This window comes from Bufo gargarizans, chromosome 3, assembly GCF_014858855.1.
Source record: "Bufo gargarizans isolate SCDJY-AF-19 chromosome 3, ASM1485885v1, whole genome shotgun sequence".
Lineage (NCBI taxonomy): Eukaryota > Metazoa > Chordata > Amphibia > Anura > Bufonidae > Bufo > Bufo gargarizans.
Window position 1 is genome coordinate 98,910,823 of NC_058082.1, and position 72,089 is coordinate 98,982,911.

A 72,089-nucleotide genomic window follows, 5' to 3' on the forward strand; every position below is an offset into this window, starting at 1 on the left:
GCTGATCCTCTGCCCTGGCTGACTCCTATGGGATATAAATTAGGGGAAACTTTTTGGTCTTTATACTACGTCTGATTTTAACGCTATGACCTTGTAAATGATTAATATTATGGGAATGGAGACAAGTCTATCGACACCATAATATACTACAGAGAAGAGCTGCTGGGATACCCTGGGTGTTTGCATGACATTAGAATATGATTTATACTGTTATGTCTAGTAATTCTCATTGTTGCCCGTGGTCGAACATTACATTTTTCACAAAATATTGTAGATATTTGTCCTGCATTTAGTACAAGAAATTGCACACAATCTGTAAATAAATAATGAAATAAGTAGTACTGAGATACAACTTTATCCCTATAAAATAGCTCTTTACAGAGGCATCATCAATACTACAGTAGATATGTAAGGTCTGCTCTACATACACAGCGGTTCCGATCTATTATCCTATAGATGGCATAAACATAGACAGGCTGCGAGGACCTGATTGATCACAGGGAATCAGGCTGGATGACACTTTTCTCTGACTCTATACCAACTATTGGTTTGCTTACTTTAATACAGATTTTTACTCCATAATTGTGGCTAATTTTGGAGCAAAATGGTGCATCTTAACCCCCACCCATTTCCCCAAAAACCCTCCACCCCTTTCTGGTAAGCCCCACCCTTTAGTAACAGAGTAACATAGTTTGTAAGGCTGAAAAAAGACATCTGTCCATTCATTTCAGCCTGTTATCCTGCAAGTTGATCCAGAGGAAGGAAAAAAAGTGCGTGAGGTAGAAGCCATTTTTTCTCATTTTAAGGGGAAAAATTCATTCCCGACCAATGACCTTTCTCCAGAAATCTAATAACTATAATCTGTGTTACACTCCAGAAATACATCCAGGCCTCTCTGCTCTTACCGTAAAGAATCCTCTTCTATGTTTGTGGACAAACCTTCTTTCCTCCATACGCAGAGGATGTCCCCTCGTCACAGTCACAGTCCTGGGGATAAATAGATGATGGGAGAGATCTCTGTACTGCCCCCTGATATAGTTATACATAGATAATAGACCCTCAGAGGTCTTTTTTTCTAAAGTGAATAACCCTATTTTTGACAATCTTTCTGGGTACTGTAGTCCATTTCAGTTATAACATTAGTTGTCCTCCTCTGCACCCTCTCCAGCTCTGCTATGTCAGTAAACAGTGTAGAAACGATATGGCACCAAATTGTGCTACTTTTTAGTAACTCTGGACCAGCGTATTTTTGTAGCATTTTTGGGGTCAGTGAGCTTTCTTTAGGAAAAGGCAGCATACTCTAGGTATAGCCGGTACATACAGTCACAAAATAAAAATAAAAGCATCAAAGCATGGTATTTTTATCTATTAATTTTAAAACGCTAACAAATAATTTGTGAATGAGGAGAAGGAGGATGTACAGGAATCAACTGTACTTACAGATGAAAAAACACAAAGGTATAAAAAATATGGTATGAAAAAAGCTGTTTGAGAAGGCAGTGGCTGCAAATAATCTCATCCGTCAGTTAAAATGGCCATACAGAATATGTACAGTAGATTGGCCGAGCCCACTAATTGGTGTATGGATGCCCCCGTACTCTCTCTAATATTTCACTACTGTTCAATCAGATAACTTATATTCCATCGGGGAGAGTACGGGGGCATCCATACACCTAAATTAGTGGGTTCGGCCAATATACTGTACGTATTCTGTATGGCCAGCTGAACTGACGGATGAGATTATCTGCAGTGTTTAGCTATCTATTGGATGGCCTTTGTGCATTGTAATGTATTTTAGAGCCAGTATAAACTAGAGTAAGAAGTCACTTATGTTTATTAGATATGAATACATTTCATACAAAAAGATTGTATTTAGTTTCTATTCCAGATTTGGACAAATGCACAGCAAGTGTGAGAAGTGCACATCTGCCCACCAGTGAACAGCATAATAGTATATCCTTCCCGTAAAGTTGATTAACATTGCTCCATTTATTAATTCCATGTTAAGTGTGGATCACCATGTACATATCACTAAAAGAAAAGAAAAAAATCACTGGTTAATACTTACCAGGAAAGATTAAAGGACCTTAACATGTATAGCTTGGAAGAAAGACGAGACAGAGGGGATATGATAGAAACTGCTAAATACATAAAGGGAATCAACAAAGTAAAAGAGGAGAGAATATTTAAAAGAAGAAAAACTGCTACAAGAGGACATCGTTTTAAATTAGAGGGGCAAAGGTTTAAAAGTAATATCAGGAAGTATTACTTTACTGAGAGAGTAGTGGATGCATGGAATAGCCTTCCTGCAGAAGTGGTAGCTGCAAATACAGTGAAGGGGTTTAAGCATGCATGGGATAGGCATAAGGCCATCCTTCATATAAGATAGGGCCAGGGGCTATCCATAGTATTCAGTATATTGGGCAGACTAGATGGGCCAAATTGTTCTTATCTGCCGACACATTCTATTTTTCTTCCTTCAAATCGTCTCTTTCTGCCTTGTTAAAACTCTACTCTTAAGGGAAAACTGGACAGCAACCACTATGGCCATTATTACAATGCCCACTGTCATTGTCACCCAGATAGTGCTGAAATCCTAATCTGCTGTGCACTAACATGATGGTAAAATAATGTATAACGACATAATTAGGAACTTCAGTAATGTGACAACCCCTGAGGAGTTGTAATAGAAGCTATATTGGTTTTACACTGTTTTCTGACACACGTTTCTGTTTCTGAAGGGGACATTACATTTATGTACCAGCAGTGATCTGCACATGTCACAAAAGTATATTGTCTATAGATGAAGTAGACTCCATTATCATTGGAGGACAAAGAAGAGTCAAACGATACCTTAGATGAAAGATGCATGCTACCAGACAGTCTTGGTCTCTTCTTCAGCTCATCAGGGATTGTGTTAGTGTGGCCATGCACATTAGATTCCCGTTGGCCGAACACTAGTTTGGCTGATAGCCATATCTCCTGAATGCCCCCCTTCCCCATACACAGAAATTCTGGCCTCAACCAAGCATTCATGTGCTGTCAGTGGGGTGAGGGGAGTAAGCCACCTCCTGACACCTCTGGCAGCATCTTATCTCTTATATTGAAATCTAATAATCCTTATCTCTCCCAACATCTGCCAATGGGGGAGAGTCGGAGGTCCCCCATACACATTACATTGAAGTTGGCAAGTTCAGCCAATATAAATCAAATGTATATGGCCAATTTTACCATACACTGCCTTAAGACAAGACCTGAGTTGTGTTGAAAACCAGGGAAGGCTAATTCACTTAAAGGTGACATATTTCCATGGGTGTATGTATATATATATTTTTTTTTATTTATTTTTTTGCATTTTCTTCGGTGCTTGACAATGAAAACGTTCCATTGTCCTTTTTCCCAATGTCTGTTGTTCTTGGCCCAATAACAGTATTCCTTTTATCCTGTTTAGACAAGACAATTCATCTTGATCTTTTAGATGGTTCTGTAGCCTGTTTGTATGTGTATATATCTGTATATTTTATAATTGGCAGCTGCTTTGCAGTGTGTCTATTTCCCAAGATGTATTTGACTAGTCCAATGCATTTTCCAAACATTACTGGCAGCTTGTCCCGATCAGGGAATTCGGGGACACAAACAGAGTATGTCTATGAAGCTCTTCAGGAAGCAAAGAGTCATCTTCTCATCATCTGGTTAGGATTTGCACTGGGAGACTCTTTCATAACTAGGCATGTTTACCATGCTGCTCTCCTACCAAGCACATCCTCTCCATGAGACAATGTCATTCTACAGGTTATCGTTTTTAGGCTTGTAGATATGATTGTTCATAGAGAATTCATAAATTGTGCACATCCAGACAGCATGGTGTTACTTTTGTGACTAAATGATCAGATGTCTGAAAGATTTAAGGGGTAGCAATGATTCTTTCGTAAAGGCCCCTGTACCTACTCAGTGGCGCCTAAGGGGTCTTATGCCGCCTCTTTGTTACTTTTGTCTTGATGGGCAGTCTGCTTCAGCCTTCCGTTCACTGTGCATCTGTGCCTGCAGGGCTAAAATCTGGAACCTATAATGTCCAGCAACGTTTATACTACCTTTCCATGATGGATTGGTTTTGACTGAAGGAAAGGAGAGAGGGAGGGGGGCTAAAGGAGCTATTTAAAATCAAGGAAGAACAGAGAAGTCAAGGATCCCTCCTCCCAAGTTATTCAGTTAGGGTGATCCAATCAGAAGAAGAAACAGGCCAATTTCTTGTGAAATCCCTCCTTAGCATCCAAAAATGAGGAGTGAAAGAAAAGAGGGAAGGATTGGAGCATTATTCGGAAAGCCTGCTAAGTTCAGGAGCGCACACACTGTGTGAGGCAGCTGGGAGATATCACTGACTACCAATTGTGTTGGCACTGCCACCTAGCCTTTCACATTTCTATTCCATATTGACTACAGATTGTTGCTTTTACCACTTTAAAGGGCCCTGGCAACGATAAGACAGCATCCCCTTGTTGGCTCCTGGGGGAGGATCACGATTAGGGCTGAGGCAGCAGGGACCAGTGCGTACAAGATGAAAGAAGAAGGAACATGCCCTGACTCCCCTGAAGACAGCCTGGTAACCAGTGAAGAAGAGGCTGAGCGCCAACAGAGGAAGGCCATACGTAAGCGCACAGTGTTGGTAGGCAAAGCTGATGATGTGAGGGTGCCCCTTTCACCTACATGCAAGCGTAACAAAAAGAGCCCCCAATTAGACACGTTTGAGGATGTACACACGCAAAGAATCATTGCCAACGTGAGAGAGCGGCAGCGCACACAGTCCCTAAACGATGCTTTTGCAGAGCTCAGAAAGATCATTCCTACACTGCCATCTGACAAGCTGAGCAAAATACAGACCCTGAAGCTGGCTTCTCGCTATATTGATTTCCTGTACCAGGTCTTGCAGAGCGATGAGTTAGACCACAAGATTGCCAGTTGTAACTACCTTGCCCATGAAAGACTCAGCTACGCCTTCTCTGTGTGGAGAATGGAAGGTGCCTGGTCCATGTCTACATCCCACTGAACCCACCATTGATGCCTCTCTTGTCTGCTGTTATAGAAGGTATGTGGATAACAACAAGCATGTCACATATTGTAGATACACACTGCTTAAGACTGTATTATCTTAAGGTGAAATGATTCTGGTTGTCTGGAAGTTTACGATGACCACCTTGGATCTGTTATAGTTTGTCTTCTCAGCTCTTGTGCCAAGAACAACAGAATACACATGGTTTCCAAATGATCCAGATTCCATACAATTTATCCTAATTCTTCAAATATTGCTGCTAAAAGGCATAAACTATCCCATTGCTAGTTTCCGCACTCCCCAGCTGAGTCAAGCCCACCTAACGTTCGTGATATACGACCTTCCTAGCAGCTCTCTAAGTCGTGCAGAAGCACATGTCACTTATACCTTTGCCATATGAACTTGCAGCTAAACAGAAAGGGACGTCATGCACTCCTGTTGTAAATTAAGACAGTGCCACGGTTGGGCTGACCTAGGCCACATTATCACTTTTCATGGCTAATCATGTCTCCTGAGTGGAAACTAGGAACAAGCACTTCCTTCATTACATTATCCAGGCTGATTGAATTGTACAACCTTAACACTTTTCCCATACTTGGCTGTAGGCAAGCTGCACCGTACATCATCTACATGTAACAGGCCACTAACACGATGGGACACCAGGGAATGGTTCACTACACGTTATAGTAATAATACAGTAATATAGGATATCTAGGTTATAGTTCTAATAAATCCCCAAATACAGAAGTCACCTCTCTGTCACCCTACCTAGCCATCAATGCTATATTCTGGTTATGAAATTATATACTGTATTATATATTCTTTGTGACAAGTCACATCTCTGGTCTGCGATGCCATAAATAATGGGAAAAAAAACTTTAGATATAACTTATTCCCATAATTCATCCTTCCATTCCTCCATTTATTCAATTTATTCCTACAATTTATCTTCCATCATTCCTTAGGTAGTGATAGGTCAACCTACCCGTCAATAGTTTACATACGCCTACCTCCCTGACATCCGTATAATCTACCTATAAGATATAGACAAGACGACAACATACATCTTTGGGCAAATAGAAGAAATAGGTTGCATTTTAATGCATTATATTATGTACTACATCACGTAAGACTTAAATAGGTGCTCACCTCGTGCAATGAAGGCAAACAAAAATGTACATTTTGTGTTCAGATTCATTTCACTGTTACAGAAGCCTTTGTAGAAATATACCGGATCCTCAAGAGATCTCAGAGCTCACGTCAACTGGAGCGCAGATCTGTCCAGCTCTGTTTGCTTCACACGTTGTCTGTTTAATATAGACTATTCATCTTGTGTTGACAAGACCAATATCAAAGCCCAAAGCCGTCATCTGTACAGAAAACTAGTCAGCTCATATGTTTTGTAGAGCAGAGCTTGTTTCCAGTTTTTGCCTTTGGGATTTTGTACTATAAACATGGTTTTTGGTCTCTGGACACATGGGGGGTTGCATAGCACAACAATCTTGGATTTTCTTGTACAAACAACCTTGGTATAGAATATGTAGTATGATTGGGTTTCCATCATGGCGTCATGTGTTATAGTAATCACTTTACTATCCTATTATATACACTCAGTAAGTAATAAAGTGTTTATATTCCCTGAAGTCATATCATAAACTGTCAGAAATCGGAGGCTCTGGAATGTAAGTCACAGTGTTTCCAAGGTAAAATAGACATGGATTGTCATTACCCACAGCTCTACCACACGCTACAACCAGGGCAGGTGTTAGAGAGACCTTTTTGGTGAAAATGTAACATATGTTATGTTGGCATCTGAATGTACATAGCAAATCTATATACAACACAGTATGAAATAAAGCAGGAGCCAACTGTACATAAACCTTACAATAAGGAAAGTTTAGACTGGATGTTACATAAAAGTATAAAAACAACATACAAAATGGAATTGCCCCGTTAATACTATGGCTACCATTACCACATAGTATACTACTGCTAATAATCATCTTAATAGTAATACTGCCATTACTGCATGGTATACTAATAATCATATTAATACTACTATTATCCATACTAAAAAGTATACTACTACAAATCATCTTAATACTACTAATACATCAATAAATATTATACTACTAATAATATTCATCTTAATACTACTACCATTACTAAATATAATAATACTACTAAATATCTTAATACTACTACTACTACACCACTAAATATTATACTATTACTAATAATCATCTTAATACTACTACTTCATCACTAAATATTATACTATTACTAATAATCATCTTAATACTACAACTATATCACAAAAAAATGATACTACCACTAATAATAACTGTCTTAATACTACTATCACAAAAAACTATACTACTGGTGATAATAGTCAACTTAATATTACTACCACCACTAAATATTATACTGCTAATAATGATATTCTTAATACTACTACTACCATCACTAAATATTATACTAATAATAATTATTACCATCTTAATACTATTACCATCACTAAATATTATACTACTAATAATAATCATCACCTTAATACTACTACCACCACTAAATATTATTAATTATTATTAATGCTACTACTACCACTAAGTACTATACTACTACTAATAATAATCTTAATACTACTGCTACCCTCACTAAATATTACACTACTATTAATAATAATCATTAATACTACTACTGTCATCACCAAATAATATACTATTACTACTTCTTCTACTACTACTACTACTGTTATCATCATAATTATGTATGCACCCCTTTTAATACTACTACCAAAACTACTAATAATAATGATGATAATGTATGCACCTTTAACACGTCTGTAACTATTAAACTAATTATTAATAAGACAAAAAGTATTTTTAAAACTTCTACTACTGCTACTATTATTACCATTTCTAATACTACTATGAGTTTTACACACAGTAATAATATGATAATAATAATAATAATATTATATTAATAATAATTATAATAATTATAATTTAACATTAAATATATTTAATAGCACCATTGCCACCCAAATTCTATTACTTCTACTAATGATTACTGTGTCATAAAACGACTAACCATACTATGGTTCTTCTTTTAATACAACCGCCACCACCAATACCAGTACTAATAGTAATAAGGACTAATAATGATACAACCCCATTTCTATTACTTCTATAGCTAACAAGCCCTGTAAATGTGCTATGTGTACTTCTAAGTATAATACAGTTGCACCTTTGAAACCATTGATAATAGTACTGCCACTAATACTGGTTGTACCTTTAAAATAATTTTTACTACCATACCATTTCTATCTAATATTGCAAATAATTACAACTAAAAATAATAATGATAAAAATTACTATAAACTTGCCATTAATACTACCGAGCCTAATAATAATTCTACCGTTAATAACACTACAACCACCACTACATATACTAACCGCTCCATTAACACTACTATGACCATTACCACTACTCACAGTGCCATAACTTAAATTAACCATAAATGATCATCATTCCTAGTTATTGCACTTTAAAACTTTTAATACTACTGCTAAAAATAATTAAAGAAAAACATACTAACATTATTACTACACCTATTAATAATAGCCATAGATAGTAGTAATGATTTTACCTTTACATTACTACCAGTAGTGATAAAAGATTACCTTGAAATTTATTGGATTCATTGTATAAAATTATTACTCTTTACTATAAAAGATAAACTCTGTTTTTCCAGGTCCATTTCTGCCTGTGTCAGGTCTAAAGCTCTTCACATTACCACTAACATAACTTGTAATTAAGGTGATATATTATTTGGCGTTCGCCATGGGGAAGGGGTTTTATTAGACACATCCATCTACAGAGACAAATGTCAAAATCATGTTTGTTTAATTAACACTTGACCTGTCTGCTCCTGTTGGGACCTTTAGCAAATCAAGGAGCAAATGAGCTACAGGCTGTTTTTTTTTTTGTTCCAGGAAGCGCAGGGACTAGCGCTCAGTGTATAAGATAGCAGGCCTTGTCAATCTTCCATTCAGAGGCTGTAAATGCATGACATTTTATTTACACAGAAGACCTATAAAGGGTTGGGGAAGGAAACCACCGAAATTTTGAAATATGTGTGTTTTAACATTTTTATTTCATAAAAACAGAAAAAAACACAATATGGCCACTTAGTTGATGTTACATAATGCAAATTTAAATAGTAACAAGCAGTTTAGAAGAAATGTCCTATAAATCTAGTCATAGCTACTCTATGTTCTTCTTCTCCTCAAGTTGCTTGTTGGCGCACCTCTTGCCACCCAACACCCAGGGTACATCCCCTGCATAGCTCTCCCCTAGCTATGCACCTGTCTAAATCCAATGCAATCCTATAAGGGTATAGTAAATTATGAAAAAATTGCTGTGTGGTCAGTATTTATTATGTTATCCTCAGTTTTTACACTTAGCCAACTTTTACATGACATATATTATGATTACATGATATTTGTAAGCCATATCTTGGAGTGGGCCTGGAGTCACGAATCGTCTATCATACCGTCTCTTTGTAGATTCGACTCCTGGTTTGGTTCCCAAAGACTATTCAAAATGCTGACCAAAATACTGCCATGAGAAAATGTTCTTAAGAATTGTAAGGCGCACTTCTTACATAACCGGTGATCCGGCTCAGTTCTTCTCTGGCGTGGTGCAAAAAACGCCATAGGGGAATTGAAGCTAGAACCGATCCCATAGTTTTCACATAAATCCGGCTCATCGCTTATGACACCGGATGTCAAATACGTGCATGCTAGGTTTCTCTGTCCGGCGCTGTGCACTAAAGTGCAGTACACATCCAGTAGTTGTGTCCGGCTCCCGGCCTAAAATAACTGATGAATGTGAATCTGGCCTAACGGTTCCTATTAAGAAAATGTTATTTCGCATCAGAGCAGGTGATATATAGTCTGCAATAAAATCATATACTGTGCCGAAAGCCATTTTGACTACAAAGGGTTAAAAAAGAGACTTGGCACCAAAGTGATCTATTGTAGCTATAGAACTACTGAACAGTGGCAAGTCATCCGGCCTTATCAGCTGTCAGGGCAAGTCAGCGCTCTATAGGAATCCTGCCTAGTCTTCTGCGGAGTCTGCACAAGTGCTTGGCAATAGACAGTAAGAACCTGGCCATGACATACCGCCTGTTATAAGGATCATTGTTCCTTCGTTTTTGTTGATTTACACAGAGGAATTCAATCTATTTATGGGGATATTTTCTTTCCTGTATAGATCGGCTTTCATCTTCCTGCACCGATCCTGTGAAATACTGTATGGGAACATTAGTAGACTTGTGGAGTTTTGCAATAGAAAACCTCAGGGTCACAGCCATTATAATAAGATTTCATTGGAGCACAGACACTTTGATTTCAGACTAAAATGTCTTGATTACAGCCTTACAAAATTCTGAAGGGACGTGTGATTATCCGGAGGATGACACATGAGAGAGAGAGGAAAGCTGACCATACACGATCAATAGCTGTTGGCTGAACGATCCCTCGCCCAACGGCTCTCTCTCCCAACTTCCCCTACACATACTGGTTCATTTCAGCGTGTTGTCAATGGGGAGAGAAGAAACACCTCTGGTGGCAGATAATCTCCTGGGAAAACAAAAGGATCGGGCAAAATCTTCGGTCACCCGATCCCCCCCCCCTCCCACCAAGAAGGCACAATCTAATGTGTTTGGGGGCCCGTGACTTTCCCTGACAGATGATGGGGGGGGGGCGGGGGTCGCGAGCTACCAAATGCCATTGTACCTTCTTGGTGGGTTAGGCCAGCAATACACTAATGTGTATGGGGCCTTTACTCATAGGAAAAGACTTTATATTCGTGACAAAAATATTGTTTATCTTCTTCTTTATCTATTATAATAGAAAACACTATTATTGTTCTTCTACCATCACTATTCTTTTTTATATCTATTTATTGTGAACCTTCAACTCCATTTTAGTTTCATCCAACACTTGCTGCCAGCTTGATACAGTTAAAACATGAAGAACTCATGGAGGTAAAGGAGCTCCTGGAGAAGTCGGTGTCCCAATAACATGTCATAAGAGCCAACTTCACACCTGTCTTCATTCATAGCGTGGCAGGGGCACGTGGCTCTTTTCGCCAGACTCATGAGCATGTATGCCATGGAAATACTGGCTATAAAGAAAACCACTTGTGCTGGAAGACCATAGGAGATGGAAACATGACCTTACAGTGCTCCTACATGTGTGGTCTGCAGGCCTGTATAGAGCAGGCAGCCATGAGTTAATAAATGGTGATCATTTAGTTTATCACATAATACACAAGATTACTGTAGCTTTTATCAGGAAAACCTCAGGCTACCGCCGCCAGTATCTGCTGTCCAAAGGCCTCCTCTCTTGTGCTTGGTCTCTTGTTGTACAGGTGTTTCCTGCTCTAATCCAAATATAAATCATTTGTTATGGAACATGAGACATTCAACAAATATCAGAATGATCATGAAGATAAGATGAAATCCAAGACGGTGTGAAAATGTGGGCGTCTGTATATCTAGAGCAGGGATCGGCAACCTCCGGCACTCCAGCTGTTGTAAAACTACAACTCCCAGCATGCTCAATTCACTTCTTTGGGAATTCTGAGAACAGCCAAGCAAGTGTGCATGCTGGGAGTCGTAGTTTAACCACAGCTGGGGTGCTGGAGGTTGCTGACCCCTGATCTAGGTATTAGATACTGTAAATGTTACAGATAGATAGATAGATAGATAGATAGATAGATAGATAGATAGATTATGTTCGGAGAGATAGGTAGATAGATAGAGAGATGATTGGTAGATAATAGATGGATAGAGAGATATATATTATAAATTATTAATAGATAGCTGATGGATGATGTTAGATAGTAGAGAGGATAGATAGATAGATAGATAGATAGATAGATAGATAGATAGATAGATAGATATAGCTCTCTGATTATATTAGAAACGATAAATATATAGCTGATGGATTATGTTAGGTAGTAGCAAGGATACATGATAGATAGATAGATAGATAGATAATGTTAGGAGAGATAGGTAGATGGATAGAGAGATGATTGATAGATAATGATAGATGGATAGAGAGATAGTTATAAGAAATGATAAGTAGATAGCTGATGGATGATTCTAGATAGTAGAGGGGATGCTATCTAAGAATAGAAATATATATAGATATTATTTAGACAAATTGAAAGATGATTATTTTGATGATAGACTCATAGATAGATAGATCACTCACTGATCATAAATATAGATATTAGAAATGATAAGTAGATAAACAGATACCTGATGGATAATGTTGGATAGCGGAGATGATAGATCATTAGAAATAGATATTAAAATAGATAGAGATTGATAGATAGATAGATATGAAATAGATAGATATGAGATAGATAGATAAATAGACATGAGATAGATAGATAGATAGATAGATAGATATGAGATAGATAAATAGATAGATAGATATGAGATAGATAGATAGATAGATATGAGATAGATAGATAGATAGATAGATAGATAGATAGATATCGATTCTATAGGACTTTTTCAGGCCTTTTATGAACGTTACAGTATGCTTTACATATCAGCTAAGTGAATACAGATTGTATCTGCAGGGTCAGATGACGCCAGTAACGTAGCAGTTGTGAAGCAATGTCTTATATAAATTCACAACATGAATACACACACAAGTGGGAAGCTCTGAAATGCGTCGTGTTGAGAGGGCACATCCTGCTCTGCATTTTGACTAAATGTGAAATTCTTTGGCGAATAGGGAGAAACAAGAAATGCAAGGGGGTAAAAAAGAGAAGTCCAACAGTTTATTTTTCAGTTTTTATTGGTTTACCTTCCAGCAGACAACAGCAGGCAGGTTTATGAACTCTACTGAATGGAGTCCTCTAGAAACATGAACTGATTAGCAGGTTCAGTTTCTTCCTCCACTCACTTTCAGTGGTGTCACTTTCACAAAAGCAAACATCTTAACTGCATTATGTAAATTAAATTACCTATCATACATTTGTGGCCTGTTCTACTGTACCCAAAAGAATAAATGTGAAATGTGTAACAGTATGCAGAATATATGGAAGCCGTTGTTTGTTTCTACAGTCAACTAATAAAACTATCCAATTAGTATTCCAGAGAGGGAGAGCCGTCCTCCGGGCACGTGACGTGTCAGCATGGTGCAGTATTGGATAAGACTTCTTCATTATGGAACACCACTGTATTACAGATCATCACAAAATGAAATTATTTTATGAGTAACAAAATTATTAAAATAACACTTATGATCAATGGAGAAAATACAATTCAAAAATGTAAAATACGCACAAAAAGTAGAATATACAGAACGTCGTAGTGGAGACTGCATAAAACACAATTCCTACATAAATGATATTTCAGAGATGATAAATTAGGTCTAATATTCAGGGCCATCTTTAATATTGATTGGACCATGGGCAAGAATTTACTTGGGCCCCTTGGATCCCTCCTTCCCACACCCTAGCATGCAAACATGCCCTCCACCACAACACACACAAAAAAAAATGTGCAGTGTGTGAGTATATCATAGCCAACCCACTGCTTTCCCATAGAGAAGCTTTGAATCAATGCATTTCTATGAGGAGTGTTTAGCGTTAATGCCAGTGTAGCACGTTGTGCAACACTGGACTAGGAAGCACCTCTAGTGGCCGTCTGATGAGTGACCGTCTGATGAGCGGCCGTCTGATGAGTGGCCGTGTGATGAGTGATCGTCTGATGAGTGGCCGTGTGATGAGTGACCGTCTGATGAGTGGCCGTGTGATGAGTGACCGTCTGATGAGTGGCCGTGTGATGAGTGACCGTCTGATGAGTGGCCGTCTGATGAGTGGCCGTGTGATGAGTGACCGTCTGATGAGTGGCCGTCTGATGAGTGACCAGTAGAGGTGTTCCTTGGCAGTAATGTAAATACTGCCTTTTTTCTGAAAAGGCAATTTGTACATTAAAAAGCTTGCAAAGACATACTATAGACACCATAACTACTACGTTTAGCTGTTGTGGTTCTGGGGACTATAGTGTCCCTTAATACAGAGAGAGAAAAAAGAATCAGCACAAAAGTATCAAATAAAATGGCTGTATCATTATTCTAAAAATTAAAAAAGCACAACTTCTGACACAAATATATAGTATTTAGCAGATTACTTTTTTTTTTTTAATGCAGAAAGTACTGTACTACTAGCCCCTCAATCCACCCCACCCCCCCCCTCCTTCTCCAACCACCCAGCAACCTTACGCACATAAAACAAGTAATATATATAACATAGCTTACAGTGAATTACTGTAAATACTTACAGTTCTGAAGACTCCAGCAGGATCAGTGCTCTAGGCAGTGGGCTGGAAGTGGGCACCACTCTGCAGTTCAGGAATGGGACTGGGGCTCAGCTCTTCCTAGCGTTGCAGTGTCTCAGCATGACGTCACGGCGCGTGGTGTACGCAAAGGGCAGGGGAGGTCAGAAGGAGGAGCAAGCAAGTACCGTAATTTTCGCCCTATAAGACGCACAGGCCCATAAGATGCACCTAGGTTTTAGAGGGGGACAATAGGAAAAAAATATTTTTCATGACACCTCAGGTCAGTCCACCAATCAGACCCCCAATATTAATAAGACCCCAATAAGACCTCAGATCAGACCCCCAATCAGACCCCAATGTGAATGACCCGAATCAGACCTCAGATAAAAAGCCCCATGCCTCTCAGTAGCCCCATATGCCTCATATCAGCCTCCTCACAGAGCGACCTCACATCTGCGCAGCCTTAACAGCAGAGAGCCAAGGACCAGGAAGAGGTGAGTATAGAGCTTTCACCGCTTCCCGGTCCTCTGGGTAAGTCCTTCACTATGCGAGCCATGCCGCTCGCATAGTGAAGGATAGGATCGGGACACGGAGCCAGCGATTGTGGGCAGTGCCCAGCGGGGCTCAAGAGGCAGCTGCCCCTTTTGACCCTCGTTAAAGACAACCCTGCTAATATTGTTCAAATTTGAATAACATATTTGAATACATATGAGTTGATATAAATATAAAGGAAGGACAAGAACAAAAAAAATCTCCAGAATTTTGTGTAATTATGTCACAATCTACTAAACTGATTTATTATTACTACTAGTATGACTATATTCATTTATTTTGATTTAATAACATTTTAGTTACATACAAAATACATATGACGTTAAAACAATGATAATAAAAGGTGTAATGGGAGGTGTGGACTTTATGAAGAAAACTAAGACAACTATTTACTTGTATGGATTTTGTAACCAAAAGAAAACAAATGCTGGTCCTTTTACCTCTGCCTGGCCAAACTGGGATAAAACCAGCACACGCTGCTGTAACCAGTTTCAGAATCTGTTATATTGTGTGGCTTTAGGAAATGTCTATATCTCTATAGGACTAGTCCCTAGTTGGCACCTGTATACTGTGAAATATGAGTAAAGTCACTTGGCCACCAAAACATACAACATGACCGTGTAATAACAGGACTGTATCCCCATTGTTATCCCTGAAACCCTGGGATGAACTTTTGCTTGTCACAGGCGAAAGTAAAGTGTGGATAGCAGTTCACATGGAGCAGAATTGTTGTAGAAAGTTTTCAATTTCATACAAGTGTGAGGATTCTGCAAACCCCATTTAGATGAGTGTCCCAAAAATGTTGCTATAAATCTGCCAGATGTGAACATACCCCAAATGAGCCAACAAAAGGAAAGATGCTTGGTCAGTTTAAGCTACTTTGAGTTAACCTGTGATAGAAATATATGAGATAGATAGATAGATAGATAGATAGATAGATAGATAGATAGATAGATAGATAGACTAAGATACTGTAGGTAGATAGGTATATAGATAGAATAAGGAAATATGTGATAAACAGAAAGATATAATATGTATAGATAATCGATACATTGAAAGATACTAGATAGATAGATAGACTTAGATACTGTAGGTAGGCAGTAATATAGATAGAATTAGAAAATATTTGAAAAAAAGAAAGATACTGTAGAATATGTGTAGATGCATAGAAAGATGATTGATGATAGATAGAACGATATATATAAGATAGATACATAGATAAATAAATAGACGGATAGATATGAGATAGATAGATAGCTATGAGAGATAGATAGATAGATAGATAGATGTGCAGAAGACTTTAGTCACTCATGTCATCAGGAAGTTTCAGTCCTGTCACAGTCTTGAGAAAGGTTGAGAAGGTTCTGGTTAAGCTGAAGATCTCAGCTTGTGAAAAACATGATTACCACCAAACGAGATAGGACGGTTACTTTGATATTAGGTATGCAGCTATTAAGAACTGATGATCACATTAGTAATGGCGGTGTGGGTGAAGTGAGGATAAAATAACAAAGAACTAAGGATAAGATAACAAGGTATTAGGGGAATTCTGTCTATTAGGCGGAGTGGTGCTTTAGAATGGCTCTTTCTCGGGGAAGTCATTATGATTATAGTTTAATCTTAGCCAAGTTTTTTTTATTTGCATTGTTATTTAGCTATTTTGTATGGACCTTGTGTCAGCTAGGAAGCCTTGCACTGCAGAGCCCTTAGATATAGCCTGCAAAGCATCTCGCTATATGCTGTAAAAGATCTTGAGTAGGACCATGAAATGTCTTAAGAAGAACCCAGCTTCCACTCTGCACCAGATGTTTACAGTTTCAGAGCTTTTATGTGATATCCCCAGCTTTTTTTACTTACTCTCTGTGTTTAATAGCCTCCTGAAAGTTTAAGTCACACATGCCTTCCATTGCCTTTGAAGCAGTTTGATGTAGACATATAAGGGGAGGTGGAGGCTACCCTCAGGCAGAGGAGATGCAGGGATATGGCCTTCAAATCTTTTATGCATAAAGGTAACCTAAAGTGCACACGTTGCGAAATGCGTTGTGCTTGTACTGCGTAAAGTAGAAAGGGACTATTATAGTACTTTTCATCTCGTAACTCTTTTATGTTTTTACTTTTATTTAATACTACGAAAAGTACAGAAGACAACCCCAAAGGCAGGGATAGATATACTTGACATAAAATATTACAAAATAACCCATCCCCCAATCTACCGGTGGGATGGGGGGGAAGTAGGAGAGGGGAATAAAACCACGTTATACATATATGTATATAGATATATCTAAAATTTCATTTCTTGCTCTGTAATCTTCTTCCAACGTTTCAAGATCTTTTTATTTAGCTTAATCACTGAATATTTGGTTGATCAGAACTTCTGCAAAGAGCGGATGGGCTGCCTGCAAGACGGTTTTATTCTGTAAGGTTACTTTTATGCTAGAGCTTTAAATCCGGCCGGCTGAAGCGGCGGAGATTCAGGCTAATAAGCTGAGAATTGGGCGGAATCGGCAGAGGTTTTATTTCAGCCGATTCTGGCCTTATTTCTTTCTTTCTTTCTTTTATTTTTTACCCACTTATATAGCACTGACATATTCCACAGCACTTTACAGACAATAGTATCACACTGTCCCCAATGGGGCTCACAATTCAAGGTCCCTATCAGTAGGTCTTTGGAGTGTGGGAAGAAACCGGAGCACACGGAGGAAACTCACAAAACATGGGGAGAACTTACAAACTCCACATATTTGCCTGAATATGTCCGGATCTCCACCAGTCCCCAGTATAGTTAATTGGGCCAGACAGAGACTTTCAAACTTCCGGCAATGCAGAGAGATCCGTGGCGGCTGTTCTGGTGCGAAACAAGCTGAAGACTCCCAGAAAAAAGACATCTTCAGGGTATGTGCACTGCTGAGACTTGTCAGAAGATGTGACCAGTGGGGGACCAGGACTTCTGTTGGTCGCTTCAGCCGTCTTCATTTGGATACTTTTGCATTTCCAAGTGATGCATTGCTCAAGATTCTGACTTCTATTATAATCCAAATAAAAAAAATGTAGGGTTCCCACACACATGAATTTGCACTGGCAGTGTTTTTACCACTAAAAGAAATGCCCAAAAAACCACATGCATTTTATTCGGGCAATTTTTGCAAACTGTGTGTTTGCCCACTAGCGCTTTATTTATGTCATCTTTTTAACAATTGCTCATTTCCACCCCTGAGAATGATGTATGTGTGTCCTTCTTTCGATCATGTGTTTTGGTCACATGACCGTTATCTCGGTCATGTGAGCATCCACGTGATTATTATGATACTGAAGGTCCCGCAGACTGTGTATGTGCCTGGGCAGATAGTTTTCTTGCAGTGCGATCCAATTGGATCCTATATAGGATACTCCGCCCCCTGGATACCGATTGGTAATCACTTGATTATACCGATGGGGTGATTACCTTCACCTGGGTGGGGTGTAGGACGTTAATTTCTAGAGATATGTATCCCTAAAGCTTGGCGAGATGAAACATGCGTCAGGGAAACTGCTCCCCCCCCCTCCCGATCAGTATGGCGCATCAATTTATGTTTACTTTTGTACATGCACTGATTATGGCTGTACCAGTAGACTGTATTGATCACTACTTGAACTTTGATACCCGTATGGGCCAACCAATGTGGGTTTAATCTTTTACTCAGTTAGTAGTCTGAGTTTTCTTTTTCCCTACAGTAATCCCTGGTTCTTGCTATTTTGCACGGGTCACTTTATCTATATTGGAGGCACTTTACTGGCCAAGGGGGGTGTCTATCACAGTACTCATCCGCATGATTTTATATATGTGTTTATTGTCATTGTCATATTGTGTTTAAAAAAATGATGTTTTGTTATATTACATGTGTGGTCTATGGTAGGGTGGCTTTCATGTGTCCACACATGAGTGACAGGGTTATGTTCCTGTTGGCGATATCTTTGTTTTCTAACATTTATGGTTAACTAACATGCACTCTTAACATTCGGAGCCGCATTAAAAACTAAATATTTTAATATAAATATAAACTTGTATCCAAAGAGAAAGTTTAAACTAAAAACTGAAAATATGAATACCTTCAATAAATCACTCCCAATAATTCATCAAAATAGCATCACTGCCAATGCATACACCATTTCATATAAAAATAAAGATAAAGAATAAAACATAGATTATAAACGACAATTCAATTCCCTAATTGATATTTGTTTCTATTGTCCCATGATTTTATCTGAAGTAAAAGTTCATAAATAGTCTTGTTATTTGTCAAAAACCCCCAAAAACTCAAAATGTTCAAAAAAAATAGAAAATGAGAAAAAATGAAAAAATTGTGTTAGTGATACATAAATAAATTATAAAAAGTAACTTGATAAGTGGTGGCCTCAATTCATCTTTAGTAATTCAGGATTTATAAATCAATTGTATCTATTTCATATGATTCTATATAGTGATAAATTTTATATATTTCATATAGTGTCCTTGATCGTGTGCAGCCGATTAGTTATAAAACGTGCCCATAAACGGATAACGTGTCCTGAGTCTTGTATCTGATAATTGCACCTCTCATTTAAATTAAATCAAAACATGAGAGATTTGCTACTTATGTAGCTACATTACCGCCTGTTGACTATAGCGGGAGCAGGTTGTATCAGAGCCACTTCTTCTGTATCGAGCGCTGTAGCCACTGAGGTGATTCCCGGACTTGGCGTCCCACGTGTTGCTGGATTCGCCTCTCTCTTAGGTTGCCGAGTCGCTGCTGTATCTTCAGTCTCAGATGTTTCATTCCAAGCGGATGTTACCGCTGCTTATTTTATCTTTGATTCAGCAGTCTCCTCTTTTTTGGCTATATGTCTCGATTTGTTTTATTTGAAGGTCTTCCTCGATTGCATCTCATTCATCTCAGATGCGTTTCGGAGCTTGCGCGCTCAATTTACCAGTGGTATCAGTGTTATACTACCTAGTTTTTAATGTGGCTCCGAATGTTAAGAGTGCATGTTAGGGTGGGTTCACACTAGCATTAGGGATTCCGTTATGGCTTTCTGTTATAACATGGTTATAACGGAAAATAACGGAATGCCCAGACAGAATGCAAAACGGAAGCCTCCTGTTTGCTTTCCATCCTAATAGAATTCTATGGGAAAGCATAATGGATCCGTCTGGGTCCCGTTATGCAAGACGAAAAACAAAGTCCTGTCGATAGGACTTTGTTTTCCGTCTTGCATAACGGGACCCAGACGGATTCGTTTTGATTCCCATAGACTTCTATTAGGAGGGAGAGCAAACGGAATGCCTTTTAAAGGGGTTTTCCCATCTGCCGGTTTTACCTGCTCTTCCAGCTCCCTCCTCTTGCCTGCACTTGTGCGTTGGGCGGGATGCTTGCCTTTGATTGACAGCTCGGCTGGCAGATCGTGCACGCTCCCGCTGCTGGTAGTGTAGCAGCATGTAGAAAAACAAGAATAGTGTAGCAGGCTTTGGATCGTGACAACCAGCGTTGAAAAGTGTGGCTGTCACGATCCCTCAGTTATATTGTTCCGTCCCCGCAGAGGTGCTGCCGAGACCGAGCAGTCTTTAAACTAAACGCTGTTATCTCTATATTTACATATAGAGATAAGAGTCATTTAGAGACAAACTCACTGCGAGATCTTATCTACAGCTACGTGCTCTTTGATCAGTGGAGGATGGTGCGGCAGGCAGATCTATAACTCTTTCTATGGAACAGCTTCAGGGCTTCAGCGCATGCCCCGAAGCCTTCCATAGACATCTATGCAGCTGAGTAGAGGTGGCCGGGCAGAAAGCTCTGATGTGCACGCTCCCAAGGTGCCGGCCACCCATGGAAAACAGCTACAAGAAACTGCGCAATCGCGGCCACCACTGCTGTATTGTTGTAGTGGCTGTAACTATAGGCTACCAAGTGTGAACACAACAAAGATCAAAGTCCAGATATGTGAAAAAGGATCGAAGACGGAAAATTGAATATCTTTAGTAAGTTATCATTTATGCTATTTGGAATTTAATTACAACGGATTCACAAGATGGGAATACCCCTTTAAAGGCTTCCGTTTTGCATTCCGTCATAATACAAGTCTATGGGCAGAAGAAAGGATCCGTCCTTCCGTCTTATAGATTCCGTTATTTTCCATTATAACCATGTTATAACGGAAAGCCATAACGGAATCCCTAATGCTAGTGTGAACCCACCATTAGTTAACCATAAATATACATATTTAAAGCTTTTGGGTGGAGCTTTCTTATAACAAAGAACCTTAAACCCAGACATCAAGACAGGTGAGCCACCACAGATACTATATTATCTTCTAGTACATGACATTCTAACAAAGCTAGAACCAGCCCTGTACCTAAGATGAATCCAGAGATCCCCCCCCCTCCATTGCTCCAATTGTTCTGCTAGACTTATATCAAGCTGGCACCTCAGGGGTGTGTCCTTCCTGCTACAGCTCTCTCCTTATCACAGCTCAGAAGGCAGTTAAAGGATGGAACATGTGCATCCATCGCAGCAAGGTGGACATTGAAATAAGAAAAAACAGCAGGTGGCGCTATAGAGATAAATTTTATTGAATAACTCAGTGGGTATACTAAAATTACTATTATGTGCAATTACTAAAGTATTCAGATCTAGGTACTTGTTTGAAATCTTTTTTTTATGGGACAATAACTTTAAGGTGTCCATACGCATTAGATTTATGTCAACCGAACCCAACCAGTTCACTGTGTAATGGTATAGGACATGTTTGTTCATTTGACATGAACTATGTTAAGGGGGAAAAGGATTGAAAATGGTAAATTTCCACATATTACTCCCCTTACAAGCAAGGGGTATATCTTAGCATAATGTTCTTCACAAGCAGCTGAGATTCCATATTCTAGGTGGGCCCTAGAAAAGCTGTGCGCTCGGCCTGTACAAGAGGCACATGGAGTCCCTGCAGGAATACCTAGCGACTCTATATACTGCCATATAGTGCGCCATATATCACTGTATTACAGAGAAAACCTCTGCATGCCTAGGTATAATACTGGAGACACACAGGGCCCCATAGAAAATACAGCTGCCATATTGAAGGCTGTACTGAGCCAAAATAAAGTTGGGCACGATCCCTTATTAGATCAATACAGAGGTAGTTTATTGCCCATGGTGCACTAATATAATCTTTATAACAGTTTGTATCTGATCTGCAGTAACAGATGCAGAATACAGGCTGCTGTAAATTGCTTGTAAGGAGTGTGATTCTGATGATAGCATTATATTAAGGGATAGCAAATTAAGCAATTCCCGGAAACGTCCTCTACAGGTTACCAGATGATTTACAGTCAATCCTGCGCGAAGCCGCGCTTCTGATAAGATGATTTGGCACTTTTTAATGGCTATTTTTTTAAGTCTACTGCAACTGCGGAAAGAGTCTAATTAATTACACATTTACTAATGCCCATGTGTCTTAGATCTCATGCACACCAACATATATTCTTTCCGTGTCTGTTCCATTTTTTTTGCGGAGAAGTTACTCCATCTGCATTCTGTTTCCGTTCGTCCGTATTTCCATTCCGCTAAAAAATAGAACATGTCCTATTATTGTCCGCATTACGGACAAGTATAGTACTGTTTTATCAGGGGCCAGCTTTTCCATTCCGCAATGCACACGGATGTCATCTGTATTTTTTTTGCGGATACGTTTTTTACAGACCGCAAAATACATACGGTTTCGTGCATGAGGCCTTACACAGCCTTTATTACAATGACGACCAGGATATAATAAATCCTCCGTAATCCCACTTAAGATTCCTTTGTAATGTATAATTTAAATACATATTAGTGAACATTTCAAGATGTCTACTCTGATACAGGAGCTTCTTAAAGGGAATGTGTCGCCTATAATTTATTTCTGCCAGTTAAAACCAGATTGTGCGACATATCCTTTATTTTTAATCTGCTTTTATTTTCTGATCGTAAACGTTTTTATTCAATTTCTGAACATGATTATAGGGGGGGTCATCTTGCCTGAGCTGATAAAAAACTTAGAGATATTTTTTACAGCAGCCATGATAGGCCATAGAAGCAATAGCGAATGATGGATCCTGATTCCTGTGTTATCTATAAAGCAGTGATATCTTTCATTGTAATCCCACCTGTGATGATAATAAAATGACTGCTGAAAAGTGATCTGTACAGACCAAGTCTATTATTAGCCTTATTGGCCAATGTGAAAACTGCAGGATTTTATGGGGTTTTTTTTATAGACAGTGACATAAAAATTAAAAATAGCATCATCAAAAATTCTTTAAAAGTACAATATGTTTAACAAAAAACTTGATTTTAACAATAGGTCATTTCCTATTTGCACATTCTCTTTAAATTTTCCAAGTCGGGTCCACTTATCTATCTATCTATCACTTTCTATATGTATTAAGGTCAATATTACTGACAGCCAGATCTAGGAGGTTGTAGATGTCTAGGGCTCATCTGCGAATCATCTGCCGCCTTCTCTTTCACAGTTATGCAGATATGGAACAGATATGAACTAGGATGATGAGATTTATACCTCATATGTGCTCAGGAATAAGACATCATATGTTAGGCATGTGTAGGCACTTTTGATCAATGTACAATAAACATACTAGAATTTTTTTAAGGCCGGGCTTTCCAAGCTAAAGACTAAATTACAATTATTTACTTTCCCTCAAAAATTCCCCTCCTCTGAACCAGATGGTTGCACGACCTCCCATCAGTTTTCAATGCAGCAGTGATGACGTGCCATCTTGATATTGCGGAGGTGATATCTGAAAGGTCAGGACATCACTAATGTATGAAGTGATTGGCCATGTCTGAGGATGGCATGTTATCAGAGCAGGAACCACAAAACCAGTGGCATGAGAATGATAGGTGCTGTGAACCTAAAAATCTCAGCATACCATTGAAGCTCCTGACTGTCGTAAAGGATAGGTCATAAATATCAGATCAGTGGGGGGTCAGTCATCTGCCACATTCACGGGCCAGCTGTTTGCAGGAGCTGCGGCCACCTGAACTACACTGATTTGTACAATTTATAGTGGCCACGTCTGGCTACTGAAAACAGCTTATTGGCAGGGGTGCTGGGAGGAGGGGAGACCATTGGCAGGTTGGAGGTGATTTTTTTTTTCTTGAGCAGATATGTTCTGGTTTGGTTCCATCCTAAAGATAATAACTCTGTATCTGTTATGGATGGAAAAGATGGTCAGATCTTATTCTCTTTCCCTAAATGACATAATGGTGACTGTTTATGGTCATTTCTATATGGAAAGTATTCAGCACTTTCTGATCTTGCAGAACTCCTTCATAGCTATTCAGGGAAAGAATATCACCAGTGACCACCTTGTCATCTTCTTAGGCACAGGGGCAGACACAGAATTAACAGACTCTCCACACCAACCTATCATTTGGTGGATCCTGGTAGTGAGTTATTAGGTCCAGTGCTCCTCTCTTCACAAGCAACACATTATTCGCAAACAAGGGATGGCTCCAAAACCATGCAACTATTCAATTCTACAAGGGATAGGAATGGGGGAGGACAAGCTGTCCTGTGCCTGGGAGTGAATTTTTTTTTAACCAAAATTGCGTTAAAGTTGCATTTTTCTAATACCCATGAAATATTTTAGCAAACAGCTTATATTGGTATAAATATATAAAATAGCAAAAAGAGTAATACTCACCTTACTAATCCCATGCGGCTCCTGTACAGTTGCTTCCCTGGTTCCTTAATTACCGGTTTCATTGATGACATGTGCATCAATGTTTGCCCACTGCAGCCAATCACCAACTTTAGTGATGATGCCCCGGCATCACTTAGGCCACCGCAATCCCGTTCACTGGCATAAGAGTAGCAGGGTATTGGTAAGGTACTACTCCTTCCATTATTTTATACAATGGTAAGCTGTTCCTAAAAAATGTTATGGTGTTAGGAAGCCCCATTAAGAGTAAGACTCTAAGGCAAAATTTTGTCATGGGATACTGAATTCTTTCGACCCCTGCAAGTTGTACCATAACTTTTCACCCACTAGACAAATCTTGTGGCTGCAGTAACCTACTAAGTTAGGCTACCTTCACATCTGAAGCCAGCTGCTCCAGCAGAGAATGTCGGGAATCAGCTGGACAAAAAGTTTTGCGTGCAGCGTTTTTTCTCCGGCCGATCTATGCCAGACGCCATTATAGTCAATGGAGTCCAGCGGGCAGGTGGCAATATACAGCACTTCTGGATTTGGAGAGCACCGGCAGGATTTCTTACCAGAACAGCCAGAACAGCCTGCCTGAGATCTCTGCCACAGATGTGAAACTGGTGAAAGTTATCATGGAGACCTAGCCTTAAAGATCTAAGGAATATTCTCTATTGTCCCATTTGAGCCAACAAGATCTTTTAGGCTCTTCTTGGACCAATAAAGTATTCCTCACTAACAAAGAAGGTTAGAGCCAACTAAATGAACATCTGTAAGAACATACTAATGGGATCTCCCTGTAGCTGAGGCACCATGTCTCTTCGTTAACCTCAAGGTGCTGAAGACTTTCAACAGGTTTGCTGAGGATCCTGGACGAACGTTCTAACACACCACAAAACTACATCTATACATGTGCTTGAGTGGATGCCAATGGAATTTTATGGCGCTATAACTTTAGACTATAATATTTTTCACTTTACAAAGAAAATATGTCAGAGGCACAAAACCCATTTGATGAATTGGCATATCCCTGTATAGCATACTGTGAACCATTTTACTAGGGTCTATGGACATCAATCACAAATAGCTTCATTATCTCTTCTACGATGCAGGGACTTGAATACAACAAGGGTTAACCAAATTATTAATAAACTGATACTAACGGGACTCACTTCTGATTTATGGACGCCTGTACTTGAATTGAGCTAGTCCCACGGGTAAAGCTCTTCAAAGGACAACCAAATATGCACACTAAGTTTCTCAGATCATTATTGTTTTATTTTTTCAATCATTTTCTGAAGTGGTTTTGCCAGAAATATCTGAAGTTTTGCCCAAAATAATTTAGCGTGCATACAGATATGCCAAGTGCACACATGGGAACTCTAGTAAAATGTTAAGAACGCTGCTTTTAGACTTCTTAAAGACCGAAGCTGTTTCCTGAATTTTGGGTATGGATATGGAATAGGTCAGATGTGACTCACCACAAGTATTGTCTACATGTATGATTCAAAATGCTTAGTAGCCAGTGTGGAGATTCAGTCATAAGTGCATTACCAAATCATCCCATAAGTTCCCAGAAATGGAATCTTCGATAGGAAAGAGATTTCTTACTACAATTCCTTGTCTCCTAGAGATGTTAGGTCACTTTCAAGTCCAGGGGCTCTGTAGCGCAGGACATAGTGTCCACCAAATCATATTAAGGACTCAAAGATAACTAGGAGGTCCTTGGCAACCCCATTGAAAAATATGAGACAGGGCCCCGATTACTACACATCTTTTATACTACTGTTCTCTTCACATGAGGCAGAAGGATGTTTTCGGTCTCTTCAGGCTCTAAATGAACCTACTCATTCATGGTCAGATTCAAACCCATGGCCTAAATGTAAGGTAACGGAGGCAATGCCAACCACTTAGCCATCCTAAAGTCCACACAAAATATTATTTTCTTTGGATATTTTATCATAAATAGTACAAATCCTTTTGATTACAAGTAAAAAAAACTCTGTCATGTTAGTTCAAAGAAAGGAAAGAGTGAGCAGGTATTACAGTGAAGTTTCTTTAATCCACGTCCATTATTCCTGGAAAATTTCTGCAACTGAAAATCGGTTTGCAAAAATCTGCCAAAACAACAGATTTTTAGTTGCAGACATTTCTCAACAAAATCTGGAGACTGAGCAAAGATAAGAAATGACAGAATGTGTCTAATAAAAAAAAAAAAGGCAATAGAGGCCAATTTTGTGTTAACTCTGTATTTCAGACTTTCTTTCAGAAGATACTACTGATAATGAAGTTATTGGACAGGGTGTTTTCACACATAACTTTTATAGTTTTAGTGTCAGTTTTTCATTCAGTCTTTTGAGCCAAAGCCAGAAGTTTGTTCAAAAGGAGTGAGAAATACTGTATAAAGGAAGGACTTCAACTTCTCTCCTGCTGGATCCACCTCTGACTTTGGCTAAAAAAAACTGCATAAAAAAGCAGTTGCTTAAAAAAATACCTACGTGTTTTGTGTTATTTTTTAGCACTTTTAGTGATGTTTTTGGCACCTGCAGTTTTTGCAGTAAACACACCAACTCCAGATGTTAGCAGGTCTATAGGAAATATGAAATGCTGGGCAGGCAAGCGTTTTTTTGCCCAGTGGAGTTTTTTATTTTATTATTTCTCTACAGAATCTAGCACCAACATATTCTGCATCGCTTTACAGACATTGACATCACTCGCTGTCCATAGTGGGGCTCACAATCTAGATTCACTATCAGTATGTCTTTGGAGTGTGGTAGGAAACCCAGGCAAACACAGGAAGAACATAGAAACTCCATACAGACGTTAAAACCTTTGGTGTTTTTTTCTGGTTTATTTTTCCTTCCTTATAGGAAAAAAATGGCAGATAAAAAATGCCATTCAAAAATTGGTTTAGCCAAAAATGCCAATGAAAAACCACAATTAAAAACATTATGCGGTATGGGAAAATAAATGTGAGCTGCTTCGGTGGCATTTTTTGACCGAGCAAAAAACACCAGATCAAATCTGTGTATCTAGAGGTACGAAGGGTGGTTTCACAAGCATGGCTTTTGGGGGGAAAAGCTGTCGTTTTTGTGGCAGATTTACTGTAGTTGCAGTTTTGTGAACCAAACGCAGAAGTGGATCCAGCAGGAAGGAGAAGTAGAAGGACTTCCTTTAGATTTCTCATTTTAAATCCACTTCTGACTCTGGTTAAAAGAGGCATTAAAAAGTGCCACAAAAACTATAGTTTTTTGTGTCAAACTAACCTTACTGTGGTTTCACACCTCTTTTTTTTGTGAAAATATTGCTTTCCCAGTGTCATTTTTTGCAGAGGTTACATGGTGGCCAACAGTATAAGACCCTACAAGCATTGCTTTATTGTATGACATTTTATGACGGCTTCAGTCTAGGAAACTAACGACAGATAGGGCAGGTTCAAAAATCTTCAGGATAGATGTTTCTGCAGCATATTAATTGGTTTGTGTAAAATCTGATTCACATGTATTGTATTGGGCTGTGTAATCCACAACTGAAACATCACATGTGAACACAAAAGAATACATAATGCATATAAAAGCATAAAAGAAAACGTTTACCAGCTACGACCGCCTTTACAGAGTTAGGCATCTTGCACACGAACGTTGTGTGTCCATGGTCGTATGGCGGCCCGCATATGGCGAATCCGCACCGGCCCGTGTGCACTCCGCATCACGGATGAAGACCGAATGGGTCCGCAATCACGGAGATGCGGAACGGAAGCATGGATCGGAACCCCACGGAAGCACTACGGAGTGCTTCCGTGGTGTTTCTGTCCGTGCCTCCGCACCGCAAAAAAATAGAACTTTTTGCGGTGCGGACGGATCATGGACCCAATTCAAGTTGAATGGGTCCGGATCCGTCCCGGCCGCCGCACGGATGTTGCCCGTGCATTGGGGACTGCAAATTGCGGTCCCCAATGCACGGAACGAAGGCACAACGTTCATGCGCGAGAGGCCTTAATACCATTGTGCTCTTGTGAACTCGGGACACTTCAGGCTGATTTTTCTGAGGCCGCTCCATTACCAATGTAATATTGCCAAAGGTCTTTTAACAGAAAATGAAAACTTCAAACCTTATGCCACTTGGATTGTTTTCCTCTGGTTACAGCAAGAGCTCACACAAAGGAAAATGATTTTCATTGCTGAGTTCTGCTACGTGTAGCCAAAACTGCGCCACACTTTCATCTGTAAATATATTTTCTGAAAGTTTGGAGAATAAATACTCATATTTACATGTTTTTGTAAGGCTGGGCCCTAAAATGTCAGATTAGAAAATCAGGGCGGGTTTAGAGAGGGATTCCAAGGTTTGCATGAGATCTGTCTATATCCTCTACTGGGACTGCTGCCAGCGGAGCACCACTTCTGCACAACCCCCAGATAAGCTTAGTAAATATTGTTGTAGGCTTGGGTCGCCATACACTTCGAGAGGATTATCTCCCATAGTCAGACCATGAATTGTTAGTTTCATAGTGTTTCTCCTTCATCTTGTGGCTCAGACTTGACCTTCACCACTAATTCTGACCATATATGACTCAGTGCTGTGACACGACTCAGTGATAAGGCATGTGATGAGTGCATCAGAAGGTTAGAGGTAGTCGTAGCATTGGACTTCTCTACTGTACCACTGGATTTCAGGAATAAGGAGGATTTTCTGCTGAATTCCATACAAATTCATCAGAAAAAAGTTCTGCCCTCTAGAGGAAAAAACCCTGTACTGCAGCGTAAAATTGAGCTCCCTATGGTAGAACACAAAAGGGTAGACTAACAAAACTGGTGCAAAGAAAAACTGGCTTAGTTACCCGTAGCAACCAATCAGATTCCTCCTTCCATCTTCCAAAGGAGCTCTGAAAAATGAAAGGTGGAATCTGAATGGTTGTTAGGGGCATTTAAGCCAGTTTTCCTTTGCAGCGGTTTTGAAAAATCTCCCCCAAAGTCCCTATGGTTCTGTAGTAAGGAGATGCAGTTGTTCTTCTGTACCGCCAAAAAACACAGAGTATAGCACTCACCTGCTTAAAAATTGATGTAGGGAGGTACAGAAATGCTCAGGATATGGCACCAGCAGAATCCAAGACAAAGGGGATAAATCCAGCTTCACTTTTAATATATATTATATTAAAAGAGCCCAATTAGGGCTATCAATGTATATCTCAACGTAGCACTGCTATACCGATAATCAGTGATAACTTGGAATCAGGGGCAAATAAGGGCTACATAGCGGGAAATCTGACCCTGTCGGAACCCGCCTAGATAGTGGCTGAGCCCAGAGGCACACCCTGATGGTGGATGCCCGATGCCCTCTGTCCTCCTACCTCACCCAAGTCCTCCTCCATGCCACAGGCCGGGTACATAACCAGCTCTCAGCAGTAATTAACACTGTGAGAATCAGGTACTCATGTATCCGGCCAGCGACTGCACGTGTCCTCCTGAATTTAACTGCTGTGGCCTGTAACAGGAGGTCCCTGCTCCATATCTTAATCAGAGACAACTGGAGGGAGACAGAAAACGGCATCTATTGATGGCCACCACAGTGGGACAACTTTTTTGGCAATATATTGTGCTGCACTATGGTACAGTATATGGTTCTGATGGGACAGTATTTTGCACTATTGGTATTACTGACCATGCCTAATTGTCTTGCCCCACCTTCTGTCAATCTGGACCCCCTACATCATGGGGTAATTTTTTAGGATTTTTTTTTTCCAGGGCACTTTAAGTTTCCAGTCCGCCACTGGACTCAATCCACATTTCCTTTCTTCATGCATTAGAGAGACAATTGCATAGCAAATGCATAAAAAGTATGGGAATCTATATAGACACATAGAAAGAATTCTATATAAATACATAGCTGCGTATCTACCTTATAAAGACATTCTGTAAATTTACCTGCAATTTTTCCAATTTACATATTTCAGGGGAGATTTATGGTGAAAAGGAAAACAGACTTAGTTGCCCATAGCAACCAATCAGATTCCACCTTTCAATTTTTCAGAGCTCCTTTGGAAAATGAAAGGTGGAATCTGATTGGTTGCTAGGAATAGCTAAGCCAGTTTTCCTTTATGCCAGTTTTGATAAATCTCCCCCTTCATCTCTAGGAAAAGGAATTCCCAGTCCTAAAACTGATGACTGCCACAGTCGCATGCCGTATCCAGAAGCCCCCACTCTTCTTCCCCCTCCCTCCTCTCACTCATTTAAAATCCCAGAGAACATTCGTTTGAAGTAAAGCGCAGTTATTTTCATTTATAATACTGTGCCAGGAGTTTTTTTTTATGTTTAAAGGCTTGTCAATTAAACCCAGCATTTTCCAATATAACAGAAAGACATCCAGGACACAGGGGATTATGGGAAATTAGATGAACAGAGGAGTGGGAACCCCTTAAGTGGTGGGACTGGACATACTATTTGCAACTCTGCATTCAAAGTCAGAAACACGTTAACTTTACATTAGAACGGTAAGGGAAAGGATGTTTAGAGAGGGATGCAGGCAGCAAGTTATAGAGCAGGAAGAGCTGAGCAGATTGATATACAGATTTGTAGAAAATGATTCGGTAGAACTTGTATTTTATTCATTACAAAACCCTGGGTTTAGGAGTCCAGTGGGCTAGTGCATGCAATTATTTGGAAATTCTTTGGAAATCACTGTCAATCACTGAGTGGGACCGCCCACTGGACTCCTAGGACTCCGAGCAGAGGTTTAAATAAATAGCACTTTATACTGAATCTTTTCCCATAAAACTATATATCAATCTGCTCAGCAACTCCTGCTCTATAACATGCTGCCTGCAGACCAAACAGCATCATCATCACTTTAATATGAAGAATCCTTCACACATAGAGGTCTCCAACAGGGCACACAACCACATAAAATAGGTCAATGGTGTAGATGTAAGATTGCACGTAGTGCTGACTAAACATTTCACAGTATCGAGAGCTCCTATAAAGAGACATCATCAGTCACATAGGTTGATGTGTGATGTCATGGTTTGGAATGGGTTATAATGGAGGTAAGAAGAAGACATGATGATATTTAATCACATGACATTCAGTTCACCCTGAAATTCTACAATAAAAGCTAAATAACATAATAATGGCAAGATAAGATAAGAAAGAAGCACTACATTTTACAATTCTCCTGACTCCTGGGAGAAGACAGGCTTCATCAGATGAAAATCAGAGATGAGTGAATTCCATGTTATGAAATTCGTTCACGCTTCGTTTGGTGGTAAAAGCAGAATTGTGTTATGGATTCCGTTACCACGGACCATAACGCTATTCTATGACCGAATCCCTTTAGAGCAGGGATGACCAACCTGTGGCCCTCTAGCTGTTGCAAAACTACAACTCCCAGCACGCCCGGACAGCCTACAGCTGGGCATGATGGGTGTTGTAGTTTTACAACAACTGGAGGGCCACAGGTTGAGCATCCCTGCTTTAGAGGCATTCCATTATTCATTCCGTCATAATAGAAGTCTATGGCCTGCATAACGGATCCGTCCCGTTTCCGTTATGCAGGAGAGGACTCCAAACAAAGCGTGAACGAATTAAAAAATCTGAAATTCACTCATCTCTTATGAAAATTAACTACGGAAACAATGGAACAAATCTGGCGTTAAACCCCTTAAAGGGGTTCTCTGGGAATTAGGAAAATGAAAATACTTAAATATTACTTTATTATAAACATATTCCCAAATACCTCTTATTCGTTATAATGGCTCATGAATGTTTTTTTAGAGATGGCTCACCTACTAATCAACATATGGAGTGGGTGCTCCTGCTAAAAAGATCCACCCAATCTTCACAAAATTGTAATTAGTATAAATAAATAGTTGGTTACACATGGAGTTGGTTTGAACAATGCAATTTTATTGAACATCTAAAAATAATAATAACATCGTATAATGTAAAATACAGATATCACATGCACATATATAATATGATAAAATGGAAATAGAGTCTCTATAAATCCTTAATGTACATAAATCCCAATAAAGCGGCTTGATGTAAATAGCGATGTTTGTCTGATAGTTTCACCAACTTGACCGATTGAAGCGAGACATGCGTATCTTTTATGCGGATAGTCTTTTTTGGTGCTCAATTGTATCAATTGTGCGCACCATAAGAGAGCAAATTACTTTTGAGGTAGTCTATAGTATAATGTATGGTACTTGGATATCGCTGTTTGTATCTAGATTCAGCGTTAGCTTACTCACTGTTTCGCTGGATTTGCCGGTTTGCTGTATACGTATATCGTGGCGTCCCACGTGTGATTTTTGCAAGCAGTGATCCGGCCTCCAGAAATATGTCCAGCGGTATGTATCTCACATGAGACTTGGGGGATCCTCGGTGGCTAGATGCGGATGTTCCGGTATAGTGAATCTCTGGTAGTGAACTTGTGCTTATAGTCAATTTAGCGCAAGACCAGGTTTCACTCAATGTGTGATTTTTTGGAGCTCCACTTGTAGGTCACGTCACCGATCCCTCTCCCTGTTAGTTATCTGAAGCGCTTTCTTACTTCATGAGAATTATTTAGCATTTACCATACGTGTTTCGGAGTTAACTACGACTCCTTCCTCAGTGGACCGCTTTGCAGGCAGCTTACCATGACAGGCCTGGGAACCTTCAGCAAGTCCCAGGCTGTCATGGTAATCGATTGGAGCTCGCGATTTCACTGAAGGGGCTCCGATCAGAAGGCAGAAGAAGGTGCATCCCACTGCCTATCCTCACAGATGCCGCAATCGCTATTGAACGTGGCATCGGAGCTGTTAAATGACTGGTTCTGTCATCATCTCCAATTCCGGTCATTGCATCCAGGTGTCTGCTAAATTATATAGCTGGCTCCTGCCGGGCATGGAGCACGCTCACTGCAGCAGCCAGCTCCATACAAGCCCTCAGCCACTATGATGTACAGGTACATCACGGTGGCTGAAGGGGTTAAAAGGTTTTTCCTACAATTCATTATTGATGGCCTAACCTCAGGATAGGTGAACTATATCTGATCAGTGGGGGTCAGACTTCCAAGACCCTTCCTGATCACCTGTTATAAACAGCGGTACTCTGGTGATTGCGGAGGCCTCTTCAATCAGCTGATCAGTGGGGGTGCTGGGATTTGGACCCTCTTCGATCAGATATTGTTGACGTATACTGAGGATAGACCATCAATACTGAACTCCTGGAAACCCCTTTAACAGAATAGCCCCCCTGGAAATAGTAAAGGAAAACCAGAAGATTTTAAAATAATGAGCCCCTTGCATATAGTAATCAGTGTTGGGCGCGAATATTCGAATTGCGAATTTTAATCGCGAATACCGCTACTTCGAGAATTTGCAAAGATTTCAAATATAGTGCTATATATTCGTATTCTCAAATATTCTTTTTTTTTTTTTTTTCCAGTAACCTCCCTTCTTGCTTGTGGGCCAATGAGAAGGCTGCAATGTCTTTGTCTGAGCTTAGCAACATCCCTAGCAACCAATAAGAAAGTTGCCTACCCCTTACTTACCCCAGCAGCCATTTTCTGTAGTTTTATGGCGTTCTGAGAGAGACAGCAGTGTCATTGCTGTGCTCTGTGCTTTACTGTTTAATTACCTTAGGTAGTTAGTTAGTTTATATATACACCCACCTAAAGAATTATTAGGAACACCATACTAATACGGTGTTGGACCCCCTTTTGCCTTCAGAACTGCCTTAATTCTACGTGGCATTGATTCCACAAGGTGCTGATAGCATTCTTTAGAAATGTTGGCCCATATTGATAGGATAGCATCTTGCAGTTGATGGAGATTTGAGGGATGCACATCCAGGGCACGAAGCTCCCATTCCACCACATCCCAAAGATGCTCTATTGGGTTGAGATCTGGTGACTGTGGGGGCCATTTTAGTACAGTGAACTCATTGTCATGTTCAAGAAACCAATTTGAAATGATTCGAGCTTTGTGACATGGTGCATTATCCTGCTGGAAGTAGCCATCAGAGGATGGGTACATGGTGGTCATGAAGGGATGGACATAGTCAGAAACAATGCTCAGGTAGCCCGTGGCATTTAAATGATGGCCACTAAGGGGCCTAAAGTGTGCCCAGAAAACATCCCCCACACCATTACACCATCACCACCAGCCTGCACAGTGGTAACAAGGCATGATGGATACATGTTCTCATTCTGTTTACGCCAAATTCGGACTCCTACCATTTGAATGTCTCAACAGAAATCGAGACTCATCAGACCAGGCAACATTTTTCCAGTCTTCAACAGTCCAATTTTGGTGAGCTCGTGCAAATTGTAGCCTCTATTTCCTATTTGTAGTGGAGATGAGTGGTACCGGGTGGGGTCTTCTGCTGTTGTAGCCCACCTTTCTTTCCCATTCTGACATTCAGTTTGGAGTTCAGGAGATTGTCTTGACCAGGACCACAACCCTACATGCATTGAAGCAACTGCCATGTGATTGGTTGACTAGATAATCGCATTAATGAGAAAAAGAACAGGTGTTCCTAATAATTCTTTAGGTGAGTGTACATATATACTGTATATATAATACAGATAGTCAGTGGGAGATAGTCAGTGTAGGTTAGATCGTTAAATAGTGTAGCTGATAGGTTCTGCTGTCTACATGCTACAGACATAGTGCTGTGATGTCACAAGTTCACAACAATACAGTGCACCAAATGTGAAGTTGCCCGTATTGCGCCAAAATATGCGCATCATTAATTGCCGATTTGCGCAATCGCAAATATATTGGAGCACTCTATCTGCATATAAAGCTATTGTAATGTTCTGCCGTACCAACCATTTTCTCCAGTCTCAGGAAACTTCTAGTAGCTTGAAAAATGTAGCAACAGTGACCCACGCCTGTATTGCGTGCGCCATACGTGCATATTACATTGACGATTTTCGCAATCAAGAAAATAATCGCAAATTCCCAAATATATGACGAAAATTCGCCCAAATATTCACAAACTATTGCGAATTTGAATATTGCCCATGCCGCTCATCACTAATAGTAATATAATACCATTAATGATAGGAATGGAAAATGTTAAAAAGTGTATCTACTGGGGCACTTTCTTGAGCCCACTAGAGAACTGCTCTGACCACTCACTGTCAATTTATACTAAACATGTACACATCCAGTATAACTGACTGCTATATTATGCTGTCATTGTTATTGTAAAGGTCATATTCACAGATTATAGCAGGTTATTTGTGAGTTGGTTTTAACTCAGGCTCAAATGGAATTGTCTTCTGATGGACCGTTAAGGTCCATAACTGAGGATCATCTGGCATTATTAGCACCAGTGTTGGACTGGGATGCCTAGGGCCTACTGGTAAAATTTATTCTGGGGGCCCACTGCATGGATGCTTGGAAATAATATCTGCTCACACAATGGCAGACAGGGGCAATACGCTCAAGATGATTAATTATGGGGTCCATGCAGTGAATTCAAAAGGAAGGTCCCTGAGGAAAGAGAATACTGGCTGGAGTGCCTCTGTGCCTAGAAGTCTTCTCAACAATAATACAATGGGTAGTCCCCTAAATCATTTATTTTTATAGCTGGTTGAGATTCTGTAACTTGCCTATTTGTATGTGCTGCAGTCAATCTACCGCAGGGCTGGCCAACCTGTGGCTCTCCAGCTGTTGTAAAACTACAACTCCCACCATGCTTTGCTGTAGGCTGATACCTGTAGGCAGTCTGGGCATGCTGGGAGTTGTAGTTTTGCAACAGCTGGAGAGCCTCAGGTTGGCCAGCCCTGATCTACCGTGTCATGAGCTACTTGTGCAAGGGGTGAGGGACTGGTGGCCAAACCTTGCTCAGGGGCCCACCAGGAGATTCACTTGTTCCTCTGTGGGTCAGTCCAAGCCTGACTAGCATTATATACATTTATATACACCTTACCCTATTCTGATGGATAGGGGATAACTTTTACCTATCGGAATACCCCTTTAATGATATCATTTTAAAGGGAACCTGTCATCATGAAAATACAGTCTGCATGCACCATGTTATAGAGCAGGAGGAGCTGAGCAGATCGATATATAGTTTTATAGAAAAAGTAATTCAGTAATTTTTCCATCAGTCTGGGCTTTGAAGTCCAGGAGGCAGTCCTATCAGTGACTGTCAGCTATCTGTGTATTCACAGTAATAGAGGGAAGGCTGTCATCACTGATAGGACCGACTCCTTGACTTCAAAGCCCAGAATAAGAAGTGATATAAATCTGTAAATTACAAGTTTTACTATATAACATGGTGCCTTCAGCTCAGACAGGTTCCTATTAAGGGAAAAAAAAAAGTTCAACATAGGTTAAAAGAGTTTTTCCCATCTTAGAGGTTTATGACATATAAGTAGGATTTGCTATAAATAATAGATGTAAGTCCTCTATCCCATGGCCAATGTGAATGGAGAGGTGGCACACTTGCATGGCCATAAAACTGAATGGAGCTGTGCATATGCCACCTTTCATTCACAATGACCCTGGGGGGATGGGGGGATGGGGGTTTGTGGGAGCCTCAATTGTGGAGTTAGGTGTGGGTCCTAAAGGACTTATTCACACAGCTGTATTACGATACCCCTAGAAGTCTATAAGGTTCTACTGCACTTCCATATTTCATATGGAAAAACACAAAGGTTAATGAATCCATTAAAAAAAACTGCATTATGCACCACCATATGTGTATTATAGTGAATTCACTCTCTCTGGAATATCTCCTACTGCCCATTTATGCGCAGGAGCTTGCAGACATTCATGCCCGTGCTGCAGAAACTGACCCATTCATGTAAAACTGGAACTGATTTTCAGAAATGTCTGCAATAAATGTGCTGTGTGTGAATTCCCACTTACTGAGGAATTGTCCCTTTTGGGTATTGTTTCTAGGGGAGAATATGTGTCTCACTGAGGAACTATATACTGTCATGAACCCTGTAAAAGGTTTATTACCTAATTAATGACTTATGTGATGGTCTCCAATTTAAATACAGTCTTGATCATCATTGGACTGGCCCACCAAAGTACCAGAGGATGCTCCGGTGGTTCCAGGCTCTCATACCATAGTGGGCCAAGGTCCAGGAGAAAAATCTCATTTGGAGTTGCCCTTGGAGCTAATTATTTGAATCAAAACCTATTAGACTTTATTGTTGATAAAGGGGTTGGGCCCCAAGAATAATTTCTCATGGTGGGCCCAAGCAACCACAGTCCAACACTGGTCTTGATGATATAGTTGAGTGTTACCTCCATCAAAAGCTCTTATGGAGAAGGTGATGTAGGCTTAGAAACCAAAGGAAAAAAGTACAAGACTGGTGGTAAATATAACATCCCAGAACAGATAAAAAATGAAGCAATATGTACAAAGCCGATCGTTCATCATCCACAACAGAAAGTCTAACAATTCTTCGTACGTGACGCCCTTTGATGTTGTAACTAAGGAACTGACCATACTTTAATAGATGTCTAGAGTTGTTAGAGGTCTTGGTATCATTGGTTGCTATTTCACATACTGTACACTATATAACCCTGGAAGTGCGTGTCCCACAGGATATAAAGCATCCTGCTTTGGTTTTCAGTCTAGTTATGGGCTTATTACAAAGGAAGAAACGCATCAAGCATTCAAAGTTTTGGTAATCACAGTGAGTCATGGAGAAGCATTTAGGCAAACCACAAAGAAAACAGAGAATTTACTGTAGGATTGTGCAGTGAATTATTGGATAAGGATTAAAAATGGCAAAACAAGGGCAATTTGTTTAGAGGTTTCTTTGTGAGGCTTCTGTCAAAGATCCCTCAAATCATAAGAAGAAGGTGCCCAGAGGATCAGAAACTGTACTCAGCATTAGTCCTGTCTACCCAACATAAAAGTCAATCTCTTCTATTGTAACTAAAACTGCAACATTGTAGCTAATTGTCTATTACAGTGCTGTAAAGAATGCAGACAGTATAATTAGATTTGGAAGAACCTCTGTTTAACCCCTTAAACACATTCCATAGATCTTTTTGTGGTTGGTGTAAAGCCTGTATTAGACAGGCCAATTAAGCAAGCGATTGTCGTGAAGGAAGCGTTCCCTCCCGGCAATCGCCTGCTACCTAGCGGAGAAGACTAATACTATTACATGCCATGCTATGCCATCGATTGCCCCCATACTGTCTAGTGGTTTGCTGGCGGCAGATCACTATTACACAGCACGATCTGCTGCCGGCGAGCTATGATTTTTGAGCACACTCGTTCATCGGGCAAGCAGTATTAAACAGCAAGATGATCGCTAATGAGCGCTCATGCGAATGCCGTTAGCGATTATCGGCCGAAATATCAGCCAGTGTAATACAGCCTTAAATGGAACCTGTCATCAACTTTATGCTGCCCATACTAACGGCATCATAAAGTAGAGACAGGTGAGTCTATTTCAGCGGTCCGTCATTTATAAGTAAAAAGTAAGTGGTTGCCGAAAACCAACATCAAAATCATTGCAGACTGGGCCTGGAAAAGAGTCACGGCCACCTGAGAAGAGTCCTGGTTATTCATGAATTCCTGCTCTCCTGCTGATAACGGACAGTCTTCTACCTAGTTTTCTCTCTTTCTCTGTAGTAGAGAACTGCCAATCATCAGCAGATGGTCGGGGAGAGCAGGAGATTATGGATAACTATGACTCTTCTCAAGTAGATTTGACTCTTTTCAAGGCCTGGGCTGCAATGATTATGATGCTGGTTCTCAGCAACCTCTTACTTTTAGCTCATGAGTGGCACACCACTGAAATCAGCATTTCTGTCACTATTTTATGCTGCCCTCAGTGAGATCAGCATACAGTTGATGACAGGTTCCCTTTAAGGGAATTTTCAGACGTGGCAGATTTGTTGCATAAAATTCTGCCGCTGAAAATCTGTAGCATTGATCTGAATGGGGATGCTTTAGTTGCAAGTAAATAGATTTCTTAAAACCTTACCTCAGCCAAATGGGAATAGTATACATTTCTGAAACCAATGTGCCATGTGTGAATATACCCATAAGGTTTCTTACACACAAATTATTTTTTTTTGCCACTAAAAAAGGAATATTTTTTCATATCACATGTGTTTTAATGCCATTTCTGACATGCTTTTTTTAAAGGTGTCTTTTTCCCTATAGAGAAGAATATGGGAAAACGCTTAAAAAAAACACCACTGCCAGAGCATGCATGATTTATAAAAAATGTATTGACCCAATAATGCACTGCAAAACTAAAAACAAAAAACAAATGTGTGTACTGTGTTTAAAAATTTCTATAGACTTACAGCTAACATCTAGAGGTGCCTTTTTTTTAAATATACTAAACCACAGCAAAAACGCTCCCCCACTTTTTAAAAAACTATGTGTCAATCCACCCCAAAAGGGGCTGAAGGCTGGTTGGTTGGTTGGAGGTACAATTCATTTTCACAGCTTCTGCCTTCCAAAATTATTTTTGGCTTTCATGGATCATTGTGTGGGAAAAAGATGCACTGGTGTTGTACTATACCCTGCCTCTTCAGTCACCCAACCGCTAGGTATAACTGAGTATACGGACCAGGCAGCTGGGACTGTGGAGACCGTGATAATATTTCTTTATGATATTACAGATATTACTGAAAAAGTCAAGTGTACATTTATAGAGGGAGCCTAGTATTCAGTTAAGGCTCTGTTCACACATGTGCTATGACCTTCCATTCAGGGTTCCCTTGAGATTTTCATCACTTTTGACAACCTAGCAGGGCATGCAGTGAATGGGAGCTGAGCTGCGGGAACCCGGCACGACTGCTACACTTTGAACAGAGTTATGCTTCTGGCTATGTTCGAGGCGGTAGTTTCCAGCGCCAGATGCTGTAGGTAACTGGCACAGCTGATCGGGATGTGTGGGGGGGGGGGGGGGGGGGATGGTTGTGTTGTAAATTCGTGTCCTATTCTGAGGAGCCCAGAAATCCCCTTTAAGGATCATAGTTCTATAGAAAATGTAGACCAGAACTTTAACCAAATAGTGTACATAATGTATAGCTGTTCTGTAGTTGGAGAAGGAGGTTATTCTTATGAGCTTATGAGGTGTCATATTTAGGACCTACAAAAATGATATAAGATGATAAATTTTAGTCCTAAAAGGTATACAGTAATACAACCACCAATCACATCACTCACAGTCTTATAAGAAAGTATTCTCTAAAGCAGAGGTCTCTGACCAGTAACTGTCCAACTGTTGCGAAGCAACAACTCCCAACATGCGCTGACGGATACAAGTTGTCTGAGCATGCTGTTGTAACCTCACAACTGCTGGAGAGCCACAAATTGGAGATCATTTCTCTAAGGACTCATGCACACGGCCGTTGTTCGGCTGTGCCCATATTGCGTCTGCAAAATACCAGCACCGGCCAGGTGCACCCCGCATCACAGATGCGGACCCATTCACTTGACTTGGTCCACAATCCGAAAGGTACAGTGTAGAAAGGAGGCACGAAACCCCATGATAGCAGTGCGGTTTCTTTTTGTGCATTCGCACCGCAAAAAAGTTAATTTTTTTTTTTACGGTGCGGACGGATCATGGACCCATTCAAGTTGAATGGGTCTGGATCCATTTGCAGCAGCCGCATGTATGTTGCCCATGCATTGCAGGTCCCCAATGCATGGAACGGCCGAGCAACAGCCGTGTGCATGAGCCCTAAAGGATATATAAGCATTAAAAAAATGATAAAATATACTGCATCCATTCTTGAAGTGAGATTGTGCTATTTTACATCACTGAGAAATTAGTTTCATATGTCACCATATTGCCCTGCTTCTTTTTACACTGCAGTTATGGGGTAAGAAACCCTTTGGGCCTGTAAGACACTGGTTTGAGGAGAGACTTCACCTCAGCAACTGACAGCTTCTAAGTACTGGTACTTGCTTTTATTTTGTGAAATGCACCACTTTGTCATGGTATGCATGGCCGTAACCACAGAGGGAGCCGAGATGGCAGCTGATATTAGTGTATTAGCAGAAAGGACCAAAAAAGAACATTTTAAAAAAAAGACACATGAAATGGTGACCAATATAATCATAAGCTTTTCTGTCCTAAGCTCACTTGCTGTTGAAATTGGTCATGGTGAAGATGGTGAAGTTTGGCCCCATTCCAAGATGCGCTATTGGGTCTCATGGATACTCGTTTCTTCTGTATTGCATGTGCATTGTCTACACTAAAAATATAAAAGTAATAAGAGAAGAACCAATTGGGCATCAAAAATGTATAATTTACATCTCATAAACTCTATATAATGTTTAAAGAGGTTGTCTGGTAGTAGAATATTGCTAACCTATCCTCAGCATAGGTCATCAATATCTGTGGGGGGGAGACGGGGGAGACACAGAGCTTCGGTGAGTGCCACAACCACTTGGCATCAAACCAAGCACAGCGTGGTACATTGTGTAAATTGGCTGTTAGGCTTCAGCGATAATATTTTCAAAGTCAATTTGTTCAAAAACGTAAGCATTAAAATGTATTGGCTCCATGTAGCCAAACTTCATCTCGCCCGAAAACTTCTGTGTATTCCTATCTGCGTATTTAAAAACATTTTAACATAGGAATCCGAAGTGGGCTTTGGTACCAAGGTACCAGACAGTACCAAAACGCAACTTCGGGCCAGACGGTTTGCCTACACAGAGCCAATACATCTTAATGATGTACAGCATGGATGTCAAACTCATGGCCCTCCAGCTGTTGCAAAACTACAACTCCCATCATTCCCTGATAGCTGTAGTATGCCCAGGCATGATGGGAGTTGTAGTTTTGCAACAGCTGGAGGGCCACAAGTTTGACATCCCTGATGTACAGAAACAGCATTAACACCAAAGTTTTTTGAACAAATTTGGACGACTTTGGATGTATGATCCAAAGCTCCATTCGCTTAATCCTAGTGGCTGTTCTTGGTATTGCAGCTCAGGCCCATTCACTTGGATGGGACTGAGCTACACACAGGCATGTGACAATGAACATGACATCACTGGCCTAAGAAGAGACTGCAGTATTCACCAGAGCACTCAGCCTTTTCAAATAGCTGATCAGCAGGGGTGCCGGGAGTTGGACCCCCACCGATCAGATATTGATGACCTATCCTGAGGTTAAGTAATCAATATTCTACTCCCAGAAAAACCCTCTAAACATGACATATAGAGATATGAAAGAGATTTTTGTGATGATCAGTTGGTTCTGCTCTTTACGCTTATATTTTTGGAGTAGACAATGCATATGCCATCTGGAAGTAACAAGTATCCATGGGACCCCATAGCACATCTTGGAATGGGGCCACACTCCACCATGTCCTGGATTACATTGATAAGCATGTTACATCCTGGCAAAAAGGCTGAGATTCTGCTGCTGATCCAAAGGATTCACTCCTTTCTGCTGGAGCAATGGCGCTATTTCCAGCGTGTGAAGCTCCCATCATCCCCACTCACTATTTCATCTCTAGGGACAGGATGTTTTGGAAGATGAAAGGAAGACTAATCTCAGTCCTCAATTACTTCCATACTTCTCTCTCTTTATGAGCAGAATCCCTTTTAGGAAAGGGAGGAGGGGGGCTTATGTTTCTCCATCCACTTGGATGGATTTCTTTTAATGCCATCTGTTTTAAACTAAAATATAATGTGATCAAACTATAACATTTTAAGCAAACTCAGCTGGGCAGAGTCCTACAAAGTGGAGGTGAGAGCAAGCATACAATTACAGTAAATAGCGTTCAGATCTCTCATGGCAATTTAGAGGTCCAATTTAACTTCAGTACCTGAATGAAGCGCTCTGCAGACATTATTTACAACATCTTAATAACCCATGGCAAAATTATTTGCGATCCCTAGAAAAAAACTCAAAAATGCATTTCTTTCCTCTTGTGACTCTTACTTTCTTGTCCATAGGCAAACATTCTACTTATCAACAATGGCTAAGTTATTTCAGTGCTGGATATGATCGTCTGTATAGGTGCAGCATGACTGATTTTCCTACAAATACACTTCTCTCTGTTGTATACATTGCTACGCATGATATCATTCTCTAATGAGTCAATCATGAGGAGGACTTGGGAAAAACTAGACAAAAAGACAGTAAAAATCTTGGCAGCTTAAAGTAAAGCCCCTAGCACATCACATTCAGCAGATCCATTCTTTTGTACGTCTAGTATTTCCTTAGGAAATCTTACCTTTCCTCCTTGCCCCAAGTTGTAATCCTCCTTTAGATCTAGAAAGACAGGAGAACAGATCTCCAGAATGTGCATGGGGCCTTATTCTGTAACTTTGAGTCTTCACTTAAAGGGGTTAGAAAATCTGAGACATTGGTGGCTTATACAGACGTGGACAAAATTGTTGGTACCCTTTGGTCAATGAAAGAAAAAGTCACAATGGTCACAGAAATAACTTTAATCTGACAAAAGTAATAATAAATTAAAATTCTATAAATGTTAACCAATGAAAGTCAGACATTGTTTTTCAACCATGCTTCAACAGAATTATGTAAAAAAATAAACTCATGAAACAGGCATGGACAAAAATGATGGTACCCCTAACTTAATATTTTGTTGCGCAACCTTTTGAGGCAATCACTGCAATCAAACGCTTCCTGTAACTGTCAATGAGACATCTGCACCTCTCAGCAGGTATTTTGGCCCACTCCTCATGAGCAAACTGCTCCAGTTGTGTCCGGTTTGAAGGGTGCCTTTTCCAGACTGCATGTTTCAGCTCCTTCCAAAGATGCTCAATAGGATTGAGGTCAGGGCTCATAGAAGGCCACTTTAGAATAGTCCAATTTTTTCCTCTTAGCCATTCTTGGGTGTTTTTAGCGGTGTGTTTTGGGTCATTGTCCTGTTGCAAGACCCATGACCTGCGACTGAGACCAAGCTTTCTGACACTGGCTAGTACATTTCTCTCTAGAATTCCTTGATAGTCTTGAGATTTCATTGTACCCTGCACAGATTCAAGACACCCTGTGCCAGACGCAGCAAAGCAGCCCCAGAACATAACAGAGCCTCCTCCATGTTTCACAGTAGGGACAGTGTTCTTTTCTTGATATGCTTCATTTTTTCGTCTGTGAACATACAGCTGATGTGCCTTGGCAAAAACTTCGATTTTTGTCTCATCTGTCCACAGGACATTCTCCCAGAAGCTTTGTGGCTTGTCAACATGTAGTTTGGCATATTCCAGTCTTGCTTTTTTATGATTCGTTTTCAACAATGGTGTCCTCCTTGGTCGTCTCCCATGTAGTCCACTTTGGCTCAAACAACGACGGATGGTGCGATCTGACACTGATGTTCCTTGAGCATGAAGTTCACCTTGAATCTCTTTAGAAGTCTTTCTAGGCTCTTTTGTTACCATTCGGATTATCCGTCTCTTAGATTTGTCATCAATTTTCCTCCTGCGGCCACGTCCAGGGAGGTTGGCTACAGTCCCATGGATCTTAAACTTATGAATAATATGTGCAACTGTACTCACAGGAACATCTAGTTGCTTGGAGATGGTCTTATAGCCTTTACCTTTAACATGCTTGTCTATAATTTTCTTTCTGATCTCTTGAGACAGCTCTTTCCTTTGCTTCCTCTGGTCCATGTCGAGTGTGGTACACACCATATCACCAAACAACACAGTGATTACCTGGAGCCATATATATAGGCCCAATGGCTGATTACAAGGTTGTAGACACCTGTGATGCTAATTAGTGGACACACCTTGAATTAACATGTCCCTTTGGTCACATTATGTTCTGTGTTTTCTAGGGGTACCATCATTTTTGTCCATGCCTGTTTCATGAGTTTATTTTTTTACATAATTCTGTTGAAGCATGGTTGAAAAACAATGTCTGACTTTCATTGGTTAACATTTATAGAATTTTAATTTATTATTACTTTTGTCAGATTAAAGTTATTTCTGTGACCATTGTGACTTTTTCTTTCATTGACCAAAGGGTACCAACAATTTTGTCCACGTCTGTATCTCTAAGATATGCCACCAATGTCAAATAGTTGTGGGTCCCACGCAGGCATGGCCACCTCTCCATTCACCTCTATGGGACTGTCGGAAATAGCCGAGCCACTGCTTGGAACTCCCATTGAACTAAATGGAGGGTGGCCGTTCAGTTTGGGGGCCCTATTCTATAGATAGACAATGATCCCAGAAGAGGGACCCGGACCTATCTGACATTGATGGTGTATTCTAGCGATATGCCACCAATGTTTCAGTTGACATAAGCCCTTTAATCTCAATGATACAAATTCAGTAAAATGTATGAATGAATATGTATATATACAGTGTATAATGTATATAGATAAATATTTTTTTTTTCCAGTAATTTTGTATTTATATAAAGTAATTCAGTTTGGTAACCAAGAAGGTTTTCCAATCCCTGCTAATTCAAAACTGAATTAGCAGGTGAACAGATAATAGTCTGGCATTTTTGGGACTTTATACTTCATGGAAAACCCTATAAACATATTGAATAATGCCTCATGTGCTGTAGATGGTCCTCTGGAGGTACACAGATGTACATATAGATTTCTTTACTGATGTACTGTTCTCTGCATGCCTCAAATTTCATCAGCATACAGAGTTTTTTAGAGGTTCAGATTCTGTATGAATACAATGGGATAAAATTGTTTTGTAAACAAAAGGTCACCTCCTAGAGAACCCTACTACTGGCCCTGACTCCTAATCGTATGGGCAGCCCTTGAAGGTAGGAATGCCCATACCCTGGAACCTGGAGCCTTATGGATAGTGGCAGGGCTGAAACAACCCGTTCCTTCCCAGATGAAGAAACAAGCGTCTCCCTGAGGCCTAGTAACAAACAACAAGGAAGGGAAAATAAAATAGAAACGCGACACTTAACTTCTGTAGTGAGATGGACGAGCAGGAACTCCAGAGAGGACCACACACCAGCTATTCCAAAACCAAATGAAGCTATCTTACCGCACAGTCAGAGGGGTGGGGTAAGACTAAATAGGGATCTCCTGACATCGGGAGGGACCGTGACACCTGGTCCTTAAAAGGGTTGTCCAGCTTTGGGGACTTTTCTTTAATAGACCTCTGCAGCATGTTGAACTGTTGAAAAACTCATACTCACCTGTTGCTCACCAGCCCCCTGGCTCCCTTCAGTATCCTCTGATTCCCCATCCTGTAATTACATTGTACCACCTCTACAAGCGAGACGATGATGAAGAAGAAGTAGCGCTTTCACAAGTGCCACTACCTCAATACACAACAGAGGTGTCGGGAGTCAAACCACGCTAATCTGAAATTGATGACCTTTCCTAAGGAGAGGTCATCAGTTATTACCCACTGCACAACCCCTTCAACCCCTAGTTTTAAAGATCTTTTAGAAATGTATTTCCTCACTATTAAAATGTCCACATATGGCCGAGGTTCATTTTCATCAAAATGTCATTGTCTAGTATTTTGACAGATTTTCTTATGTAATATTACTTACTTGGAACCATTAACCCAACAATACATCTCTGAGAAACATTGTCACAAAATTACTGTCATCTACAAAAGTTTAATATAGAATCTAGATCGGGATCCCCACTGGTTGAGTGATGTGAACATATTCGAATCTTGGCTACATATTGGTAAAGCTTGGTTACTACTTTGCAACATTTCCCACAATTGCCCTGCTTCCCAAACTGCTTGAAAATAAACCTCTCCAAAAAGACTGAAATCCACAGCGATGATATGTAACAATAATCATTATAAAAATAATAATCAGATATTTCTGTCTAGGATAAGACAAGCGTTCAAATCACTAAACCTGGTTCTAATTTGGAATACAATTACATTAAAAAGAAACAGCATGCATGACATAACACCAGCAATGTTTGATGGTTGAATTGCAAATTTTGGCGCCGGTTCACTCTTAGCCGTTACATATATACATAACCTATAAATCTTTAGATTGTTTCTTTTTAACTTGGAGTTATAAATGAAATTGCTTTATTGTGGAGCAAAAAGTTTTCAGCACTCAAGGCCCAGAAACTCAGTCAAAACACGGATACCGTCCACATGCCTTCAGCTTTTTGTGCATCTGGATCATAGGAGAACATTCCCATCCTTGTCCATAATGTGAACAAGAATAGGGCATGTTCTATATTTTTGCGGATGCCATGGAACGAACATATGGATGCGGACACCACACGGTGTGCTGTCTGTGAAGTAAATGGGTCCGCAACTGAGCCTCAAAAAATATGGATTGGACCAAAAATACGCTTGTGTGCATAAGCCCTTTTTTCATTTTTTGCTCCCTGCCTTCCTGGAGCCATAACTTTTTTATTTTTTCATTCACATAGCTGTGTAAGCCGCCCACACCATAGGCACTAATACATCCCCATACATCAACCCTATGCATCAGAGATGCAGGCTTTTGAACTGTACACTGATAAAAAGCTGGATAGTACCTCTCCTCTTGAGTCTGCAGATTTTCAAATTGAATTTAAAATTTTGAGTCATCTAACCACAGAACAGTTGTCCATCTTGCCTCACAGTATCGTTTTTTGATCGTATTGACATATATCTTTTTTGCACAATACAGCTTTAACTTGCATTTGCGGATTGCACGGCGAACTGTGTTCACAGACAATGATTTCTATACCCGAATACAGCGAGCCAAAACAGAGACCACACTAAAACAGGTTTTATGGATAAGCTTTTATTGTTCTGATGAAGGGGGCTGTTCGCTCCTGAAACGCATTGACTTGGAATAAAATTATTTTCTTCATCAACACCATCCTGCTCCTGAGTCCATCTGCTTCAGCGCCGAAAAAAAGGTCCGATCTACTCCACTGACGCAGACAATGATTTCTGGAAGTGTTCCTGATCCCATGCAGTGGTTTCCAGTACAGAAGCATGCCTGTATTTAATGCAGTGCCGCCTGTGGGTCCGTAGATCACGAACCTCCAATCCTGACCGTCGGCCTTGTGCCTTGCACATATAGGATTCTCTTAATCTTTTGATTGTGGAAATTTTTTCTGACATTGTTATACAATTTTTTGTTGTAGTTTTTTGCAGATTGGTGAACTTCTGCCCATCTTTGCTTCTGAGAGACTCTGCCTCTCTAACATACTCTTTTTATACCCAGTCATGTGACTTAGTTGAAAGTTGCTCCTTCAGCAGTTTTTTTTTTATTAGTACCACTTTTTCAGCCTTCGTTGCCCCTGTCCTAAGTAATTTAGTTCTAATTTTTTCACGAAAGGGTAAAATGTCTCACTTTCAACATCTGATATGTGTTCTATGATCTATTTACTTACGTTTTACACAGTATTCCAATGTTTTTGGAATTGGGGTTGTATATATTTGCAGAAAAGTTTCAGTATAACTTATTCATTTAAACCTCTGCTCATTCTGGAGTTAGCAATCTAATGGGCGGTCCTATCAGTGATTGACAGTGGACCGCCCACTGGACTCATGTTTAGAATGAGCATGGATTTTGAATTAATAAAATGCAAGTTATGCTGAATGCTTTCACCCAAAAGTTTATATCAATCTGAATTTTCAATAGGATAGGGCGGTAAGGTTAGTTGCACTTGGGCATACTATGTCTCTGTACATGCTGTGGGCTGTGCAGATGTATATGGGGCCAGTTCTATGTTTCATTCAATGCAATACGCAGTGGCGACTCTAGGAACAATATATGGGGGGGGGGGGCACATAAGATATCACAGTCAAAAATGGGGGGGCACTAATAATTTTCACCACTTAATACTACTGAAAAAATAAATAAATAAGTATATATAAATAGGATTACAAAATACGAGACTATTGCGGTATGCAGGGATACCTGATGTTTCCTGATGTTAAATACCCAAGCCGCATTCTTTTCTGCCTCTGCAGGCCTTGCTAGGCTGAAATACACAGGCGGCCAATAGCAGTGCTGCCCTCTCCCTCCCAGCCAATAGCAGCTGAGGTGGGCGGGGGAAGATTCACTTGGCTGCCGACTGCATTGGAGCCTGTAGTGAAGCGGGTGGGCAGCATGGGCAGTACTTTCAGTTTGGCAAAACTGACAGATTGCTGCTGTACTAGCGGCGGCCAGCGTTTTAAAGGGGAATCAGCGTGGGGGTCAAGGAATAACCTGGGGGGGGGGGCAATCCTTGCCCCCCTGTTATGACGCCTATGGCAATACAACATTCTGAAATAAATGCACTGCTTCTAATATAGTACTGTACGGAGTCAGCATATGGCGGCACGCAGAATGTCTACATGTGCAAAGGCAAATAGATTTTTAATAGTAAAATAGACAATTGCAGTCATACCAAACTAGGTCTGTAATGTAAAAATGTCAATTAGTTTTAAAGTTACAATCTGTCAATTTGCCTCTCTAAAAAAAAATTAAAAAAATTGAGCGCATTTCATCTGGGTAAGCATGCAATATGATGTCACAGAGGAAATTCAGAGTCATGATCTAGGAACACATACGTGTGTGAGGATGTCATCGGCATTGATGCAGGATACAATGTTCTTTATAGTCTCCCCTCCCTTCACACTGGGACACAATTTATCTGACTTTCCTTGTTAGATTCTTATAACTGGTGAGTGAATATTTGCTGAGCATATGTTTCCACGCAGTATTACAATGCTCTAAATGCTTGCCAAAATGTTGAAAGGGTCACCGGCACTGCTTTGGGAACTTAGTAATAAACAGACATTTCTTTTTGATAAATCTTCTCTGTTTACAAGGCTTGCCTCCCACCCACGTATGTTTAGAGATGATTGTTAACTCATTGTTCCTCTATGAATGCACTTTGCAGCCAGCACAGTCTTCTGTGCAAACCTGGTTACCATGTCCTGCTGTAGACCCAAAATGTCACGTGGGTTGGAAAAATTATCATCAATTATTATGTACTGTGCTAATCATGAGAGATGAGCAATAGTATGTGCAACCATTCAATGCAAAGGAAGGGGGGGTTGGATACATAAAGGAAAGTAGTGAAAGAGACCCCAATTCCATTGGTGTATCACTTACTCAATGTCTTGCTGTCGTTTTTGTAAAATCACACTTTATCAGCAGGGGCCAAAGTCTGTGTATTCATGATTCCCTACCAACCCATCACTGATTGACAAGCACCGTATGGGGAGAAAGTTGGCAGACAGTGATGGGTGGACATGGAGAGCCCATTGCTTATAAATATTGAGGACTCACTGGCGTAAGCACAGCATGGAGAAGTCTATGGTGTCCCTTGTGGCTGATAAGGTGTGATCCAAGACATCCAATAAGTCACCCAGGACTGGAATCTCTGGCACTACTGTATAAGGTCTGGTGTGTACATTTACATATGCCCCAGGGATGATCCATGTAGATCATTCATTTTGTTGCATTTGTTAAATTCATTCCATCTGGGTAACTACTTTGAGAGAAGTGATAAAACCCCCACCTGCAACACAATTTCTATGTAAGGCTCTGTTCCCATCTGCGCTCTTCATTTTTTATTGTTCTACCAAAACAATGACAATTACAGTAGTACTGGACATATCACATGATGAGCACTAATGACACCCCATGGACTATATTTTGGTCCATCAGGTTTCCATTATGTTCTCCATCATTTTACCAAACAAAAGGAATCTGCAATAGAAGCTCCCATGTAGACGTGAACACACACTAGCAGCAGAGCACAAGTGATGTTTTTAGGTTTTTAACCATTTACAAAATTTTTAGCTTATGTCCATCTTGGTTGCTTCTCTGCAGCAATCTTGTATGTACTGTACTAGTAAGGCACCGACTGTACTTATAAGCTGCGTGGCTTGCTTTTATGAGGCCTTCAGATTTACTCTGATGTTCCTTATAAATTCTTTGTGACTGAATAGTGGGAGTGCTTTAATAGAAACCAAAAGTCATGAGAAAAATGTAGGCTCATGAAATAGATGTGTCTCAGATGCACACCTAACAACCCACACCAGATTTAGCATGTATACGGACTTTCAGAAATCCCTAAACCAAAAAGACTCCTATTAGACAGATACTGTCTTATAGGAGTCATTTCTGGCACAAACTGCCTATAATATTAAATTGACATACTCTCAGGTGAAAGAAAACATAATAAAATGCAAGGTTAAAGTGTTGTTTGGATAAAAAAAAAAAAGTAACTTATTAGCAGGGGCGGATTGGCCATAGACCCTGTGGGCCGATGCCTAGGGGGCAGCCTGAGCCCTCCTCATGACATCTGGCCAGGTTCATAATGATCTGATGCTCTAAGCATTAATTAATGCTAGGATCATCAGGTACTTATGTACCTGGCCAGAGGCCACAGGTGCCTTTCTGAACTTAAATATATCACCATCCTTAGGATGATGATACAGTTGAATACTGTGCCCTGCCTACTTCTGTTGTCCCTGCCTACTTGTGTTTCCCGTCCTTCTGTTAATTTGGACCCGCCTACAACATGGGGCCACTTTTATTTTATTTTTTTCCAGGGCCACTTTAAGTTCCCAGTCTGCCCATGCTTATTAGGACATTTGGAGTTAAGAAGGAAGAGTTCCTAATTGTTGAACTCCATGAATTAGGAGAGTGTGACTATAGAGAAAGTGTCTCTCCCTAGAGGTCTTGGTATGTTGGTCCATTACACAGACAGCCCATTAATATTAAAGGGAATTGTGCAGTTTTTCATTTACCCTATGGTGGCATAGCAGGCACATTGAATATTTGCTGCCAGGCTCCCCTGCAGATTACAGCTGATCACTTAAGGTCCCAGCAGGTGGACAACTTATTTTAAAGACTAATTGTAAATTCTTTCAAAAATGAATAGTACAGGCAAATACTGTATAAGAAACTGTGTAATAGACTGTATCTCATCAGAGAGAGAGGCTTCTTTGTCTTCTTATTGGACTCCTCTCCTGCTTGCTCCCCTCTTCACTCTGTTCACTGCTCAGATTCATCTTTAATAGTTAGAGCTCACTGAAGGATCAGATTACATAAAAGTCAATGGAGAGGGAAAGGGTAGGAGGAGAAGAAGGGAGATGCTGCTGGAGACAGAGAGACTGACACAGAGACTGCTGCTGGCTAATAAACTATTTACTGCTTAACTTCACTTAAAGTTTAAATCTAGACTGCTAGGTACTGCTGTGTAATGTCCACCATTACTTCTGCTGTTTTGAGGGTATGCAGAGAGTTTTCACAGAAGGAGCCCCTCTTTCTCTATTTGGAGTCTATGGGTAGACATGAAACCAGCCAGTCTCTATCAACTAGTTCAGAAAAAAAATGAGAATTACCGACAGATTGCAGACAAAAAGATTGCAAGAAATTGCTTGATAAAAGTCCTATAATGTTCAGAAAAAGTTTTATTTCTTGTGTACACCCACATGGCAGCTGAAAATGTACCTGAAACAGCAGTTACACTTGAAATAACGTCTGGTAAATATTTCTGTACATTGAAAGAGTTAGGTTTATGTAGATTCAGTTACTCACTATATTATCCTCTTTTAACAGGTATGCCAATAGTGACCATCAAAAGATCTACCAGATAAGGTCCTCTGTACCACTTGATGGCTTCAACATGCAACCTATTTTGAACAGTGCAAGAGCTGTGCAGTAGATATGTGAATGAACACTTCAACTAGTCATCTGGGATAATGGTTCTGGAAGATCTACACTAGAAGAGGATTTGTGACATCTAATATCTGTCACGTTCCAGCTGGAAAATGCATGGTGCACAAGACTTTTTCACTCCACGAATGTAAAAGTCAATAGTGGACATAAAACCACTTGTAAAGAAACCCTGTGGAAGTTATTTATTCAGGAAAAAAAAAAATGAAATGGATCCAAATGGAGCCTTCACTTCTATGTAAAGTTTGCAAAACCCAAAATGCCTTTTTTTTTATTTTATTTTTTAGCTTTGGAAGGATCTCATGAAGGGAACAGCTATCTGGAACTCTAATGATTTCTCATCCAGTCCTTCAAAGACCTGAGAGCTCTTGCATTGCATTTATGGATGGCTTCCTTGCATACATCATATCATATTAAAAGAGGGTGATGATTATATTCTAGGCCAAGCTTCAGAGCAGAGAAGAGTTCTAATAAATTCTCCAAAGAGCAGAGCCGCCTGTTTTTTATTTAAGAAAATACTTTTTTTTTATTTCCTTGCTTATTGTAACATGCAAAATGAGAAACAGCTAAAATATTCCCTTGAACATAAACATTGATCCAAATCAGCCATGAAATTAGCAATATATGGTAGTGCTATGGGTTACGGCACCGTCTTGCTGAGTGTTTTATAGTGGGAGATGGAAATAGGTGTTTATCTAATATTATATCTTAGGAATGTAATAGCACGGCACATAAAGGACACCCTGAAGAGTATATCTGCCGGTGGCTGAATAAAACCTTTAGCATTGTCTATGCATGAGTCCTCAGTGTTTGAATACAGTGATCCCTCAAGATACAAAGGCCTCAGGATACAATATTTTCAACATACAATGGTCTTTTCTGACCAATCGTAAGTTGAAACCAGACTCAACATACAATGCCTGATTTAGACCCAACCAATCCAGGCCACTTCTCTGGTAAAATAGTAGCATTCGTTACTAGTTAGCAGCTATTCCTGACTGTTATATGTAAGGACTTGTTTTATTTGTCTTAGTTATCTTCTTATTTTTCTTAAATTTTCATTTTCTCTTATCTTGGATGATATTTTGGGGCTTTGGAACCGATTACTCAACTTACAATGGTTTCCACATACACTGGTCATCCTGGAACCAATTAATATTGTATCTTGAGGGACCGCTGTAAAATGGAAAGTGTTTGCATTTTCTCTGTGCTGGTGGCAATCATTCTAGATAACTGTTCAAATGCAAACTACAAAAACTTTGCAGTCATGTATAATTTTTTTTTTATTGTGATATCTGAAGCTGCCTAGCACTCTTCATAGATGTGCTGCATCTGAAACTGGAGCCTATTGTATGCTGTTATCTCACTGGTAACAACAGGCACAGGAAAAATCATGCATTATTTTATTTTTTTATTGGGTCTAAAGATATTTAAATTAAAACAAATATGTTGAAGGCCGTGGACACCTTTTGGGACATTTTTTTTTTATTATTATTATTGCATTCTACTAATTTTGGGCTAAAATAATTTTTTCAATTGCTCTTTATAAAAAATTTCCAACAGTTTTCCACGTACAGCTTTCACTTTCTGTGTATTTGTAGACCAGAAATCTTTCTGATTCTCAATAGTTAGATTCTTATCAGTTTGATATGAATATGGCTTAAATTAGTTTGTGTTTGCAGACTTTCTGATTCACAGTGACTCTGTCAGTCTGTAGCCCTTATCGCAAAACTCCTGACATCATAAAGTGAAAGATGTACAAGTAAAACTGTTGATATTTTTTGATAAAGACCAACTAAAATATTCATTGTTAGAACAAACTTAGTAGAATGCAATGATAAAAAAAATCCCCAAAGGTGTCCATAGCCTTTAAACAATAGGAAGTCTAAAATGAGCACCATATTTTCTATGTATTTACTCTATTTCTTTATACTGTGATGAACACATGAGCCTTATTGTATTCAAAAGAGAAAGACATGCATCCTCCTCTCTGGCACGAGGTATATTGAGGTAAAATAAAACTGAACAAGTATTAATGTGCATGCATGGCTGTAAGCATGAACGCCTATGGCAGATTGTTTATTGAGCACAGTCCATCATGACATAACTGTAGTATAAATATAACATAGGATGGATTGGGGTATCATGGACAGGATACTGGAGCTTTTTAGCATACTTTCAATTAGTTGTCAAACAACTGTGCTCATATTTCACAGAAAAGTGAGGTATAATTGGTGTGCTAGGATGGCGGATGCTGCATATTATAATTAGAATAAATTATTTGCCATTTAACAGTGATTCAAGAACCAACATCTTCTATGTCAAATAAGAAGTCCTCATACATTACAAGGTATTTGGAGATTATTACATAGTTCCATCATTGAAAAAGTTTAAAAAGACCAAGCTCCATCAAGTCAAACCTATAATCCATCTGTATCAACCTAGAGGAAGGCAAAAACCACCATAAGGCATACATCAATTGTCCCACATTACGGGAAAACTTTCTTCCCAACTCTACTTATGAAAAGCCAATCAATGTCTTATCTCCAGAAATCTAGCACTCATAACTTGTAAAATTATTACATGTAAGAAAGACAACAGGCCCCTCTCAAACTCTATGATGCAGGTGAAACTTCTGTTCCTCTAGACATAGATGTCCTCTTGTCATAGTTACAGGCCTAGGTAAAAAACCACCAGCAGAAAGATCTCTGTAATGTCGATTCATATATATGGACATTAGAATTAGGCCATCCATAAACCGTCTATTTTCCAAGCTAATCCCAAGCATTCTCCAGCCTGTGTGAGTTCAGGCTTCCTAGAGATAGAGACCACTTGAGTTCTTGTCTACTACCGTTAGATTATGAATACAGAAGTGATCGCAGAAAATGTTATCTGCTATATGTTGTATAATATACTGACTCTTACATTGGCTTATTTTTAGATCCCATCCATGGGGAATTACATTTAACATTTTCTTGCCATGGCTTACTTGACGCGTTAACCATCAAGTTTAGCTTGGCTACATCTGTCGCATTAGAAATCATGAGCATATTTGAATGCAGATGCATGGAACATGCTAAAAAAAATGTACTGTATTCATGACATTAGCTTTTATTATATAAAATGAGGGCTTTCAAGGAAAATATTTTTTCAGCCCCAGCTTTCCAAGAATAAAAATATACAATGCCGTTGGTTGACACTTCTGGCTCTGCATGTGAGGTCTGGCAGTGTTATGGGACTATTACACAGATTGATGCCAAGCCAGTTACAATCATCACTTGTTTAAAGGGCCTTTCACACGGCTCAATGCAAAGCGAATGAGGATTTATGATTGCTATTCTGATCATTTGTCCGCCATTCATCTTCCATATTGATGGCAGCACATCCCTTTAATTACACAGGGTGATGTGCTCCTAACAATGTCTGGTGCCGCATAAATGATTCAACCACCTGACAAATCAGTGTTTGCTCATTTGTCGGCTGACTGGCGGCACCTTGCAACACAGGGCAATTATCAGGAACAAGCATTTGTGTGCAATAATTGGCCAGTGTAGAAAGGCCCTTAATAAATATACTTGGAGTTTGTACTTTACCAGTGCTGGAGGATGGATATCCAGTTTTTTTTGGCCTTTCTAAGGCCTCATGCACACGGCCGTTGTTTGAGTCCGCATCCGAGCCTCCGTTTTGGCGACTCGGATGCAGACCCATTCACTTCAATGGGGCCACAAAAGATGTGGACAGCACTCCGTGTGCTGTCCGCATCCGTTGCTCCATTCCGCGGCCCTGCAAAAAATATATAACATGTCCTATTCTTGTCCGCAAAACTGACAAGAATAGGCAGTTATATCAATGGCCGCCCGTTCCGCAAATTGCGGAAGGCACACGGATGCCTTCCGTTTTTTGCGGACCTCAAAAAATGGCACGGTCGTGTGCATGTAGCCTAAAAGTGATTTAGAATAGGGCTGGGGCTGCTGATTTTTTTTAAACTTTTTTTTCCCAAAATTCAGATTTTCTTTGAAAACCGAATCATGACTTTCATTTATACTGTAGAAACATTACTAATTATAAAGTATGTGTGAATGTTGGCAATCTTTTGTACAGCGCTACCAAATGTATTAGCGCTATATAAGCAATAGGAAGAGAAATAAAATATATGTGATGTATTTTGTAACAATAAACGATGTTCACTCAAAGGAGTGCTGGTCAAGTTCCATGTTGTACATGATAAATGACGTATACGTACCATTTGTGTAGTGTTCTTTAATTCATTGCACTTTTGCTTAAGTAAATCCTTTGGTGAAAAGTCAGTAAATCATGGGCTACTGGATGCGGAATTTTTTTTCCAACCCACTGATAACTGAAATACAGTTACATTCTAAGCACATCAAGCTGAAGAACTGTGGACTCTACATCCGTGGATCATGTTATGCATAAAATTAAATATACATCTTCATTCAATTAGGTATGTGTTTATGGATATGGTCCACTTGAAGCTAATGGGCCCCAAGGAGAAAATCTGAAACAAGACCCCCTCAAACATCGCATGTCATTTATAGCCTATGGGGCATAGACCTATTAGGCCTCCTCAAGCTTCAAAATCCGCTGCAACAACAACTTATGTACCCTCTATAGATACACCTCTAGATGTTCCTGAAGAAGGTGACCTGCCTGCCATTGACACCAGCAGATATTCTGGAAAAGACTCCAGTAAAGCAATGTTGTTCATTATGAATAAGACTGAGGTTCATTTGCTTGACACTTGTATCTTACGCTGTTTGTTTTGCTTGGATGAGCCACTGATGAGCAATTTGGCAATGTGCTGCAAGCTCCTCCAGCTGGGGAGTATCTGAACTGTATTATTGTGCTAGAAATCCATGCATAAATAAATAAATAGGTTTGCCACAATGTCAGGTATTTTAGAACATGATGTTTGTACGGTTTGCATTCCATCCTTTTTTTTTTTTATATATTTCCTCTATGAATGAAGTTTACTCAAGGAATTGCTAGGTAGCCATACATATCACTAAGAGAGTTCTATCAAAGAGGAGTGGACACGGTGGGGTGGTCTACTGTAGTTTTGGCCATTAAAACCAATGTAACCATTTCTCGAATTCTTTTTCTCATTGTTTTTCTACCATGAAGCTGCATGATTCCTTCTAAATTCACACATCCAAATGAAAGGCCTGATAACTTGGTGAGAGAGAAGTTATACCGAAGTTACTAAAGATCTACCTTGGCAAAAACGTCTTTCTCTTCACACAAAAGAAAAGTGACCATATTTAGGTCACAGGCTGCCCTAATACAAGACGCTCACCATCTGAAAAGTATTTTAGCTTTGATAAATACACATAATGTCAAAAAGAAATAAATACATTGGTTAAATCAGCTTATCACAGAAGAACTGATGCCTAAGTGACTTTGCAGTGACTCTTCATAGTTCAAATGAACCTAGCTATGCAAAAAGTGTGGGGGATGAACAATCGTAGTAATTACGTCAATTGTGCACTGTCCATTGGCCTGTGTGACTGCTTTTATCTTCCAGTATTATGGTACAGAGCAGAATTTACTGAGCAAATAAACTAGCGTTAATATTATAATATCCGTCACAGGATCTCAAAAGCGGTAAGAAAAGGCTTCCGTTTTGTCCCCATTCATTGTCAATGGGGACAAAACATAACTGAACAGAACAGAATGCTCCAAAATGCATTCCGTTTGGTAGCGTTCTCATACTAGAGAGCAAACCGAAGCATACTGCGGTTTAATTTCCATCATGGGATGCGGAGCAAGATGGATCCGTCCTGGCACACAATGTAAGTCAATGGGGACAGATAATTTTTTTCTGACACAATAGAAAAGGGATCCGTCTCCCATTGACTTTCAATGGAGTTCATGACAGATCCGTCTTGGTTATGTTAAAGATAATACAACCGGATCCGTTCATAACTGATGAAGACGGTTGTATTATCAGCAACGGAAGCGTTTTTGCTGAACCCTGCCGGATCCAGCAAAAACGCTAGTGTGAAAGTAGCCTTAGAAATGGTTCTATCAGTGCTTGACAGCCTTAACTTTGTAACGACATACAGAGATAACCATCAGTCACCCATAAACACATGAAAAATAATAATAATCATATATAGTAGGAAGGCGAAAGGGTCCGTCGTTGACGGAAGGTATGTGTCACCGAGGTTCCTGGCCTCGGTTGAGTAAGAGCCAGTTTTCATGTGTTAGCAGCAGTTGCTGTTTGACACCTAGCTATTTAGTATAGCTGTATAGCTGATCCGGGATGGCTCTAACTGGGATTAGTCAAAGTGCTGTGTGGGTGACTACTCCCCACGTTCCAAGCCCGGTCTTGACTGGCCTATAAAAAAAAACAGCCGGCAGTGTCAGCTGGGTGTGATTATCTCTCTCTCTGACAGAGGAGCTCTGGCAATCGCTGGATTGGGATCTGAGCCGTGTGCTAGGATGGAGGCCTGAGTTTGGGAGGTCTGCTCTGTCCTGAGCAATGCCGATCGGATGTGAACTAACACCTAGGATAACAGGTGACTGTGTTGCTGTATAAACTGTCTAGGTGTGAACGAACACCAAAACTGCAAATGAACTGTCGTACTGTTTTGTTGCCATAAGTGTGACTAAAACACTGAAGTTACAAACTGGTCTTTGCTTCTATACTGCGTCCGCTTGTCCTGTCTACCAGAGCAAATCTCCACAATTGGTGGAGGATGCGTGCAGTGCAGTTAAGCTGACGTGAAGGCCAAAATATTTTAGTTTTTCCGGGCACGGTTGTATGTCCTACATCAAACCAACGAGATTACAACCCATGTCCCTCGACAAAATGGAAGCTGTCGTGAAACATGCAACAGCGGGAGGCCAATAAGCAGCAGCAAAAAAACAAACCAGCTGCTGTTACAACATGTGATGGCTTTACAAGCAGCAGGAGCATCCCAGAGCGTCCACGATGCCGGAAAAGCGGTCCGTGTGGCGATCCACAAGATGACCCCCGCAGACGACGTCGAGACCTATTTCGCAATTTGAAAAATTATGATTGATGGCCTGCTGGTGACCCTCAAAAACATTAGAAGCAAGGGCCTGCTGGTGACCCTCTAAAACATTACGGGCAAGGGCCTGCTGCTGATCTGACCATCTAAAACATTAATGGTAAAGGTCTGCTGCAGAGCTGACTCTCTAAAACATTAGGGGCGAGTGCCTGCTGCTGATCTGAGCATCAAAAAAATTATGACCGAGTGCCTGCTGCTGAGCTGACCATTGAATAAATTATTGGGGAGTGCCTGCTGCATAGCTAACCATTGAAAAAATTATGGGCAAGGGCCTGCTGGTGAGCTGACCCTCAAAAACATTATATGCGTGGGCCTGCTGGTGAGATGACCCTCTAAAAGATTGTAGGTGGGGACCTGCTGGTGAGCTGACTCTGTATAACATTATGGTTGAGGGCCTGCTGGTGAGCTGACCCTTACAAACATTATATGCGAGGGCCTGCGGGTGAGCTGACCCTCTAAAAGATTGTAGGTGAGAGCCTGCTGGTGAGCTGACCCTGTAAAACATTATGGTTGAGGGCCTGCTGGTGAGATGACCCTCAAAAACATTATATACGAGGGCCTGAAGGTGAGCTGACCCTCTAAAACATTACATGCGAGGGCCTGCAGGTGAGCTGACCCTCTAAAACATTACATGCGAGGGCCTGCAGGTGAGCTGACCCTCTAAAAGATTGTAGGTGAGAGTCTGCTGGTGAGCTGACCCTCTAAAACATTATATGTGAGGGCCTGCAGGTGAGCTGACCCTCTAAAAGAATAAACACACTCTGTATGATCCACACCATAATCCTAGGTATGTCTAATGGGAATACTCAATACATTACTTACATTTTCACAAAAACAATGAGTAGCTTCATGTCCCCTTTAAAAATAAATCTTTATTTAGATAAACATTAAAAATAGATCTCTGTAATTAATCGGGAAACAAATAAAAAGACGCTTACTGAACACTCCATACAATAGTCATCAACTATAACATTGCAGTTCTGCGATATCTGTAACAGCCACAGGTACTTATAGCTACAGGGAGTGCAGAATTATTAGGCAAGTTGTATTTTTGAGGATTCATTTTATTATTGAACAACAACCATGTTCTCAATGAACCCAAAAAACTCATTAATATCAAAGCTGAATATTTTTAGAAGTAGTTTTTAGTTTGTTTTTAGTTTTAGCTATATTAGGAGGATATCTGTGTGTGCAGGTGACTATTACTGTGCATAATTATTAGGCAACTTAACAAAAAACAAATATATACCCATTTCAATTATTTATTTTTACCAGTGAAACCAATATAACATCTCAACATTCACAAATATACATTTCTGACATTGAAAAACAAAACAAAAACAAATCAGTGACCAATATAGCCACCTTTCTTTGCAAGGACACTCAAAAGCCTGCCATCCATGGATTCTGTCAGTGTTTTGATCTGTTCACCATCAACATTGCGTGCAGCAGCAACCACAGCCTCCCAGACACTGTTCAGAGAGGTGTACTGTTTTCCCTCCTTGTAAATCTCACATTTGATGATGGACCACAGGTTCTCAATGGGGTTCAGATCAGGTGAACAAGGAGGCCATGTCATTAGTTTTTCTTCTTTTATACCCTTTCTTGCCAGCCACGCTGTGGAGTACTTGGACGCGTGTGATGGAGCATTGTCCTGCATGAAAATCATGTTTTTCTTGAAGGATGCAGACTTCTTCCTGTACCACTGCTTGAAGAAGGTGTCTTCCAGAAACTGGCAGTAGGACTGGGAGTTGAGCTTGACTCCATCCTCAACCCAAAAAGGCCCCACAAGCTCATCTTTGATGATACCAGCCCAAACCAGTACTCCACCTCCACCTTGCTGGCGTCTGAGTCGGACTGGAGCTCTCTGCCCTTTACCAATCCAGCCACGGGCCCATCCATCTGGCCCATCAAGACTCACTCTCATTTCATCAGTCCATAAAACCTTAGAAAAATCAGTCTTGAGATATTTCTTGGCCCAGTCTTGACGTTTAAGCTTGTGTGTCTTGTTCAGTGGTGGTCGTCTTTCAGCCTTTCTTACCTTGGCCATGTCTCTGAGTATTGCACACCTTGTGCTTTTGGGCACTCCAGTGATGTTGCAGCTCTGAAATATGGCCAAACTGGTGGCAAGTGTCATGGTCTTACCTTCTCACTGTTCTCCTTCGTTTGACATGTGCTGGCGGCCATCTTGGTTTCTGGGTTTCTTGTAGCCTCCCACCCTGCGGCTTCTCCTTCCCACTGGGAGGAGCTGGATGCCTAGCTCATATATATAGGAGGTCTGTGGCTTCAGTTCCTTGCTTGGTCCTCCTGTGTTCACATGCTTCTAAGACTGCTGCTGCTTCTGGTTCCTGATCCTGGCCTCGTCTGACTACCCCGTTGGTTCCTGATCCTGGCTTCGTCTGACTACCCCGTTGGTTCCTGATCCTGGCTTCGTCTGACTACCCTTCTGGTTCCTGACCTCTGTCTACGCAAGACCCTGCTTCGGTTTAGCCATCCGTTTGGACTTTTGCTTACGGCTTGATTTTCAATAAAGCCTTCTTATTTTCCACTTATCTCTTGTTGTACGTCTGGTTCATGGTTCCTTGACATTAGGACCAAGCCATGAATTCTGACGGTACAGGGCCATCCTCGCTACCTACGCTGGTTGCCAGACTTGATCAGCAGGATCACCTGTTGGGTCGGTTCGCTGTGGCGTTGCAAACCCTGCTTGAACGCACGGCTCATTTCGCTTCCGTTGCCGATGGGTCGGTTGTCGCTCCTGGGCCCGCTCCTACTGCCGCTCCGGTTGTTGCGCCAGAGTCTACCCCGACACCTGTTGCTGCGCCTGCGGTGTCTCGGGGTATGACCGGTTCTGCCCCCCTTCCACAGCGCTTTGGGGGAGAGCCAACTCAGTGCCGAGGTTTCCTTAACCAGGTGGGCATTTATTTCGAGTTGCTGCCACATGCCTTTCCTACTGAGAGATCAAAGGTGGGCTTCTTGATCTCGCTGCTCTCGGACAAGGCCTTGGCCTGGGCCAGCCCTTTATGGGAGAACAACAATCCGGTGGTTGCCGAGTTTTCCGGTTTTGTTGCTTCTCTTCGGAAGGTATTCGATGTGCCGGCTCGTGCTGCCTCTGCTGCGAAGCTCCTTATGTCCATCAGACAGGGTTCACGATCCGAAGCTGAATACGCCATTGAGTTTCGTACCCTGGCAGCAGAGGTGGGCTGGAATAATGAGGCTCTGGTCGCTGCTTTCTCTCATGGTCTCTCGGATGCCTTGAAGGATGAGGTTGCAGCTAAGGACCTACCAGTGGAGCTCGAGTCTCTTATTTCTTTCCTGATTTTGATTGACACCAGACTCAGGGAGAGACCTTCCTTTAAGGAGAGCCTGCGGAGGTCTTCTAACAGATTGGCGCCTACGTTTGCTGTCCCACCCGTGCCTCCCTCTCCTCCCACGCCTCCTGGGGATGACTTGTCTGGGGGTGAACCCATGCAGCTGGGGTTTGCTCGCCTGTCCGAGGGGGAGAGGGTACTCCGGAGACGCGAGGGCCGATGCATGTACTGTGGTCTCGGTGGGCATTTTCGGTTGGCATGTCCGAACCGTCCGGGAAACGCTCGCACCTGAGATCCTGTCGGGGGTTCCAACCTGCCATGTTACCGGAGGTATTCTCTCCCCAGGATATTCCGGCTGTGGAGGATCACCTTTCCGTCCTACGTGCTTCTTGGGTACAGATCCAGAGGTCCCTTGAGGTCTCTGCGCAGCGCCAGAGACTCCAGGCTGATCGCAGACGAGCGCCCGCTCCTTCCTACCAGGTCGGAGACCGTGTATGGTTGTCCACCCGCAACCTCAACCTTCGAGTGCCCACTCCCAAGCTGGCGCCTCGCTTTGTTGGTCCCTTCCGAGTGCTTCGCAGGGTAAACCCGGTAGCCTATGCCCTTGCGCTTCCTCCTGGCATGCGGATCTCCAACGTGTTTCATGTCTCCCTGTTGAAGCCATTGGTGTGTAATCGTTTCACTTCCTCGGTTCCTCGGCCCCGTCTGGTCCAAGTGGGCAATCGTGAGGAATATGAGGTGAGCAATATCCTGGACTCGCGCCTGGTCCGCGGTCGGTTGCAGTTTTTGGTCCATTGGCGTGGTTATGGTCCAGAGGAGCGTTCCTGGGTTCCCTCCGCAGATGTCCATGCTCCTGCTTTGCTCCGAGCCTTCCACGCACGCTTCCCTCAGAAACCGTTCCTTACTCCGCGGAGGAGGGGCCCTTGAGGGGGAGGTACTGTCATGGTCTTACCTTCTCACTGTTCTCCTTCGTTTGACATGTGCTGGCGGCCATCTTGGTTTCTGGGTTTCTTGTAGCCTCCCACCCTGCGGCTTCTCCTTCCCACTGGGAGGAGCTGGATGCCTAGCTCATATATATAGGAGGTCTGTGGCTTCAGTTCCTTGCTTGGTCCTCCTGTGTTCACATGCTTCTAAGACTGCTGCTGCTTCTGGTTCCTGATCCTGGCCTCGTCTGACTACCCCGTTGGTTCCTGATCCTGGCTTCGTCTGACTACCCCGTTGGTTCCTGATCCTGGCTTCGTCTGACTACCCTTCTGGTTCCTGACCTCTGTCTACGCAAGACCCTGCTTCGGTTTAGCCATCCGTTTGGACTTTTGCTTACGGCTTGATTTTCAATAAAGCCTTCTTATTTTCCACTTATCTCTTGTTGTACGTCTGGTTCATGGTTCCTTGACAGCAAGTGGCATCTTGGCAGCTGCACGCTTGACTTTCCTCAGTTCATGGGCAGTTATTTTGCGCCTTGGTTTTTCCACACGCTTCTTGCGACCCTGTTGACTATTTTGAATGGGTAAATTCACTCAGCCTAATGAAACCGTAAAAACTTAAATACATAACTGTTTTAATCAATAAACTAACAGTACAGCCGAAGGGTTCGTTTTGCAACAAGTCAGATGATGACCTAAACATCTGCCCTGACACTGGCTGACGAGTAGGCTGAATTCCTCTTAAGAATGCTTTGATGGGATGCGCTGAAAAAAGAGACAGCTGATCGGGGTGTTGAACATAGTAGCAATGCTATATGCCAGCAAGGTATACCTTAAGGCTGGGTTCACACCCAGCCTTAAGGTACCAATGATTCCCTATGGTACCAATGATTCCCTATGGGAATGGTTCTCACCTGGGCGTTTTACAGCGCGTACGATCGCGCTGTAAAACGCCCGACGCTCAGACAAGTGCTTGAGCTTTTTTTTGGGCGTTTGTCGCGCGTTCCCGCACATAGATATTCGGGAACGCGCGACAATGTGTGCACGCCTGTCTCTGTATGCGCGATTGTAAACGCCCGTACAATCGCGCATACAGAGCGCTCGTTTCAGAACGCTCAGGTCTGAACCCAGCCTAATAGTACTATGTGCTAGCTTAAGGTCAGAGTGGCAAAAAGCTACAAAAGCCATTAAATAGGATATGTGCCCCGTGCCACCAGGTGGGTACGTTCCCTTAAACTCGTTGAATAACTCCCAACCGTTCTTATATGCTTTTATCGTGTTGCTGGATAATGACTTAGCAACCAGACTCCTGGCCGCGGCGAGGTGCAACGCTAATCCATCACCAGTAGATTGTGATGAGGCGTTGGTGTCGGCAAGGAGTTTGCCTCTGGGAATACCTGGAAGAAGAGCTGAAAGTTAAGCCGGGAAAGAGCGTCTGCTGCAACATTCTTATCACCACTAATATGTGTACACACGAAATGAAACCCATGCTGTAGTGCCAGCCAAACAAACCTTCTAACAAACGACATGATTTCTATGGAACCTGATCTCCCCTTCATAAGGATGTCTGCAGTAACAGTATTATCTGTCAAAAACAAAACTGTATGATTTCTCCACTGCCTACCCCAGGCCTGTGCCGCCCCCACTATGGGGTAGATCTCGAATAACGGAGACAACTGACTAAAACCCGGAATGTTTGCTACCTCAGGCAGCCAAGGACTCGCTAACCAATGTTTCCCATATATGGCAGCAAACCCCACTGATGATGCCGCATCTGTATAAACACAGGGGTTCTGCTTTGACATTGTAGGAACAAATAACGAAATACTGTACCATTCCACTGTGCTAAAAAGGTGTTCCAGATGAGTAAATCGGCCATAGCTTGTTGATCTAGATACAATGAACTGTCTTGATCTGGGGCTGAAGGAAGCATCTTCAGTAGCCTAGATATAAACGTCCTCCATTGTGGAATAATACACATTGCAAAATTCATCATGCCCAGGGATAAGGGATTGGAGATTTGCCCTCGTGGTGATCCTAACATGTGCTAATCTGTTTACCACATCTCTGTCTGGACAACTTATCTTGCATAAGACTAGCCTGCATCTTTACTGTATCTAGCTGCAAACCCAAAAAGGTAATTAAAGTGCTAGGGCCCTCCACCTTATTAGGCGCCACTGGTACCCTGAGATCCCTGAACACGGAACGGAACGTATGCAGGTCTTGAGGGGCTTGTGACGGAGGTTCGATTAACAAAAAGTCATCCAAGTAATGAATGACATGATTGGCATGGAACCTGTTAGCCAAAATCCAGTGCAGGGCCTTAGCAAATTGGTCAAATAACCATAGACTGGATTTTGAACCGAAGGGGATAGATAAAGAATGTGGCGCTGACAAATCATATATTAGCCTCTTTTTTTTTAAACATTTTCCGGTTACCACCCCCACAGGGCTTACCCTCCAACAGTCAAAAGGAGGCAGACTCAATGGTACTATCAGATACCCCTTATCTAACTCTGTCTGAATCAGCCCTGAGACTAACCCTGGGTCTTTGAGGGCCGACAGAAGGTTTCTACACTCATAAGATGACTGAGGTAACGCAACCAAACCCGTATGGAATCCATGTTCTAAGCCGTCAAATACATACTGAACCCCGCAGGGCTCAGGATGGTCTCTTAAATAAGACTTAAGTAGTTCAGTGTCTACCACGCTTAGTCATACTGTGTGGTTGTCCTTCTGTGGACAAGCGACACGGGGATGGGCCCTGAAACATATGGAACACAAGTGTAATAACCTACACTGACTGTAGTGACATGCTGTATAATTAAAATTATTACAAACTTGTGACCTACCAAGATACTTAATCGGCCGGCCCAATTTATCAATCCCTGAAACGACCCTGCTATTGCTAGGTGATGGACCTGGAACGTTCCTAGTCTGTGTGCCGTTTCTGACAGTAAACTAAGACTGGAACACCATTCAGCTGTATGCGAGAAAGAATTACACGTCGCACACGCCGAGGCTTTAAGACCCGCAAAGTGGCGGCAAAACAATTTCTGTGTCGATATTAGACCAATCAGTGATGTGTCGGAACTGTGCATAAATAGCTGCTGCTTTAGCTGAAAATGAACAGTGGTAGTCATAAAAAGACGTACCCCCGTATTTATGACCTAAATCCACCACCTTATATAAATAAAGGTCCAACTCTTCCCTCCTATGTGGGCTGACTGAACAGATAACATGAAATAGACTAAATGCTAGAATGAATTCAGAAACATTTAACTTCCTATTAAATCTTACATCTTTGGATTTAAGAATAATGAAACTTCCCCACAGGCTATAGTCTTATTGTCAGGAACCTCATGCGCGGCTATAAGTAGCGAAGCTAAATTACCATCCTTACCCTCAAGGATGTCCTGACGGATGTTGCTGGAATAAAATGTGACGGTGCTATATTGGGTAAATTAGCTGAACCACCAGCAACCCTAGCTTGTGATGTTGAGGCCACTGGAAGTCTCTGTACCACTAAGCTGGACGAAACATCCCTATTCTCATCGTCTCCAGCTTAGCCTGAATGTATGCAATGGACGTGGCCATTGAATTGATCACTGCATGAAGTTGGGTAAGAGATGTCTGTATAGTGTTCATGGACACTATCTCCTGGCTGGGATCTGCAGTCTCTGAGGAGAGGAGGCGGAAAAGTTCTGCTTTCCTAGCTGTTGCTGGGAAAGGTATTCCCCTTTTCAACAACTCCGCCGTCAACTTAGTCCAAGACCTCAATGAAGGAACAGCTCCCTGTTCAGATTGGAGATCAACACTTCCATGTAACGAAGATGTTCCCTCGATGTCGGAGGCGTGTGACATTGTGTAACGAAAAACAAGATGAATGACATAAATGAAAAAGTAACTGACCTTAACCCGTGACACCCGTGCCACCTAGTGCCTGTAACGTGACCAGCTTCCGTAACCGTGCCAGTAAACGTGACGTGGATATCAAAAATATCGTGCCTATACCGACCACCAATCACCTAATAAACATGGCTATAGTCCTGTCAGGACTAATATTACTCCTGCGCTGTAGGTTGTAATCGTGAATGGACCGTTGTAACCATAATGCCTGTAGACATGACCGGCTTACGTAACCTTGTACCTGTCGCCGTGACAGCCTTCGTAATATAGAGCCTGTAGTCGTGACAGGACTTGTAAAATCGTGTCTGTAGCTGTGACAGACTTCGTAACATCGTCCCTGTAGTCGTGACAGGTCTCGAGTATAATTGTGTCTATAGACGTGACCACCTGACTTGTGCCAGCACTACCCATATTCACCTTGCCAACCAATAGGATCTACTATGTGGGATCTACCTGAAACAACCACCGCAAAGAACCTAAGTGAAAGCTAGTGCACCCCTACAGTGACTCGACCATCCCGACCATACCCACCCTCTGGCAAGCGGTAGCACCGAACTGACACCAATTTGACCCAAGACGACACCCACGGACCTAATAAAAACGTATACATAACGGTCAGAAAAGCGCCCTGAACGTGCCCCCTAAGTACGTGCAAGTATACACACCTAATTTGCTAAATACTGAATGCCGCTCCCTTGTGCTGATAGATAGATTGAACCATACCGTGAAGAGAAAAACAAAACCCACAAACAATATAAAAAAAATATTATTATTTATTTATCCTTCCCAGATATAGATAATATACTGGTGCCAATGCTACTCCCCTTTTGCAACCCGAGATTCTTGGCAAACACATTCGCACCTAACCTTCTGGGACACTTTTTTTTTCTTCACCAAATGCCCCGTATGAACACTAACTAAGTACCGGACCAACGCTGCCACCCCCAACCAGAAAGATAGAACACAAACACCCTGACTCCGTACATGACTGCGTCCGACCGTGAGCGTGGCCCGTCAGCATATCGCATCCATGCCGAACAAACATTCCCTTAGCACGGCACCTGACCCCCAGCACCGAACCCCCCCTTTTTTTTCGAACTTAATAATGAAGTAGATGCAAGTTCCACAATAACAAAATGGCATGATTCCATAATTGGTACAACATGGATATTGTACTGCCCCCGAGTGGAGTGGGCTAAATGTTTAACAATGAAATAGGCGACAGAGAAAAAAATGAGGAGTGCCAGTGCTTGGTAGTTCCAACATGCTTGGTATTTAGTACATGTAGGGTTTCTACAGTTATGGAGAGGCTGCCCTGATTTTAAGGGATAAGGCCGAATGCACACAGCCGTGTTCCATGGCCGTGAGCGGTCCGTGGTAACCCGGCCTGGCATCCTGCTGAGAGAAGGAGCGCATGGCGTCATGGGTTGCTATGACGCCGTGCGCTTCATGTCGCCGTTGCACTACAGTAATACACTCTTATGATCTATACGAGTGTATTATTGTCGTGCAGAGGCGGCATGAAGCGCACGGCGGCATAGCAACCAATGACGCCGTGCACTCCTGCTCTCAGCAGGATGCCAGGCTGAGTTACCACGGACCGCTCATGGCCGTGAGCATTCGGCCTAAGACTGATGATGAGATACCCAGTTCAGTATTATAGGGAGTAGAGTAGAGCTGTTGGTAAAAGCACAGTGTTGTAGCATTGCATAGTGGGTAATGAAGGGTCCAATTCGTATATATAGAAGAAAAACAAAGACCAGTGAAGGATGGCATTATGGACGTAAGCCTCCCACACCCACCAACCCCGAACCTACCCAGTCAGCCGTGGCTCACCAGAGCCGAAAAAGCGCTCTCCTCTTGCCCCGCACTTGAACCGCCGCTGATGTATAGCCACGAGACTCCGCCGAGACCGCCCTCACGCTGAGCCGGAAGTGAGAAAAGCTGGCGTGCTGACGTCTCCTAGGGCCCGAGTATGTCCCTAAATAGGGTCAGTCAACCAGTCTCCCCTCCCACAAACACGTCAAATAAATTTGCCTACAACATATGTACAGGGTGGGCCATTTATATGGATACACCTTAATAAAATGGGAATGGTTGGTGATATTAACTTCCTGTTTGTGGCACATTAGTATATGTGAGGGGGGAAACTTTTCAAGATGGGTGTTGACCATGGTGGCCATTTTGAAGTCGGACTCCACTGTATCCAGTGAACAAATTTCAAACCAAGCGCAGCCACAATAAATATTTAAAGGGCTGCTTATTCTTTTATTATATGTAGTAGTAAATAGCGATAACAATCAATATGCACTTTATTCACAGATTTTTTTTTTTTTTTTTGTTCTTTTAAGTATAGTTTTGCACATTATTGTAGCACAGGGTTTATCAAACCTAGCACTTTATAACTGTATAACTGTGAGAATAATAATCAATGTCGGTTAAGCACCAGCACTTTAAGCATTATGGACATGCACATATATTCTACCCTTATATATACATCCATGCATTCTTAATTCCCACAGGGTTAATCAGGCTATGGCCATGAGCGCATGGCAGGTACTGCGGTCACCGTGCTTCCACCTTATCTCCAAAGAGATGGGATGCTGGGAACGTCGATCGGCGTCTGTTTCTAGACGTTAGATTGCCCTTCTCGGCGTGACACACGGGCGGAAGTCATGTGGGATGACTGGAAGAAACGATCCATGCGCCGCATATACAGATGTAGCAGGATTAACACACAAACTCAACTCAAATTTCTTAACTCATCACGTTATCTTGAAACAAAAGCCATTGATAAGCAATTGAAGGTGTTTGCTTAACACATTTAGTTTAGATAGCATGTGTGTTAACTCTACTACATCTGTAAGGCAATAGTATTAAGTAGGTCACATGACTGTTCTTCGGATTCCAGTTGGGCAGTTTAGGCTTTAAAACAATTCCTCCTCCCCCTAACAAGCCTCTCCTCCTGAGGAAGTGAATATGCGAAACGCGCGTAGAGGAGCAGACGCTACTTTGACTTCCATCTCTACAAGAAAGGTATGTTAACTTAGTCCTGCATTATTACCATTAGACACGCTCTGTTTGGCGGCGGACATCGGGGTTCTCATCCAGAGGGAGATATAGCTGGCATGCAGAGCAGCCAGCACCTCATATATGTAGCCTGAGGGAATGTCAGCCTAGTCTAAGTCATTGGTGCACATGTAGTAGGTGAGCGCTATTCATATAGCCATAAGTACCTGGCTGTTACAGATATCGCAGAACTGCAATGTTATAATTGATGACTATTGTATGGAGTGTTAGCGCCTTTTTTTTTGTTTCCCTATTAATTACAGAGATCTATTTTTAATGTTTATCTAAAAAAAATATATTTTTTTAAAGGGGACATGAAGCTACTCATAGTTTTTGTGAAAATCCCTCTAAAAGATTGTAGGTGAGGGACTGCTAGTGAGCTGACCCTCTAAAACATTATATGCGAGGGCCTGCAGGTGAGTTGACCCTCTAAAAAACATTACATGTGAGGGCCTGCAGGTGAGCTGACCCTCTAAAAAACTGTAGGTGAGGGCCTGCTGGTGAGCTGACCTTCTAAAATATTATATGCGAGGGCCTGCTGCTGAGCTGACCCTCTACAACATTAGGAGTGAGGGAAGACTAATAAG

The 72,089-nt window shown here is 41.2% G+C and overlaps 1 protein-coding gene across 1 annotated transcript; it reads left to right on the forward strand.

Moving 5' to 3' along the window:
• Nucleotides 1-4,273: 4,273 nt before the first annotated feature.
• On the forward strand, nt 4,274-54,174 carry LOC122932492 (twist-related protein 2-like). Its single transcript, XM_044286938.1, has 2 exons — nt 4,274-5,083; nt 53,119-54,174. Exon 1 carries the CDS (start codon nt 4,556-4,558, stop codon nt 5,042-5,044), a length of 489 nt encoding a protein of 162 aa, XP_044142873.1. The 5' UTR covers nt 4,274-4,555; the 3' UTR covers nt 5,045-5,083; nt 53,119-54,174.
• The last annotated feature ends 17,915 nt before the right edge of the window (nt 54,175-72,089 follow it).

Bases quoted from the DNA above. Each gene is read 5' to 3' on its own strand.
- LOC122932492 (XM_044286938.1), top strand. From the start codon at position 4,556: ATGAAAGAAGAAGGAACATGCCCTGACTCCCCTGAAGACAGCCTGGTA.